Raw genomic sequence first — 60,948 nt, forward strand, 5'->3', positions numbered from 1 at the left:
TTTGAAAATCTAGATATATGAGAGAATAGTTCCAGCTGGATTACGCTTTCATAGCAAGACATTATGTAGATTTATCCAGGAAACACTGGCTGCTACTCATACCTTTGTTTCCCCCCTGGGTACTTAGTTGCGGTTTAACTGTACTATTTTTTCAATAATTGAAATTTATCACTGACCTCTGCCACCCTTTCTTCTCTTTCTCCTCCCTGCTTCCACCCTTTTTCGTTTGCCACTCTCCAGGCCTTGGCAATCTCACTTGCTAGTCAAAATATCTCAGAAAAACAAACAAAAAAATTTAGGAGCCTACAGAAAGTTTTCCACTAGCTTTTCAAAGCACTCTACGATAAAGTCCATTGGGTCTACCAATCTCAAAATATCCCATCCCTGTACATCCAGTCTAAGGTGCTCTCTCCCAGTTCTAGCCTAGATCTTAGCTTTAACATAACTAATCCCAGCGGCAAAGAGCTTGCAAATATTTTTGTTAGTATCTTCACTTCAAAAAGTCAGCTCCACTTTAGCCTTTGCATCATCACCAATGAAGGAAGCATTGTTGAGAGCATCTACTATTTGCTGCTTTTCCTTCCTTCCCTTTTAGCTCCCGAGAGCTACTATTTTGTGGCCATCCTCTTCAAAGTTGCCATCATTTAATTTCTCAGTTTCTCCTTACTTGTTACAACCATATATTCAAAAGTTTCCCTCCAATATCTTTTTTTAAATTTTCTTGATCAAAAACAGCTTTTTGGAGAATCTATGCTCTACTGCATTTTTTTTCCATTGGACATCTACAGAGTTAAAAACTACATTATTGTCTAGTCTTGTACCTTTGTACAGATCTAATAAATGCTCAGAACAAAGCAAAGTAAAACTTAACTGTGTACCTGCCTTCACTATGGATGCGAAAAAGATACTCCAAGTGTCACTTACTGTGGACAGATTAAGACCTTGCTTGTTTATATGAAGATGTTTTCTAACTACATACTAATATACTAACTACAAAACCAGAAACCAAGTACAGGTTTGCTGAAGTCCAGATTGTTTTATCAGCTTGCAAAAAAATAGAAAAATACTTGGACCTTGGACACAAGAATGAGGTCTAGTACATGACAGTGTCCTTTAAAAAGGTCGCATGATCCTCAATAAAGATCTAATGTGAGCTTTGTGTGTGCACAAAGCTTGTAAATGGTATAATGAAGGTATTCTAGCACCAAGTGGCCTTGTAGGTTGTTATGGGAAGTTGGGTTGTATTTTCCAATGTACTTTCAAAGTTGTACAATTAATCATCCTGAAATTGATTACAGTACAACATCACTTCAAGTAAAATACGTTTGCAATAGCGTAAAGTACTGAATCAGAGTGCAGTATGCATATGCACATTTAAATTATTGATGAGGATATAAAAAATATGATGTTTTGAGAATCCTACTTAGTTGGAAAAAGAAAAGATACTTCTTAAATGACATTTCTGAATCCTTTCCTCCTCTTTCACCATGAAAAGTTATTCTAAGCCAGATAAGAAGCCTGCAAATCTAAGAGCAGTTAAGAACTTCCTTGCTAACATCTTATTTGAACTTGGTAAGAGTACTGTAAGTTTATACAAAAGATCATCATTGAAGAGGTACTTGATACATCTTTTTCTTAATGAAAATACTCTCTACCAAGCCCATTCTTCATTGTAGTCACTACCCAAAGACTTTCTAAAGTGTATCTTCCCGTACAGCTTGACTCCAAAACAACTGCAGCCATCCTTCCTACACAAAGAAATATTCTTAGAATCATAGAATAGTTTGGGTTGGAAGGGACCTTTCATGGCCATCTAGTCCAACCCCCTGCAGTGAGCAGGGACATCTTCAACTCGATCAGGTTGCTCAGAGCCCCGTCCAACCTGACCTGGAACGTTTCCAGGGATGGGGCATCTCCCACCTCTCTGGGCAACCTGTGCCAGGGTTTCACCACCCTCATTGTGAAAAAATTCTTCCTTATAAATAGTATGAATCTACACTCTTTTAGCTTAAAACCATCGCCCCTTGTCGCGTCGCAACAGGCCTTGCTAAAAAGTCTGTCCCTATCTTTCTTATAGGCTCCCTTTAAGTATTGAAAGCCTTCCCTTACCTCCTGCTCTTCCAGGCATTAAAAATGTCTTAAGAATGTGGATTTTCAAATGTTTGTCCTTTTTTTTTTAGCAACAATAGCAGGAAATTTGTTATAGCTCTAGTTAAGAATGTAGAACTACTAGACAGTACTTGGAATAGGTACTGTTAATCTTGGCTTCCTTACCCTCTAGACGACCCTTTCTGCTGTCCCTGACTGCCATAAGACTGCTGGTTGTATGAGCTCTGATTCTGATTTTCATAACTGGATTCATCATCGTATCCCTGGGAATCTTGTCCGTAACCTGGAAATTGAGGAAGAAAATTTTTAGTAAATATTCACCTTTTAATTACTGCCAATGAATGTAACAAGCTAGCCAAACCTGTTTGATTTTGTCCATAGTTCCCATGATAGCTTCCATAGTTCTGTCCGTAGGAGGAATTGTCTCCACTCTGCCCATAACCAGAGTATCCCTGTAATTCAAAGAACGTGCTCAAATAAGTGTAACTTCCACAGCAGGTAATTAGTGTTTTCCTTCACTAGACACGATTGCAAACATTAAGCACAGCTAAGAACAGACTTCTTTCCTGGCCCAGGAACAATTATTTTTACCCAAGGAACATCTGCTTTAAAAGACACAATGTTTTTTTTTTTTTCAACTTACCTGTGCTTGTCCATAATTTTGACTGCTCTGATTGCCATAGGATGAATAGCTGTAAGAGAAAAATGTATTTAGTCAATGCTTACAGTGCCCTCCCCATGGGTTGGAAAGTAAAGGTATTTTTGGTGTTACTTTAAGTTTCTTTTCATTCCAAAATAGGTGTTTCATCAAAGTACTGCAGTTGTAGGCATATTAGAACTGCATCATTGAACTAATGATTACCACAGTTGACTGTCAGAAGCCAGAAGAGCTTATTTTAATTTCTGCTGTGTTTCAAGTGTAAATTTAAAGTACCTGAAAGTTAAGCTTACTGTAATTTGAATGATTCTTCAGAATCACAAAAAACTTTATCGTAGGAAACCAAGGCATTTTAAGTTTTTCAGTATTCTTAGAGCTAATCTTAATCAATTACTGTCAATTTGGTATTTGTTGGACTTATTCAACAATAACACCACCAAAAATAACACTAGCTTTAGATTATACTTACTCATTATTCTGCCACTTAAGACTTCGTGAACTGACAGAAGAACCATGTGCTGAAACTCATATCATACCCAGGTATCAACTCAAACTCACACGGTGCCATATGCATAGAACCTTGTGACTTTCATTAGCACAGTCAGTATTAGCCATGATTTTCATACTTCCATTAAAACACTTTTGTTTCACCAATTAAAATAGCCTCCAAAACCTTGCAACTATTTTATGAACTGGCTTTTAAATTTCACAATTACGAACAGTTATCAGAAGGTTCTAACAAAAAGTTCCCTCCAATGGGAAAATAAAATTTTACATCCATATGGCCCATCACCTTCACACGTGTATAGCCTTTGACTAAAATCTTAGTGAACAGCTTAAGGCAGTCATATGAAAAATATTTCTCTATATTCATGACATTTCAAAAGTTCTTACTATTAAAAGATGTCATTCCAATTTAAACCTGCTTATTGTCTTCCCTTGAGGAATATAATTTTTTCCCTAAGACATGTAATAAAGGTGCAGGGCATAAGCTTTCTGCACCTCTAACTCCAAAAACATATCAACATTGTATCATGCCCAAAGATTCAAACATCATGCTGGGAATCCTAAATGGCCTTTTATTTTGCAATTTAATTGCTAACAGCAAAAAGCCCCACACATACCTCTGCTGGCCCCCAGACTGACTGTAACTTCCAGAATCTAGAAAAAGAAGTAAGTCATATTGAGAACTTCCAATAAACATTTTATTCCTCTACTTACTAGAAGAGGAGGAAATTTGGGGAGAGGGAGAAAGGTTCAAGTACACTGGGTAATGCAGCTACTGTCCCTGCAGAATGAGACAGTTTCCTCTTCATTAAGACACAAGAAAATACTAAGACCAGGAGAACAGAAGCTCTGGGCGTGGGGGACTCAACACAGGCATAGCTACTTTGAACTTTCCTTTTGAAGGATCTGAATTCCATTTTCAAGGCGTCTCTTCAAATATTCGGGACTGCACAAGCCCCTGTAATGGCTATCGAATATGGTGCCATCATCAATGAAGAGAATGCAGCAACTTAGCTAATCAAGCGAAGCTAAGTACATCAGTCCTACTGAACCCCTTTTTAAAATGCCATAAGCAAGCTCTGCCTAGCAAAAGGAACGGACACAGGCAGAATTTGCAGATGTAAAATCAGGGATGGAAGAACTATGACATTTTCCTTCTTCTGTCATATTGCAAAAAGAGAAACATTACTGACTGCTCAAACCATGCAAGAATGAATCCATTTACAGACAACACAATTTGTCCAAGCAGGTATTATGAGTATTATTCCCAATTAATGTAAGCCTCTGGTATCATTAAATTGATTCTTGAAACACATTGGAAGACTCTGAATTTCAAAATATGACCTCAAGTTAAGAAAAAAAAATTTCACTGAAATCATTTGACTTATATTTAAGGAAAGCATCTAATTTGTAAAAGCTATCAACGTTACGAAAAACCCTACTACCTGCTAGCTGGAATTAAGTTCTTTAAATAGAGTGCTTTGTCTTTACTGATTTAGCTTATCACATTATTTTATCTTGGTAGTCGCACAATGATGGATTTCCTTGTCTTCTACAAAATTGCAAATTTTTATGTGTTAAAAGCTCTTACTATACAGAGGAAAATGCACATTCTTTCCGATTTAGCTTCCCAAGCCAGCTGCACGTAACAGATGCAGACACACAGAACACCCGTGCATTGCTCCATCAACCTCAGACCCTTCAGAATTCAGACTGTCATGGGCAGGTCTCACCTCTTCAGAGATACCCACACGCCCTGAGCTGCTCTATACTCTACCAACTCCTTAACTGCATGGACTCTGTCGATCTCGCCTGCTATGCAAGAGTCTCAATTCCTCTTGACATTTTTGCTTGAAATTCCCATCTTCTTGTCAAAACCCAAACACTTTCTTCTTTTCTCTACCAGCCTCACCGGTACTGTCACTCTGGGTAACAGCCCTGCAATTTTTCTGTTCCTTTCAAATCACTTCAAGAACTTGTACAAATATTGTGGTGCCGCAGCCTAATAAAAACTATCAGGTACTTCTCTGTTTTCATCCCTCATTTCAGTCTTTCCCCCACGCTCCTTCTCTAACCTTTGCACCTACAGCTGTCTAAAAAGCTGAAACCAAGAACTAATTACAATTCAGGGTAAATGTCATAAACTATAAGCGACTATAACCATTTCCAATCAAAACACTCATCAAATTGCTTAAAGTCTGTTCATTATATCTCCCTCATCTGGTTATAAATCCAATCCTGCAGTACTTACACATATACTTAAACACATGCATATGTACCTCCAAGATGAGGATATCACCTAATCTATTCAGACATGAAGCAGCATTTTTAACGGTAAAGTATCTCCTCAAAGCAACACAAAGCATCAAATTTCATATTCTGTACGAGAAACATTTACCAAAAGCTAAGATGAGATGAAACAACATTTCATTTCACATGTCCTATAAAACAGTTTCACTCAGATGTGAAACTCTCCTCCTTTTGCACTGCTACACAAATATTTCACTGCCTTTTCATTAAAAAAAAAAAAAGTAAAAGTGCAACTCAAAAATGTTTATTGTTTTTAATGCAGGTAAAATTCTTACATTATTTCAATTTAAATGATCACAAAGATTACTATTAAGTAGGTAACCACATTTTAAAACTATGGCTTAACTCTAAAATTGATATGCTGTTAATGCTGCTAACTAAAGCAAAGAATATTAATGGTTGTATCAGAAAGAATTCTTGACTAAGGATGTAATCGGGTATAAATTGAAGGACTACATTTAATCTCCTTAGCTTCTCCCTTACACACTTCTGCCAAGCCACAATATTTTGGAAAAAGTTTGAAAGCAACCAGATAAGGAGCCTGTAAAGTACAAGTACACAGAATCAGAGGAATTTACTTTACTTATATGTTTTTCTACATCCTTTGTTGGACCTTTTAGTCTACAGACTTCTGATTGATTTATTTCGGTGGGCTCAATGGGGACAGGAGTCTGTAAGTATTTTCAGAAACAACAGATAGTTTATTCTGGAAATTCCTGGATACACCAACATTTTTTTCTGAATGTTTAAAAAGCATATGGAAAAATTTCCTGTGAATGAAGTGAGGCACAGCAGACTGTAGTCACCCTGCACGGCTCAGGAAGTGTATTCCTCTTAAGATAGAGGAATCTGCTGTGCACATTTGAAAAGCGAAGTTCTTGTACGAAGTAATTCATATAAAGCAGCAGCATTGCTTCCGTAGTACTCTCCAGAGGAAAGAATCTCATGTTTGAACATCGCCATAGAGTAGAAACAGCGGCGACACTCAGGTGCTTGACTGGTAAGTACTTGAGGTCTGGGAAGAAAGTAGTTCTAGTTTACTGCCAATCTTTACTCATTTAGTAGAAGAATTCATGGTCTGGGCTCATTTTACAGCACCTTTGGACATGTTTTCTTCTCATGATAAAGAACTGTTCCTTGCTTTGAAGGATTCCTTTAACATATCTTGCTTTCTTTTGTTTTTATTCTCCATCATTCATATATGTAATGTGAGACAACACTAAAATGGCTCAACCCTAACAAAACATGGCTCACTCCACAAAGCACTTACAGCCTTGGAATTTGTTTGCCCTTTTTGGGGTATGCTACCTATCCACAGCTTCACAGGGGCATCACTGCTGGTGGGACCAAAACATTTTCACCTCAAATGGGATGACAAAACAGCAACACAACATGCTCACAGAAGCCCCAGGAGAAGCTGGGCTGTATCAAGTCATCTGGGACAGCAGACATACTACCTCCGTACTCAACTAAAGACCTCCATTGGGAAAAGAATTACAGCCAGTGCATTTTTAAGCCCACTGTAGGGGGGCTGTGAAGCTACTCCCTTCGCTACGCTGGCGTCCTGCGGGGCTGCTAGAGCAGAAAGCACAGCAGATGCAGCAGATACTGGGACACAAAGGTGGGTCCCATGCTGGAGGGCAGAGAGGCCATGCCGCATACTAAGGGGGCGTTTGCATTCCATGGGGGGTGCTGACCCAAAGGGGGAGCACACGAACCACGCTGTGGGGAGCAACATGACCAAAAGGTGGGTCTACATCTCACACGGGGAGGGGGACGACAGAAACAACCCAAAGTGGGGGCCCCACGCTGGGGAAGGGCCACGACCCAAAGGGAGGGGGGCTTACATCTCACACCGGGGGTGTACACGACCCAAAGGGGAGCACAAACCAAAACGGGGTGCACATCTCATACGGGGGTGTGGCACAACCCAAAGGGGAGTCCTACATCCAAAAGAGGGTCTACACCCCACGCAGCCCCCGACCGCGCGACCTCAATGGGTCCCTGCCCCCACCTCATTGCGACACGGGGGGCGTGACCGGGACGACCACGCCCCCGGCCGTAAAGGGGCGGGTCCGGGAGGCCTCGCGGAGCGGGGCTCCCCAGGGAGGGGGCGTGGTTTCGACGGAAAGGGGGCGTGGGCCACGGGGGCCACCAAGCGGGGGCGTGTCTCCCCTCCCCCTCTCCGTCGGCCGGGAGCGCGGAGCAGGCGGTAAACCGGAGGCGGGGGGGGGGGGGGGGGCAGTAAGGGGCCGAGTCTCCCCTCCCCCCAACATGGCCGCGGCCTATTTCTACCTGCGCCACATGGTACTCGCCCACCCTCCCACACCCACCATCACCCGCGCTTGGCGATGGTGAAGCAGAACCGCCAGCAACCACCTCCACCCCACCCCCCCGTCCGCTGGGCCTGGAAACACCTACCCGAAGCCATGGCGGCGGCGGCCGCTAACGGGGCTGAGGGAAGGGGAGGGGGGTGTGTGAGAGAAAGAGAGAGAGAGAGAGAGAGAACGAAAGACCAAGCGCCGCGCCGGCCGCGCGCACACTGAAGCACCCGCAGCTCGCGCGGACTGCGGGGCCGGGCAGCCAATCCGCTCGCGCGGCGCCTACCACTCGCGTGGGGAAGTGGAGGGGGTGGTGGTGGGGAGAAGGGCCGTACCAAGTCACCGCGGTCGGGGGGGGGGGAAGAGGAAAACGACACGGAGGGTGCTCGGCGCTGTACGGGCGTGCTGGATTGTAGGAGGCTGCGCAGAGAGGCCGGGAATCGTTGAAAATATTAAATTAGTTTAATTAATAAACACGCAGGACATGATTGGTGTGCCGAGGGGGAACCAGCGTGGGGGCTGCATACGCCCGGCTTTCCACCAGCCCCCACACGGTTCCCCCTCAGCACCCCAATTGTGCTGTAGTGATGCCCATTTGGGCTTTTCAGGCTTTCCAAAAGAGAATTCTCCATGTCAAACTTGACAGCAGTCAGGAGGGAAAGTCCTCGCTATGCTTCACGTGTGCACAGCCAGGAAAAGAAGCACAATGCTAAGATGGGGTTAAAGAAAACATCCAAAGTCTAGCTCCTAAGGAATAAAAAGAGAGGTTTGCCAGAGTGTCTGACTCTTAAAAAGCCAAATACTGAGTTGGAGATTGACTTTCTAAGAAAAGGGATCATGATCTTGGGAAGCACGTATGTGAAATGAGGCATTGCTTCAGAAAGGAAGATTAATGAGGAATGAACTGAAATGACAGCAAAAGCAACGCTGGTTATTTCATTTGATTGGTTTTTAGCAGTCATATTACTTGTTTCAGATCAAGCTACCTTCTTGCAAGAGTTAGAGAGGAAAAGTTAACAGTTGCACACTTTCTGTCTAGCGACAGTTTGCGTGTGCATCAGCTGGGGAAACAGCAAGCACTGCAAGGTTTTACCTTGTGGGGTTTTTTTAAAGGCAGTGAAGAGCATTCTCTGATTTTCAGCTGAATGGATTGAGCAGATTTGCAAACAAGTTGGGCCAATTCTTTCCCCCCTGGGCATAACAGTAGGAGGCAAATCCCACTGCCACAGCCTAAAATAAGTTTCTGCAAAAGGAGTGATTAGAATGATTAATTAAAAAAAGGAGTTGAGTGCTCTCCCTGTCTTTTGGTTTCTCCTTGAAAAACTTCATCTCCTCCAGCCGCGACCTGTTCTCCCATGCCATTAGCCTTTCTGTGTCTGCCACAACCTGGGATCTCTCACAAAGGCTGCCTTTGCAATGCACCGTCGGGATTAGGGCAGATCCCAAACAATGCATAGAGCCTCTCAATGCCTTTACATTCCTCAGAGACTGCAGGATTCTGACAAATGGAAAATGGCATTACTTGAGACAGAGTGACAAGCTCACGTGTCTGTTTGCCCGCTGATAGATCTGTGCTGTGCTCTCCCATTGCTCCCAATCAAAAACTTTGAAGCTGGGGTGGGGAAAAGATGTCGGACTCTCAACCCTCTGCTCATCGCCCTTGGCTAAAAGAGATTCCAGCTGCTTCAAACGCTTTCTCTACTTTGCAAAATTAGAGGGGGTGTGGGAAGGTGTGTTTCTTCTGATCCTTCCCATGTAAACGAGACCTCACGGATCTGTGTGAGACCTGAGCCAGCAGCCCGCGACTGGGGTGCTGTCTGGAGGAGGAGCTGGTGGCAGGGGAGCGTTTCTGCCACATATCTGTTCATGAGGAGCAGATATGGATCCAAGCACCAGGAACTGGGCAATGGGAGCCACAGCCTCTGCTCACTGCTGGGGGCCTCCCACCACCCTTGGAGCAAAGCTTTTACTTTTCCCTCCTTCTCACTTTTTTCCTGCACATTCCTCTCCTCACGCAGCGGCTTCTCAGGGCGAGGGGGTCCCATGCCAGATCGCCCCTCCATCTGCTACTTCCGGCAGTGTTCAACCGGTGCATGCACAACACTGTAGAGAAACAGCAAAGTTGTTGCCGTTTCAGCAAGTTTATCCTGGTTTGTCATGATGTGGAGGAGGCCTGTCTTTGGGCAACCCCTCCATTTGCACCAGCGCAGGTGGGCAGTCGCAGCTCTGGTGTGGGTGCTCCTCTCCACCTCTATCCATCACACCTGAAGGGAAACGCTTGGCCCTTCCAAGCAGCCTAAACCCGCGACACGGCAGCAGGGAGCAGACGGGGTGTACTGGGGTGTACAGGGCCTTCCCAGCTTGGCAGGGCCTCCCGTGTCCAGGGGAGGCTGTGTGTAGCGGAGGGCCGGCAGTAACCCAGCCTGGGGCGGGCTTCCAGCCACAGCTCACACCTCTCCCCGGGGATATTTTTTCCTTCTGGAATGGGAAAAAATAATAATAATAATAAAAAAATGTAAAAGGAGGAGGGGAAGAAAGCCAAAACACCGCCCGCCCGTCTCCATGGTAACGGGGGCGCCGCAGCGCCTCGCGTTGCCATGGCAACGGTCCAGGCCTTCCGGCGGCGGCCGGAAGCGCGGCGGCGTGCGGCAGCATGGCGGCGGGGTGGAGGCGACCGCCGGCCGCTGCCGCCCTCACGCTGCTGCTGTCGCTCGGTGCCTCCGCGCCCGGGCTGCTGCGGGACGCGCCCGCCGCCCGGTCCGCCGGCTCGCTGCGGCCCGCCGCCCTGCGTGCGGGGGAAGGTGAGCGGGGGCCGCTGGGCTGGAGCAGCCGCTGCCTCCTTGGCCCCTCCACCTCCCCCCCGTCGGTCCCCCATTCCAGGCCGTCCCCAAATCCCGCACCGAGCCTTTGCTTCCCTCCTCTCCGGGCCTTCCCCTGCCCTGAGCCCCTTGGACTCCCCTTCTCGGCGCCCATTTCTGGGCACTTCCTCAAGTCCCTCAGTGAGCCTGCTGCTCCTTCCGTGGCCCACCTCTCCGGGCCTTTGCCATGACCCGCACTGTGCTTCTTGCTGCCCCCTCTCTACGCTCTTCCCCTGACTTGCATCGAGCCTGCTGCGGATCTATCTCAGCCCGGCTGTATCAGGCTGCTCCCCCCCCCCCCGCCCCGGGCCCTTGACGTTATGTGAAGTGGGGGCATGCTGCTTAGGAACTTGGAGCATTTGCTTTCCTTGGTCCCTTTCCGTGGTATTCCCAGAATTACTTTTATCACGCTCTTAACATCCGTGTTCCTGCTCACCAGCATGGAATGATTTCCTTTAGCAGTCCAACACTGAGCTGGTGGGTGAGTTCAGCCACCTCCTCACATGTCTCCAGGGGGGCAGTCAGGTTGTACCTGGTGATCCTCTCAGCTGCTGTTTCTTGCTGTAGGTCTGAGGTTGATGGAAGGGAGGTGGAGAACTCTTTGCCTCAGTCCTCACTAGAGTGCCCAGGAGAATGGCTAACCAGAGAGCCTGGGTGCACTTCCGAGGTTCTGGTGTTTTTTGTGAGGAAAAATCAGCCTTTTAGCAGTTAAAGAGTGTTTATCTTTTGAGCAAAATGGTCGTTACCGTAACAGTCCTTTTACGGCTCTTGCCTGCTCTTTTAACGAGGCTGGAATTTACTACAGATACTGTTGCTTTTTTTCCAGGCAGCTTCCCAGGAAGCAGCAAGAGTCAGTCCATCTGTCTGCAATACCCAAGATAGCACTTGTTTTAACTCCATTTGGTTATTTATGCCTGGTTTTAAAGGCCTCAAGTTTCTTCTCTTCTACACCAGGACAGAAATGAAAGCTATTGATTAATCCTGTAGGCTCACTCTCCCTCTGCTCAAGCGTGTCCTTGTAGTGGGTTAAAACAAATTCATTGCAGCCTCTGCCTTTCTAACATGCTGGTGTGCTCAGTTCACAGGTTAGTTACCTACATCTTTGTCTACGAAGACCTGATATCCTTGACCTGTGGTGCCATTATTATCTGGTATTTTGCTGGCAGCTTTGAGAAGAACGTTGGCACTGTGAAGCACTGCTTCCTCACCATCGCGTTTGCCATCCTTTCCGCCCTCCTGTACCTCTTACTCGAGACCCTTGTCTCAAGGGTATTGGAGGTGGAAGATGCCAAAGGATTCATGCCGGTAGCTTTTGCTACATTGGGTGTGTCCACCACCCGCTCGCGGATGAAGAGGACTCTGTTTTTTGGGGTTAGAGTTCCAGTGGTGCTGGTGCCATGGTTTATGCTCTGCATAGCATGGTTTATTCCCCACTCTTCTCTCTTGAGTAACCTGTGTGGGCTCCTGGCTGGGGAAGCCTGTATCCTTTCCACGTGCAAAGTCCTGAGCCAGAGTGGCACACGAGGAGGGGGACATGCTGCGGTTCTCATTGCCGAGATGCACTGGCTTTATGGTGTTTCCTGGGCTCTTGCTCTGCATTAAACTCTCACCGGCTTTGCTGGTTCTCATCACACCCAGTTCTGTGTTTGTTTTTCACCTCGCACTTCCACTTCCCCTGTGGCTTTAGCGCATGCAGAGAACATGGAGCTAAGAAGGGCGATGGTCTGTGAAGATGGCACTGAGTAGAACTGCGAGAATTCTCCAGGGGAAGTGGTTTGAGGCCAGAGGGGGGTGCTGTGTGTGGCTGTGTTAGAAATTAGTGTGTTTTGTCTGCAGTCCTCCTTAACATGCTGCTGACTTCAGATGGTCTTGGCTACTGTTTCTGCTTGGATTTTCCAGAGTCAGTGGGATCTAAGCTGGATCGGATGTTCCCTTTCAGCCTGCTAAAGAGGATACCAGGGCTGAAATATATCCCAGGGTCCTTAGCGGAGAGAAGAGCCTCTGAAAGCAGCAAGTAAGTTCTGTGGAAGTTCTTACGATATAGGGGAATTTGGAGGCATAAGTGGAGGCATTAAATCACCTTTAAGAGCTATATTGTGCTGCTTGTGTTCATGTCAGGGATGTTAAGGGGAACATACTGACCCATTGATGTTACACTAGTGACATTACTGTGCCTAATACGTTATCCCAGGTCTTTTAGTGAAAGCGAAATTGAGGTGGAAGACGTCTCATTTGCTGCAAGGGCAGTGTGTACACATGTGAAGGTATTGCAGCTTGGCTGACATGAAAGCTATGTCATGCAGTTCTGCCCTGACATTAGGACTGACAGCATTTTTTCCAGCTGTATAGCTCCCTGGGGTGTGATCGTTATCTTTCTTTGCCTCACCTTGCCTCCCAGGAATGCTGTGAAGTGAGTTGTCTCCAAATCTGTGTAGGAGCTGGGCTTAAAGATGTCATTTGTGAGTTTCCATGTGGACGCTTCAATGCACGTTTCAGTGTCAAGGCAAGATTGCTTTACCAAAAAGAAACCTTGGGGCCTGTGGCTGATATTCAGGAATGTTTTTAAGTTTGTGTATATCAGAAACCATAAGAACTCACTTGTATTCTAAAAGCTTGAAATTTTTCCCTGTTCTAAGATGTCATTTCAGTTTCACAGAGGAAGGTTGATTTTCTATTAAGGGTTAAATTCTATGTATTGTTTAAGCCATCAGCTCACTGTAAAGTGTTCTTTGAAGTGGAAGCATTCCCAAGTGTTTGCATCTGCCCTCACCCATGGGGACACCATAAAACAAACCCTTGCCTGCAGCAGGAGTGTACCCCAGATCCATTAGGGCAATCAATCGCGTGAGTGCTTGCAGGGGAGGCCAGGCCACAGCATTTGTGTTTTTACTCTCTTCCTTCTGTGCAAGTCCTGCTTTTGGGAGGAGGGACCGTCTCGCTGCATGCTGAGCCTGTGTCTGCATCAGTCTAATATGTCTGCTAATAACTGTTGTGCACAGCATCTCAGGTCTGAGTCTTAAACCTGCTTTCTTTAGGTGAGATGACATAAATAGACTGTTCTGTCTCAACGGTATTTACATAAACATTTGACTATCAAGCAGGGCGTGGGAAGGTGTTTCTAGGATGTTTCCATTTCTGCAGCTAAATTTGCATGTGTCTGTCTTACATACAAGTTCTATATGTGCTTCTGGGGCTTAATTTTTATTATTTTGATTCTTATTCCCAAGTAAGAGCTCTTGATGGTTTGGGGTTTGTTGGGTTTTTTTTAATTTTCATAAGACTTCAGGCATCAACTTGCCACCAGACAGGAGACATTTCTATGAGGTCCAGGCTTTGACATCATGTTTTTGTCCACAGATCAAACAAAAACCAAACAAAAACCCAAAACCAAACCCACACCCCACATAAAAATAAAATCCAAGCCCAAAAAACAGTCTCTTCCTCTCGCTGGGAATCTGGTGGTCACAGTCTCTGTGAATATTGTCTTGATTCTCAGCCCTCCTCTTCGTGTTGTGCGTGGGCTGAGCAGTACTCCTGAAGTCTCAGAGGCTTTGGCTTCTAGGCAGATTGCCTCTCTCTTGGTAGGTTTCAGCAGGATGAGTCATGCTTTCTATTGGCAAAGGCTGTTTCTAGACCTGGCTTCTGAATGATTAATTTTATTTGTAAGTCTCTCCTCCTTCCTTTTTTGCTCTATACCCTGGGCTCTTACTTGCACCAAAGGCCTTTATGGCTTCTTGATAACACTTGGCAGCTGTGACTTCTCCTGATTAGTAACTTAACAGATGTGCCATTCAGTGGAAGGCAGGGAGGATCCATACAGAAATCTTAAAGCATGTTGCAGTTTGGCTTGTATATTCCCTGCACAAAGAGACTCAGGGCCAAGAACCACGCTCATTCAGTGGGTGTGGAATTGGTGTGGGTTGGGAGTGGGAACATCTGTCCTGGGAGGCCAGTAAACCTATTTTTACTCAAGTGCTGCTTATAAGAGCTTCTTTTGTTGTAGTGAATCAATCTGATGGATTGCAGTGACCTTTCTGAGTGCTGGTCAGGAGGAAATCTACCCCCAGGGCACTTCCATTGCAGATCAAGCAATGCCAGTTCTGAACACAGTGTAACCTTCTGTTTTCTTCCTGCCCAGGATTAACCCTGCGCCAGGCACCTACCCCACCCAAAGCTACTACTGCTCTTCGCCTCCAGCTCTTCCCGCTTTCCAGTTGCAGCAGTCCACTGCTCAGAGCCAGAGGTTTCAACACAGCTATGCTCTGGGATGTGGCCATGCTCTGGGACATGAGGGATCTCGACACGGCCATGCTGCAGGACACAGCCTCCCTTCTTCCCCCTACCACATCAGAAGTGCCTTCGGAGAGTGTTACGTGCAGGCCCATGCTGAGGCCGCGCCTGGACAGTGCTGCCAGCTGGACGAGTTCTCTCCACTGCAGCACGTGTGCCCGGCTGACCCCCAGACACCTGCAGGCGTGGGCCCCCTGGATGGGCTTCAGCAAGCATCAGGGTATCCAGCAGCCACAGCGGCTCCAGTTTCAGCTGAATTTTCGAGGATTCAGGTGTACTGATCCTCCAGAAAGCAGCGGGACTCTCATACTGTGGCAGGACCACTGTGTGATGTTTGCGCAGCAGTGCGTTGCTGGCATCTTTGTTGGCTCTGGGGTGACACTAGGAGTGGGTTGGTAACTCCCATGTAGGCCGTTCCCTGGCATAGGCTACTTTAATTCTATTATTATATTTCCTTTATAACTTTTTTTTTTACTCTTTGATTTTGCTGGGGGATGGGGACTGTATCACCTCCATGCACTTCTCATCCTTTTGGAGTCTTTTTAGTTTATAACTTAATATTTGACCGGAGGAGGACAGATGTCTGTTCTACTAATTAATTCTTCACTAAGAATGTGCCTTGAAGGGGGCTTATTAAACCAGGGCTGGCGCAAGAGGACAATACAGAACACCTTTTTCTGCCCCTCAAAACACAGCTCTGAAATGCTGAAGGTCCTTCCTAGCTACAGTCAGTGCATGCATAAACATGTTGCCCATTTTCTGATAGCACTGCACTAGCTCAGCCTGTGTTGCCAGCACTTGTGGAAAAGGCAACCTCAGATGCATGCAAGGTAGTGAAAGACTCTTTAGTAAGGGATCTTGGCCATTTGTGGAGCAAATGTATATAAATCCAAGGAGCTGGGAGGGACCTTAAGTGGGTTAGAAGAACTAACTGGAATGTAGTGATGCCATTGGGGGTGTTCACACTGCTCAGCTTTAGATGTCTCACCCACCAGTATTAGCACAATCTCTCTCTGTTTTCTTCAGAGCTGGTGGAAAGGTGTGTGGGAGGGGAGTTTTCATCAAGAGACTCAGAGCAGGATGCGGTGTTTGGTGCCTGTGGCTGTAACAAAGGAGTTTGGTCAAGTTGGTGGGACTTGAGCTTTATTTCCAGCTGTGTAGCTGCTTTACTGTGCCATGCCCAGGAGGAATCTGCTGTCTCTGTCTGTAAATCAGCCAGGATCTTAACCATTGCCCTTGACTCTTTGCTTAGAGTTTTGTTGTGCTCCAAAAAAAAAAAAAAAAAAGTGCTACATGAAGCACAAAATGCCATTTCTGCTCTTGGAGGTGTTTTGCAGCACCTAACCTGTCCCCCAGAAACCGTGATAGCCTCGGGGCTCTTCTGTGCGATCAGCAAGCCGGGGTCATAGGCAGTGTTGGCAGCTGCATGCTCCAAAGCACGTCTGCACCTCTTTCTTTTTTCCCCTCTTCAGTGTCTGAAGAAGGCCTGTGTTGCTGTATGGCTGCTTACTTCTCCAGCAGCCCTTCTGGGATGGCTGCTACAGTTATGTGTGGCCTTGCAGGGGCTTGCTTTGGGGGGAGACCATTGTGAATGCTGAGGTCTTGGACCTCAGATGCACATCAGTAAGAAGCTCTGCTTGCAAAGGTGGGCACCCCTGGGCAGGGGCTCTCTGCAGGAGGATGCAGCAATTTGGGAACCAGCCTGGAGTTGGTGGGATGTCTGGTGTTGGTGCCCTGCTCCATCTCATCCCTGATTATTTCACTCCTCCATGGGATCAGAAATGGACTTGGCTTCATGGTCCTGTGTTTCCTGAACTGCTGACAGCAATTGCATTGTTATGTGTTTAGTGTGGAGCAAGAACAGCATGAGGTGCTTGTTTGGAACTTAAAAGCATGTTTTTAATACCAGGAAAGAAATGCTAGAGATAGCATTGAAATGTTGATACTCCACTCTGATCAGTGCCTTGATTTTCCTCCTTATGAGATCCTTGTCTGTAAACCTAGATATTTTATCGCTTTTTTTTCCAGAAATGTGGAAGAGTGATGAGGACTGGTAGCAATCGCAAATGTTGTATACCTCCAAATTGTAAGCTTGAAACACAATCTGAAAGATAAACTACTATGTCTCCAGGTTTGCTTTCAAGTGGAGCATGCCTCTCCGGGTGGTGGGCTGGGTGTGATGGGGACTTCACAGAATCACAGAATCACAGAATCACTAGGTTGGAAAGGACCTTTAAGATCATCAAGTCCAACCATTAATCCAAAACCACCATGTCCCCTAAACCATGTCCTGAAGTGCCACATCCACACGTTTTTTGAACACTTCCAGGGATGGCGACTCCACCACCTCCCTGGGCAGCCTGTTCCAATGCCTGACCACCCTCTCAGTGAAGAAATTTTTCCTAATATCCAATCTAAACCTCCCCTGGCGCAACTTGAGGCCATTTCCTCTTGTCCTATCACTAGTTACTTGGGAGAAGAGACCAACACCCTCATCGCCACAACCCCCTTTCAGGTAGTTGTAGAGAGCGATAAGGTCTCCCCTCAGCCTCCTCTTCTCCAGACTAAACAACCCCAGTTCCCTCAGCCGCTCCTCATAAGACATGTGCTTCAGGGCAGGCTGCGGGCGTCTGATGGGTGCTAGCAGCACATCTGGCTTAGTGACGAAGGACACGCATGGGGGATGAGAGGTACTGCGCATCGGAAAACGCTCGTGAGGCTGGAAACCGGTAGTTTTTCCTTTCCGACTCTTATCAGTTGATCTGGTAAGAGATGCACTCTCCCTGCAGAGCCATCAAAGGGATGGTGTGTTTCCAGTGAGTAATTTCACAGCTTTACAGTGGTAAAGGAAGCCCTGGCCTGTAAGAGTCACCGCAGTGTCACTGCTGGCAGTGAGAACAGCCCCGAGCCTGGCTGGTGGGCACAAAACCAGAGTTAGGGGATTTTTCCTTCTGCTCACAGCTCTTTTGTGAGCTTCTTGGTGACCTTGGTGGATCAGTTGGTCTCTCTGTGATCTCTGCAGCTTCCACCATGTTCCCAGGGCCGTTCCGAGTCCAGCTGCACGACTGCCACGGCATCTACCTGTCACTTGCAATGTGTTGTACCTGTGTTCAGTGGCCTTCAGATGGAAGTTTGCAAAGGTTATTTTTTGTTCTAATGAAGCCTGTTCCCTGCCCTTGCTGAGGGCAGCCGTTTCACAGTGAAATGCTGTTGTATAAATCAGACAAGGACCTTCTGCTGCTCCAGCAGTGGAGTCCAAGCAAGTCCCAAGTCCTCAGGGCTGGTGGCAAACTCCTTGCCCAGGGAAGGGAGGTTGCTGTGAGAGAGGGAAGGGGTCGGGATGAGACATTTGCAAAGGTGTCTGAAAGCTGAATGGAGGACTATAAGTTTGTAAGAGAGGGAGGAAAAAATCATCAGCTCCTTGGGCTTTGGCATTTGCCTAACTAAGCAGACAGCAACGTTGCAGTACCAGGTCCTTTCCTTGGAGGGGAGACAGAGAATTAAAGTTCCTAAAGCAGGAGTGGCGGGAGAAAAAAAGGAAAAGGAAAAAAGTCAATAAACCCCCAGTTCAAGCTGGGATGGCTGCCCCTGGGGAACATGGTGTCCCTGGAGGTTTGTTATTTTGTGCCTCTGGTGCGTTCCCAGTAAAACTGCCACTTCTTTCAATGTCAGGATTGCTTCTACCCTGGAGGCAGCATGCACAGTGAGTCCAGAAAGTCCTTTGTGTTGTCCCCGTGTCCTCAGGGGATCACTGCAGAGTTATGGGAGTCTGGGGACAAGTGCTGTGAGCTGAGCCGGCCGTTCCCCTGGGCTCGGGGAAGTGGTGCTGCTGTGGGAAGGACGCTCTGGGAGAGCCCAGCTCCATCCCCTCTGCTCTTCTGCGCCCATCATGGTGCAAGAGAAAAGGAGTTGGGGGTGCATGAGAAAAGCAGAACCCACTTGGACGTACATCACCACCCTGGCTGGGAGCAAGTGGGGTCCTGCAGCATGGGGAGGCCTGGCAGGAAACACCGGTGCCAAAAGGAAAACAAGTTGGTATTTCTTTGTTTTCCTGCTGCTCATTTGTTTCTGAGACAGTTACCCTGTGCTGGGGGCCAGGTTAGCTGTGCCAGGGCACCACCAAACACTGCTGCCATGGCTGTCCTCCTGGGTCCCTGCTTGTTTCCTGGCACCGTGGAGGCTCCAAAGCCAAAAGTTCAGCCTCAGCCTGTGCTAGGGATGGAGGAGAGCCAGAGAGGCATGAGCTCACGCACGCCCCGCGGCCAGTGGGAGAAATATGTGTGGAAGCAAATCACCAACCGAACAGGTCTCTGCAGGCTGGCTGGGCTCAGCTTCCGTGTCCACCCAGGGGGGTTTGGGCTGGGTGTGAGGAGAGCCCAGCCCCTTCCCCAACGGGAACAGAATAGGCCAGCTATGCTGTGATGCATGTCCCCACTCTGGGCACCCAAGGGGCATGATGACCCCATACCATGGACCAGCTCTGTCCTGCTGTCCCCTTGGAGCTGGTGCTTGGCCACTGCAATCTTTAACCCATGGCCATTCACCCCACGGGGGACGGTCACAGACCGGAGTCACCCCAGGGAGCTTCCACAGGGTCAATCCTAGAGCCGATATGGGTGGCAGTGGTGCCGGCATGGCCCCAAGCTCTCTGCTTGGATGCCATCATGAAAGGGGGTGTCCCCGCAGCCCTGGGCATCACTGCCCCAGAGCTGGTGCTTTCTGGGTCAGTGGCCCCTGCTCACACCCCTCCTGGCCCTCGGCTGCTGGCTGGCCCCGGCTCAGCCGGTGCAGACTTTGCACCTTCACTGCGGGTTTTATTGACTCTGAAACGAGCATCAATGCGGTGATAGCGGCAGGACCATGACCTCGGACATGCCAGCGCCTTGCTGGCCGAAGGAGGGGAACCAGCCCTGGAGTGACCCCATGCACAATACCAGGGGCTGGGGCCTGGCTGTGGGGGTCAGGGCAAGCTGTGTTCCTGGCTTCAGCTGGGCTGGGCTTGGCAGAGTCATGCCCCAGCTTCACAAAAAAATGAGAGAGGAGAGCACCGGTCCCTCTGTGCCTGCAGGAGCTGGGGTCTGGGTTGCGAAACCTCTCCTGCTGGGACCGCTGAGGATGTTTCCGCAGCTGCTTGTGCAACTCCCCAGTGGCGGCACCGCGAGTGTTACGAGAAAGGCCTCCCTGAAAACGTCCGAAACATCTGGTTTGCGGTTAAATCAGGAGTGTTTGCTCGCTCTGGCTGTGAGCTGGCCAGGCAGAGCAGCCCCTCGTTTCCCAGGGCAGTGGGTCACCTGCCGCTAGGTGCCAGCCTGCGCCCCAGGGACCCCTGGCCCCTGTGGGCGCTGCTCCGGGCATCAGCCTCGGAGGGGCTGGGGGGTTCTGCACCACCGCCAGTGCTGTGCACAGCCACGGCCAGGGGCCTGGGTCTGCGGGTCCTGGCTCAGACAGGGTCTGTGTCCAAAGCTGCTTCGCACCCTGACCCCAGCCCTGACCGTTCCTGGCCCCAGTGTTGGCCCCAACCCTGACCCCCACTTTGACCCTGACCCCCTGCTTAGACCCCACTGTGACCTCTGACCCTTAGCTCTCTGCACCCTGACCCCCCTTAGCTCTCTGCACCCTGACCCCTTGACCACACTGCACCCTAATCCTAACCCTGCACCCCCAGCCCACCCTGACCTCTGACCCCGGCAACTCTGACCTCTCCCTGAGCTCGCTCCTTTACCCCCCTTGACCTTTGACCCCAGCGCCTGCCCTGCCTCTAATCCCGACTCCCCACCCTCGCCAGTGCTCCCTGTCCCTTTAAGACCCGCCCGTGCGCCTGGCGCGGTGGGGCCGTACCAATCGTGTCGCCGCAGAGGGGAGGCGGGGGAGGTAAATCTCCACCGGCGGGCGCGCTCGCAGCCTATTGGCGGGCTGCGGGGGCGGAGCGTGTTTCCCCCCCGAGCTTGTGCCCGACTGGTGCGATCCGCCCTACGTGCCGGCCGCGCCGGGGCTGGAGGGCGCCGCCGCCAGCGTTGGACGGGCCGGGCCGGGGCGGTGGGTGCCTGCGGGGGGGACCGGGCCGGGGCCACCGCTCCCCGGTGCTGGGGGTGGCGGCGGGGCGGGGGCGGCCGCGGGGGGGGGGGGAGGGGAAGACTGCTTCCGACCGCCCTGGGTCGGTCCCCTGTGGCGGAGGGGGCCGGGCCTGGGGGTCCCTGTAGCGGAGGGGGGCCGGGGTCGGAGACCTGGGCCCTGGGTGGTGGAGAGGGGAGGGCTGGCACCCCCTGATGTGGGGGCTGGGGTGAGTGGGTCCCTGTTATTTGGGTGTGGGGAGGTGTGCACCTGTCATGCCCGGCTGTGGGGCAGGGGCCTGCCAGCGCCCCGTGGGGCTGAGGAGGGGGTGTGAGGCAGGGCAGGAGCCAGCGCTCGGGGCCTTGCCTGCCACCCTCGCCGGTCCTCACCGAGCCTCCTGGCAGGTCCCAGCGGGACTGGCGGCCAGGGAGGGGATGCTCGGGCTGATGTCTGCCCTGCCTCGCATCCGCAGCACGCTTGTATGTACCCCTGGCCAGGCTGCTGCTGGTTAAAAGCCTTCAATTAACTTGTTTTTCTGGCACTTCCTTGCAGAAAGTCATTCCCAGCATCTCACTGACACTTTTGCTGCACACTGGGCTGGTTTGCTGTCATTCCACCTATCTCTGTAAACTTTTGTGGTGTTGGAGGACCGTTTATCCCTGTCTTTTCCTGGTGGAATTGCTTTGGAGAGTGAAGATACCCGTTAGGGAACGTTCTCGTTGAAGGAAATGATGGAAAAACCCCTGTTTGGGAATATTAAAGCTGGAGGGGGTGAAGACACCTGGATTATGGTGTTGGGAATTAGTCATCAGTGTGGAATTGGTTCCTAGGAAGTTGTCCTATTTGCAGGAGTAAGCACAGCTGGTGCAGCTTGGAGCGTGCTTTGGTCTCCAGTATTTAGACTATGGGTTAATTTGGGTTAGCTTTCCGAGTGTGAAAAGAAACAGTAATGCTTGGTGGAATGCATGTAGAGAAGAAGAATCGCTGAGGTTTTCTGCCTCATCTGAATGAGTTTGGAAAACTGAGATGTGTTTGTACTTTTACAGAAAAAGCAGAAACATATGTCTAGTTGAGAAGCTGTTAAAGTATGAGGAAGGATCAGGTCTCTGTTTCTAAATTCTGAAAATGAAGTGGTGTTGGTGGGGACATCCCTCCTTCCATAGGGCTTTATGCTTCATGTGGACTGTAGTGAGGAGCAGCAGGATTTCATTTCTTGTTGTTGTTTGCCAGCAGAGCTGTGCTTAGTGGGGCGCTGATGCACGCACCCTTTTGCTAGGCAGAAGGGAATGTGCTTTCTTTCAGTATTTCTGTAGTTCTCTGAGAAATCCTGTTGAGCTTGTGCACATGCAAAGCAAACTTGCAGATGAATCCGCTGCAGGTGAGGAAATTTGTGGTTTGTCAGGGAAGGGCTGGTGAGCCAAGCCCCTCCTGGAGAACCTGACGTTGTCCAGGTACAGCTCTTGGTTTTCCTTCAGATGCATCTTGTACAGGTTGATTGCTCTGAAACAGGATGTGCACAGCACAGAGTGTCTGGATTTGGAGAGTCCTCTGTGTTGCACGTGGATATGATGGTGAATGAGATCTGTATTTGCAAAACACTTTCCCATAAAGCAGGGAGGATACTGATGCTACAGGAAGAAAAAAAACCTGACACAGTAGAGCACTTTCTTTTAATCCTCTAGTGTAAAAGGCTTAGAGAGTAAGGTGAAGAATGGGCAGGAAGGAGGAGGTGGTGTCACACAGCTGGCTTAACCATCTGTTAATTAGTCCTGCTCTAATTGTTACAGAGTAAAACCTCTTGCTTTGTCATCACTTTGCAGTTGCCTCCCGTTCAGTCAATAATCTCTGGGGTGGTGCCTTCTGTGTAGCCAGGGTTGAGCAAGTAAATGCCTTCTGCAACTTTTACTTTGTTTCTTCCAAAGCAGCTGGAGGAGCTTGACGGGGCCATAAGACCAAAACTCCTTGTCTTGAGGGAGGCTGCTTGCCGCCCTTCGTGCTGGAGCTCACGGACCCCATCAGCGCTTGCTTGCAGAGCTGTTGGTGCAAGGTAACCTCTTTCTTTTGAGAGTTGTGGGTTGTGGACCATCTGTGGGCGCAGTTGGGTTTGGGGAGGGCACTTGGCGGTGGGAGCTGACAGGCAGGGAGCAAGGATTTCTTTACCCAGTTCACCCACAGCAGTAGCAGCACGTGGAACTGTATCTGGACTGAAATCTGATTTAATCTTTACTCTTTCCTTTGGCTGTTGTAACGCAGCCAAGAAAATGTGTTTGCTTCGTCCTGAAGGACTAGGGAAAAGGCTTCCCTGCTCAGGTCTGTGCTCCTGCCATCTCCTCCCCAACCCTTTCCTCTGGTATAAAAGAAAGCCACCGGGCAGCTACTTCTGCTGACACTGAACTTTGTTCTGTTGCCTGACGTGGGCTCTCCTGCCTCTAAAAACACAATTCATAGAACTTGCATAAGTTGCTTTCCCAATGTGATCGTTTGATCCGAGTGATGAGATTACTTTATACATGATATTGTTGAGAGTGAGTCATGAGTCCTCCAGTGACAGGTGCACCTCTGCCAGGATTGTTTTTTTATAGAGTTTGAAATTTCATATGTCAGAACAAATAATTACAGGCTGCTCGTAATCTCTTGCTGCTTCCTTCCATGCAAACATTCAAGTCAATTGTGTGCTCCTGATCGCTCATGGAATCCGGAAAGAGTGAAAGAGGGGTGCTTGTACCTCCGATGGCTTCTCTAGGGCCACAAATCCAAAGAGTGTTTGAGTTTGACCTACAGTGGCAGATTATTGTAGTATTCTTGCTTAGTTATCAGCCACTTCTGGGCCTCCAGTTATTCCTTTGCAAAGAATAAAGTAGAGTTATTGACTAATTTTCCTTTCTGTTCTCGCTGTATGGAGTAGGAGATGGGGAAGTTCAGAGTTAAAGATGGAGTTTGAATTTTCTCCTTGGAAAAATCTGGCTCTGGCAGTGCATGGGCAAGACTGCTGGGATGGTTTAGTAAGCAGCTTAGAGAGTTGGTAGGTCTGTCTTGGTGACGCTGGCTTCTTGCTGGATCTTGCTGCATGGTCGCTTGTGAAATGCATCTATTGACTTGCTTTCATGGGTCATTGCTAGCATCTTGCAGTTCTAGCTAACTCCAAACTTTGGAGGAGCAAGCTGATAAAATGCCTGCAAGGGTTGTGCAAGCGCTGGTTGTGTAACAGGGCTGTATGCATAACTGCTTGAGGTAAGAGGAGCAGCTCGTGTTATGAAGGGAAAGAAGAATCCTGCCTCAAGTATCTCCTGTTTATGTTGACCGTACTGGGCTGGGAATGTGGAGTTGGAGAGCTGCAGTTTTTGCAACTCCAGGATCAGCTCTTCAGCCTCTGACCCATTTATTCCCTGCCTGATTTGTCTGTTATCCTGTGGCCCTTTTTGGCACGGGGGCACCTGCTTTGGGTATGGAGCTGGTGTTCTGGGGTCTGCTGGTGCACATGGTTGTGTGTGATTGCAGAGGACTGGCCTGGGTAGTTGCCTGTATTTCACAAGTGTTCAAAAAAAGTAAAATGCAGCTCAGATTGCCTTAGCTATAGCAGGCAGGGAGGTTCATAGGGTGACTGCACACGCTTCTAGTAGGGCAGCCAGATGTGAAGCCTGGGTTTGGGACCTGGAGGACAGCTCTCTTGCTGTCACATAAGGACTGTGCAGTAACACCTCCTTCCTTTACAGCAATGTAGGAGACGGGCTTATAATGTCTGAAATGTTTCCACATCCTCAGAGGAAAGCTACCTTATAATACAAAATGTCCTAGTTCTACACAAATAGTGCTTTCTTTTCTTTAAATAAGTGCCCAAAACATACTGTTCCAATCTGAGGTCCTTACAATTCTTAAACCTTTGCAGGATCTGTTTAAGCACATCCCTGTGATGCTCTCCCAGCTGTTAGTTTCAAAGGAAATCTCCCAATCAAGAACAGTGTTAGAGGATTTTGCTGTCCAAAATCTTCCCGGTGGAAGAGGTCAAAGTCTGTGGCTACCAACCCCATCCGTAGCACTCCTCTCCCCATAGTGGCTGCAGGCAAAATCAGTTTGTCACACAAACCCTTGACCACAGGGTGAGCAAACGGCCAGTTTGGAGAAGGACGTTTTTCACTGAACTTCTAACAATGTCAGCATTGGGTACAACACTTGCAGAAGAGGTTGCTGAAGAAATACCATACTCTCCTCTTGATCTTAAAAAAAACATCTTCAGCAGGACCTGAACCATGCAAAATATTAGCGTGAATGGGTTGCTCCTGAGATTTTTCAGCGTAGCCCTCTGAGCAGTTGGTTTGACTGAGTCATGCCCACAGTAGTTGGCAAAAGGGTGGTCTAAAACTCCTCCAGTCTTGTCCCAATTCCCAAATGTTGGCGGTGTTGAGACCCCTCTTCCTCTTTCAAACAATGCCTGAAGCATGATGCACTGATTTTTGTCCCTCCCTGGGAAGGGAGGCTGGGGAGCAGTGTTAGTTAGCAGGGAGTTCAATTTACCTGCTGTTCTCAGGTTTTGTTTATCCTGTAATCCTGAATGCTTGTTTTTCTCTGCTGGCTCCTGTTAATCTGCGTGGACGAAGGTGTTCGGGTGCATAAGCTGGTGAGATGCCTCACATCCTCATTTAAAGGTTGAGATGGGATTCTCTCTGGTGAAAGGAAGTATTCAAATTCAGTAATTCTAGGTTGCTTTCTTTTAAGGCAGCTTAGCAAGTTTGCATTAATTTTTCTGTTGGATAATGCCTTAAGTCCTTTGGTTTAGTGTACTGGGCTTACTGCATAGCCCCACCTTGGTATATCCGTAGGGTAGAGTTGCTTTATGCCTCAGTAAAACTGTTCCTCCTGTTGTTCTCTTCCTTGCTTTCACAGCTACTCTGCTGTCCTTGAATATGACCTAATAGCCAGAAAAAAAGAATCCAAGTATGATAGTGAAAGCTCAAATATGCAGTATTTCAAGCTCCAGACTGACTGATGCACGCTCCGCATCTGTCTCGTGCCTAAAATAGAAGTTCTGCTGGCATCTGAGCTGGTGTGTCAAGGTCTAGACCTTGCACAGCGAGAGTAATTTGCTCTGTTTCACAAAAAAAACCCCAGCTTTTGAGTTGCATGTGTGTTTCTTACTCGTGTTCAAGGTGCTGCTGCAGCCAAGTCCTCTGTTTCGATTGGGGTTTCTGAGTTGCTGGAAGTGCCAAAAGGCCTGTGGAGAGGCATTTTCCCAGTATTGTGTGAGAGAGACTGCTGCTTTCCACCCTTCTTTAGTAGCTGGTAGTAGTTAATGGGAAGTTGTGGGATGTGCTGTTTTTTTTTTTTTTAAATATGTGGGAAGAAAGTGATACGTAAATTCTAGGCTTAGTGAGCCTTCATGTGTAATGAAAGCCCAGCCTTGTTGTTGCAAGCACTGGTGAAAGTCAGCCCTGGATCACTGCTCGTTATTGATAATGAGGAAAGCATGCGTTTGGCTCGCTGGGTGCAGCGGCTGCCCTGTTTCACAGCGAGCACACTTGAACCGAGGCTGATGCTGTGAGGAAGCCCTGAGGTTTCCCACTGTGCCCTCCTTCCCCAGCACGGCCCCTGGGAGCCCAGGAGTTTGCCTGTAGGATGAGCCCACCCCGAAGCAGGGAGCCTGTGCTGACCAGACCAAGCATGGCCACGCATCTGACCAGACCAAAGACCTCTTACTGATGGGAAATGCGATCTCTGCATGGCAATGCTACAGAGAAATGGCTAATCCAGGGGTTGACAAAGGCAGTGTTAAATAACCTGGATCTGAGCACCAACTTCAATGGTCTGCTTTTGTTTTGGAAAGGACTGCTTTTCTTGCCAGGTCGCCTTTTACTAAAAGGGAAAGGAAAAACAGCTAATTTGAGAGTTGCTGAGGGAAAGGAAGAACAGCTAATTTGAGAGTTGCTGAGGCCAGTGACTGACACAGGCTGATGTAAACAGAATTTTTATTCTAATTGGTTGGATTAATACCTGAAGAGGAACGAGAGAAAATGTGTTTGTGCCCCAAGGGTCTCCTGGCCTAACACCACAGATTAGCATGCAGGAAAGTCTTCACTGCAGTGGGATTCAGAGGAGATTGGGCACGGGAGTCTGGGCAGAAATGCCATCTCCACTACAACCCTGCCCTCCCGCTGGTGCTGCTGCCTCTCCCCCTTCTTTGTGGGCTTGTGCCCGTGGGGCTCCTCTTCCTGACAGGCATCAGCAACCTGCCCGTCTTGTGTCTTTAGTGGGTGAAAGAAGAAAAGCCTTTGCTGGTCACAAGACTGCATTCCTGTTTGTAAGCAAGTCTCTTCCTTCTTGTCCACTGCCACTGCTGTGTGGAATGATGGGGGCTTGCCACAGCTTCCTTTCGGTGCTGCTGTCTGTGCAAGCTCTTGACAAGCTTTGCAGATGCTGCAGGGACCGGGACCTGCGAGAGGGCCACTCGGTGGTTTTCTTTTTTCCTCCAAGGTGTTTTAAGTTAGTTTCTATTTATTTTGCTGTTCCTTCTAAAGCTCGGGCTGCAGGTCAGCGCTGTACAAAAAGAAGGAGTTTCCATTTGCTTTGGCTGCTCATTTCCATGCTGTGTCTCCCCTCTGTCCTGAAGCTGTCTTTTGGGGCTGTGCCATGATGCCAGTGGAAATAACTGATCTTTGGCTTAAAACCGTGGGATTTTTTTTTTTAAGGCTTCTTTTCAAGGCTGATCATACCGCTGATCTGTGTTGTGCCATGGTCCTGGGCAAGAATGGTCAGCACAAGAGAAAGGGTGATCCCTGAGGCAGACCAGGCATGTGATGGGGAGGGAGGTCTGGTCATGAATACCCACCTGCACCTAGGGAATTCAGATTGGTCCTTCTAGATCAGAAAGATGGCTCTGGCAGATCTCATGGTAGTGCTGACATCCCCAGCTGCGTAGAGCTTCCAGTGCTAGAAATCGTGACAGCTGTGTTTCCGCTTTGTTGACTAATGCAATGCATGTGCTGAGTCAGTGACACGAGGGTCATCATCATGTGGCTGCAGAGAGCAAGAAGCGTGCTCTGCCAAGTTGGCTTTGCCAGCAGTGCCCCTTTGTCCCCTTCCCTGGTGCAGCGCTCTTACTGGGAGTCTGAACTGGAGAAAGCTGGTCTGAAAACCAGTGGCTTTTTGAGTGTGTGCTGCTGTTAGATGTGGTGGTAATTTGCGTGGATTCCCATTTACAAGAAACCAAAAAGCAGTTCTTGGGTAAGTGACCTTGCTGGATGTGAACGAGGTGGCTAGCATGAAGGAACTGGGCACTCCAGGGCTGGTGTTGGTGGTGTGATGGTATTGCTGTGAGGTGTGTGGAGAGCTTGTTCCTGCAGGCATGGTTTGAGTTCAGACTGGCTATCTGGTGTCCTTGCTAGCAATTAGCTGAGACAGCCTGGACCTTGCTGTGGGCTGGAGAAGGCTTGGCTGCCTACGCCCTGCTGAGCTCCCTTTGAATGGTGCCTGGCACCGGTATGAGTGTTGAGCAGATAGTGACGAATGGCATTGCATGTGTTTGTCACTCAATTCCTCCTTTGACTCAGTCGTTGCAGATTTTTGCATGCACATATTGCAAAATAGAGCTTCTGCCTGCAGCTCCTGTGTTTATCTGCAGGTGTCCAAAGGGCGCTGCTGCCGCTTGGTTCCCAGCGGGAAAACTGGCTGTTTCAGTAAGCTCATGGGCATGGGAGATGGGGGTGCAACCTCTATGCCACCCTGTGCCAGGGCAGGCAGAGTCTGTAGGGCATGGTGGGACTTGTGCCTATCACTGCATGGATGTGCGGGATCGCAGGGAGCCCTCTCTGCTGTGTTGAGCTGAGCTTGGGGGCTTCTCGGTGCTACAGGCTGTGATCAGCTGGAGCCTGGGGATCGGGTTATCGGAGGTGGGAGCAGTGAGCAGCCTGGGGCTGTGCTTGGTCAGCAGTCTTCTTCCTTCTCCTTTCCCTCTCACGTGAGCAGGGCTGATGCCGTGGGTCGCAGCGTGCTTATGATGGCACAGGGCTTGCTCACGCATTTTTGGAGCAGGAGTCACAGGCTGCAGTCCTGATCTGGGACCAGGAAGCCAAATTGTCCTGAAATACTTGAAACTCATGACAATCATTATATAAATAAAAGGCTACTTCAACTCAAAGAGCCAACTTCCTTCCCAGATCACCAACTTGGCTTAAGAGACAAGGCTTTTTGGTGACTAGAAGATACTATAATGTGATTTGCAGAAATATCCTTGTATTTGGCAGAAAGGAGGACCTCCCAGCCACATTCATGACCGTGATGCTGTGCCTGCCAGTTGGAGTTGTGGGTTCCAGCGTGCTTTTGGGGGCTTCTGCTGCACCATCTCCTAGTGCTGCCATAGATCTCCTTTGGTTGCTTACCACTTGGCTGTTAGGGCACTCTGTATCCCATCTTGTTTGTTCTGATACTGTTTTTATTTCTATTTTAATATTTTTAACGCTGTGATGTGATAGCACCTTTAGTCCACATGGAAATCATGGGGAATTTGAGGATGCCTGGCACTGACGGTGCTTCCAATCCTTTGCTTGAGATGTGGATGAGAAGTAGGACTACGGTTTTTAATATGAGAAGGAAGTGCTTCTGTCTGGCAGCATGGAGATGTGCAGAGAGGGTCCCTGGTGATTTGAATGATTGCAAGCTGCCGTGTATTAAGTAAATGCCCAGGTTTAGAAACTACCTTCAGAGGCTGAAAAGCTGTGCTAAAATATAGCATTGCTTGATTGAGATCTTTCAAAATTTTGTGACTTTTCTGTGTGGTGTAGATGCCTCACATCTCTGCTGAGACTGATTGCTTTACACCAGATACTGTGTGCATAAACAAGGATCCAGGAACTGCAGCCCTGATTTAAAAAAAAAAAAAAAAACAGCACCACAAATACCACAACCCCCCCCAAAAACAGAAAAAAGGGGAAATGGAAGTCTGTCTTACCTTGATTGAAGATATAATAAACATTGGGGATAAAATAACTACCTTTGAAACTGGTTCCAGGGCATCTTTTACTTCTGCATTATAAATTTCCTTTCTTTTCCCCTTTAAAAACTTGATCTGTTTCTGTCAGGGTCCTTCCAGAGACTGCACGATTTCCAGGATAGCTAAATTCCAAGTAAGAGTCAGGTTTCTTTTCACTGGAAGTTAGAAGAGGACATGTATTTGAAAATGAATTGCTGTGACCTTCTGGAAAATAATTGCTACAGCCAACTAGGTAAGACTCATAAATTGAGGAATAATCTTCCTGTGCTAGGTGAAGTGAGTTACATAAATAGTTACTGAGTTGTGACAACCCTTTAAAAAAAGTGTGAGGTCTAGTTCCACATCCTTTGCCTTTCTCTCGATACATCTAAGCAGACCTTTTCCTAAGGGTGGGGAGCAAAAAGAAAAACCTGTAGCTAAGATATAGGACTTGAATAACTAAATGTCTAGGACCAAATGGAGCCCATCATCAAAATTAAAGCAGTTCTAGTGTCATCGCTAGAGAACGACTGTGTTTCCTGCCAGGTTTAGAGGTCAGTATAACCTTTATGCTATGGAGACTTGAGAATGAAGAAGGGAGACCAAACCAAGACTCTGGTCCATGCACCAGACCCATAAGCGTCCAGAAATGCTGCTCTTCCCTCTGGCTATGGGTGTAGGGAGTGAGCGGGTGGTCTGGCTGCTGCTGCAGCTGGAGGGTTCCCCTTTGAAGTGCTGGAGAGCTGCAGTGTGGTGAAGGCCAGGAGATAGTACGGCTTCATCCCCCGTGTCTGTCTATGCTGCATTCCTGGGAGTTTCCTTCCCGAGGATGCCTCTTTCCAAGGCATCACCGCTTAGGAGAGCAGACCACCTCTGGAGGCGTGAAAAAGCAAAACTCCTTGCAGCTGCTGCTTGTCCCTGCTGCTCTGGGAGGCCAGAAACTCTGCTGCTTTGGGCATGGCAATGAATTGCTGCTGGAGACATAGCCCTTGCCTTGCTCGTTAGCCCAAGAACTCACCTCCTTGCCCTATGTAAGGGTAGCTGGCAAATATCCATGTCTGAGCTATCTGGAGCTGGGGGGGAATTGCTGTGGGGCCAGGCGTATGCAGCCTGTATGCATTCCACACCAGGCTGACTGCTGCTCACTGAAGACATGTCTTGAAACTCTCCTCCATGCACAGTTTGGTGCAAGGGATGCTGCTGTGCTCTGTGCAAGGAGGCTTTCCTAGGGCTCAGCTGCTGTGAATACTGGATTTGGTGCCCAGAAGGGAAGGGGTACAGCTCCTGCCCAAAACCAGCTTAGCGTGGTCTCTATCAGCCTTGTTTTTTTTCATGGCTTCCTCTGAGCAAAGGTTTGTCGTTGCGTTATGTGCCATGGGAAGGGACTTGTGAAGGCAATAAAGCAGCAATATTTTTCCTCCTACTGGTGTGTTCCCTCGGTGCTAGTTGCTGGACCCACTCCTCACTGATTTACTGAAATCCAGCACAGAGGAGGAGGAGGACCCCGCTGGGAGCTGTGCTCCAGTTGTGGAGGCTTTAACTAACAGTTTAGTCTACAGTTGTACAGAAATAACACCCAGCTCTTGCTTGGCTCTGAGATCCATCAGTGAAAAGCCTGTCTGCAAGGGAGGGAGGAACAGAGTGACCTGCCTGATGGAGAAGAATGGGGAATTTGCTTTTCTGCAGTCACATCACTAATGTTTTTCTTCCAACCGTCTGCTTAGTGTCATCTCTGGGAACCTAGTGGGAAACTTTGCAGTGGTGTTTTAGTGCCCTTGGTAGTACAGTTGCTTGCCAAGTTCTCCACTGAATTAAACTTCTCCTGGGGCTGAGAGCTGGTTGGGCTGCAAAAATACCCAGGAGCCCACCCATGATTGCTCCCAGGTGGCTGCGGACTTCTCCCTGCACTCTGCAGGGCTGCCTTTTATAGCTGGTGGCCTGTGGCAGAGTACTTTGTGTTCTCTGGAGTTGGACTTTTCCTTGCTATGGTAACAAGGAGTGCTTATTCGCTGAAGATCTTACCTAGTCTCCCTTGTTAGCACTCCCTAAACACCATCTTTCCTTTTCTTCCGAGCTCCTGAATGCATTAGCATAACCTTAAACTTCAGTCAGTTTTGTTACTTCACCCAGGCACAACTTGGAGTTTGCTGCTTCTCTTTCAGCCCCCCAGGAACGCTGTCTGTGAGCTTTTCTCTGGCAGGCACAGGTTTGCTGAACAGATTAACTCTTCCCTCACAGCTCAGCCACAGGACATGTCCTTTCTCTCTGGTGGCTCCCCCACAACTCTGAGTCACTTTTCTGTGTCCAAGTTCAAATGTCCATGGTCTCCTGGGTTGGCAGAATGCCCAAGTACAAGAAGAGAGTCACTTTGCCCCTACAAATCAAGTTGTGAGTTAATTATCTGTTTGTTTGGACAGAGTGTGTCCTTGTGCGTTAGAAAGATAATCTTGCGATCTGGACTAGGGTCAGAGCAGTTTAGAGCTTTGGCAGAGCAGCAGGAGGGAGGGAGCAATGGGTGGCTCCCCAGGGGAAGGACAGGGGCCATAGGACTAGTTGGGGACTTGAGGGCTGGACGCTAGTCCTTGCGCTACCATGGACTCTGGGTATGACCATGGGCAAGTCACAAGTCACCTAAACTCTGCCTCAGCAAGTGGAAGGGAGTAATTCAAAGAGATGGAAGTTAAACTGGGAAAGAGTGGAGGGGACTGGGAAGCCAGAGGTCCAAAAAGAGGTAATTACTAGAAATCCAATCTGCATGCAGAGGTGGATAGTAAATGAGAAGTATTCATCGTTTGTGTTGTCATGACCTAATGTGGGGGATGCTCAAAGTACCACCATGCCACAGATCTGCTCTGCAGTTCATAAGCACAGCAGTAGGTCTGGGGCATCCTATTACCTTGTGGAAAGGAAGGAGAAAGCCCCAGATCTGTGGGGTGACTGGAAGAGTGGTGGCTTCCCCCACTAACACCCCATGGGCTCTGTGGTGAGTAAGGGGTTAGGTAAAGGCTGGCTAGGAGTCCCTGTTGAGTTTTGTGGGGTGTTAGGAGCCAGGTTGGGCTCCCTGGCTGGAATGTGGGGCTGCTCTGACAGTGCTGGCGAAGGGGGAGCGGAAATAATTTCTGATGGATCAGTGTGGATAAACTGGGAAGGGAGAAGCTTGGTGGGACAGTAAGATACCTTAGGGCGCAAAAGGATCTCACGGTATTGTGGTGCAAAGACTTTCTCTAAAGAGTTTGTTGGGCTGCCTTGTGCTCCTAAGAGTAAACGTATAGTGGAAAAGCATGCTCTGAACGGCCCTTAATGCTCTGGTCTTCGATGGCACTGTGTGACTGCTGGTGTTCATTTGTTTTTCTTTCTTACAGTGCCTTTGACCACCATGGGGGATGCTAGCGTGGAACCAACCATCTCCCCTTCTGACAACGCTGCACAGCAAGACTCTCTCTTCAGCATGACGGACGTGTTTATCATCTCGCTCATCACCGGGCTTTTTACTTACTGGTTCTTCTTCCGCAAGAAAAAGGAGGAAGTCCCAGACCTCCCCAAAATACAATCAGTGTAAGTAACAACTCTCAGGCAGTGTGGGTTGAGTGTAGCTTTCAGTCTTGCTTATGGTGGCTCCATGGAGGCTATGTGGGAAGATCAGCTGGATTCTGGGAGGTCCCCAGGCCGGGGGACTTCAGTCCCCAAGTGCATTTCTCTCCCCTCGCGTTTCTTCTGAGCTGTTCACCTCACAATGCAGAAACCCCCAAGGAAGAGCCAGGCTGCAGTTCTGCCTTACCCCACTGTGTGGCCCAGATCAGTAATTTGCCTTTCCCAAGCAAGGCAAAAAAAGGCAAGGCAGAAAAGCCCCTGTACAGCCCCTGGCTGTACTTCAAAACTCTTAAGGATTGCTTTGGCTATTCTCTGCGTTTTTCTGATAAAAGTCATATTTAGATAAATCTGGAGAAAGGTGGACTTGCTCTTAAGATTCCTGATAGGAAACCTGCTTATCTACCCATAGCCATGAAGAGAAGAAATAGTTTCGGGGAGCTGGGAGGTAGTTGCTGGGCATGAGCTGCTTGGCAGCTCTTGTGAAACTTGCTTGGCTTTGATGCCAGGTTACTGCAGCAGCAGGAGACTGGATTTGGAGAGGGAGAGGTCTTTGTTCCACCCTGTCTTCTGCAAAGGGCTTAGGGTGTGTTGGTGGAGATCTGGGTGCATTTAGTTCCTTGTCTCAGTCACATACGAAACTTAACATCGGTTTTCTGCTGGGCTTTTTAGCTCATTCCTTTTGTTTCCTTCTGGAGCATTGTTAAGAGCAGTAAATAGAGGTTTGAAATCCACTGCAGCAGAGACCGTAGGAGCTGGCATGCAATCCCTTCAGTCTCTCAGGATCTGTTCCCTGTGTGGGTGCAGTTGGCCCAGAGAGAAAGCCAGCTTCATTCTAAGCCCAGCTTTCCAGTGTTAAGCCTCTGCAGAAGGTAACCACACAACAAAGGTGACTCCTCTGGGTTTGTAATGCCAGCTGCAAATTCACTGTAGGGCCTCCCAGTCCCAAGGGGTTGGTTGTGAGGCCGTGCTGCGAGGGGGGCAAAGCGACGGCTGGCTGCTCACAGTAGGTTCAAGATATAACACATACAGTTGCACCAGCAAGGCGTCCTGCATGAAGTGGTTTTCTCCCGTGGTACTTAGCAGGTGCTGCTCTGGCAAGAAGCACCCTGAAACAGTTCTCAGTCCTTCATTTTGAAGTGTTACAGCCTGCTGTGGAAAGAAGCTGCAGCAGGACCTATCCATAGGCTGCTTCAGATGAGGAGGCTTGGTGATAAGCCAACGCGTTTCAGCAGAGGATTGATACTCTTGTTACCCTGTGTGTGAAAGCTAAATCAAACACAGCAAGCAGTTGAGGGTCTGTTATCTCAGACCTGCGATGTGTAGATATAGTGGGTTATGCTCCTTTCAGTTTTCAGGGCTTGTCAGCCAGTGTTTGTGTTCTAATTCAGGTCATAATTGAAAAGGAGCAGGTTTGGTCTCACCGTTTCTTGCTCTGGTCAGATTGTAATGCCCTCCTCTGGTGGCAGAGCCCTCTGCTTGAAGGCAAGCCTGGGGCACCAGGTCTGTTGTGAAACTCTGGGTAATGGGAAGGGTAGCACACAAATCGGAACAAACCCTCAGGCAGGCTGTGTGCACTGGTGTTGCAGGAGGATGGAAAGTATGTTTTCTGGCTGGGAGGGGATTAAAAGGAAGAAATGTCCCTGGCTGCGGTACCTTGTGCAGACAGGTGCATGCGAGGCTGGTAGCAACCCAGCTATCCATGTCTGCTCGGCTGAATTTGTTGGGAATTTGTTCTGTTGAATTGGTCAGACACTTTCCCTCTTGTGCCTGCAAGGGAGGGCTGTGTGTGTCGGTGAGTGTGGTTGCCTCTGGAGATTGTAACGAGAACGGCTGCATTGCAATGAGTGCTAAGCTGGCTGGAGAAATGGCACTATCAATCTGAAATTAGATGCTGGCATGGCGCAGAGTGACTCAGGGAACTCCTGTGCTCACCGTCCTTGTGACTCTTTCCACACACCAGCCATCATGTGCAGCTCTTCCAGAGGCTGTCCTGACCTTGCAGAGAAGTCGTACTGCGGAGGGGCTTGCTGACTATCCTGGGTGTGTGATACCACCTTGTCCTGCTACAGGACCTTGGCACGTGGGCTTCCGTCTGAGACTGGCTGGAGGTTTTGGCTTTGAGCTGACTCATGGGTATTTTGCCCGTGTTTCTTGTGTGGGGTCCATGCTGCCTTCTCTGTCTGCATGGGAGATGGCTGGCAGGGAGCACTGTGTGCAACTGCATTTTGGAAAAGTGACAGCCAGGCAGGTGACGAGCACAAGAGGAGGCTTTAAAGTCGTTTTTCCCATACGTTAAGCCTGACTCTGCCATTGCCCGTTGTAGTAAGCTGGTCTGAGAGCAGCGTGGACCCATAAGCCAAGGCTGTGGCTGGTGATACATGCATCCTCCGGGACAGAAACAGCAACTTCCCGCAGCTTTTGCACTGTTATTTTATGGGACACATGAAACTGAGAGGGAAATGAGTGGGGAAAACAAGCTTGTTCAGCCTTGGGTTTCCTTCCTTCCTGTCATCCTTGAGTCTTGGGTGGAGTTTCCTTTCTGATGAACAAGAAAATCAGCAAGATAAAGGATCACACGGTCAGCCGCTGCCTGGGGCTGGCTAGATAGCAAGCTGGTCCGCGGTCAGGCAGAGGCAGATGTGTCTGCAGGCAGGGAAGCTGTCCTGGACCTGTGAAGGCAGAGAGCCTTTGCAAGTCTGTCTCAGGCTGAAGTGGAGAGCGTTGACCTTAAGAGGTGTTGCTTTTCTTCAGCACGTTCTCTGCAGCTCTGCCTTGACTTGCCAAACTGTTCTGAACTGCTTTATCTGATGGTATTGGGTGGCCATTTCTGTCGCTTTGGCTCCCAACTTCAGCTTCAGCCACGGAAAACTGGAGGGTGAAAGTGCTGATCAGCAATTTGGACACATCACAATGGCTGCTGCTTTAATGGGTTTGCTTGCGAGAGCACAAGCAGAGTCTCTGACCTGAACACAGGGTCCGGCACATTGGTGCCTTCCTGGGGTTTTTTGGGAGCTGCCGCTGAGCAGCGTGCCTCGATCAAGCCACATCAGCTCAGTGGGGTCTCCAAAGGAAATGCCCTTAATTGTGGAGGAACAGATGCACGGTCAAAATACCCCATTCTGGATGGCATCTGGGCTGGATTCACTCCACGTGGCTCCACCAGCCCACATGGCCCAGGAGCGGTTGTGATCTTGCCCCAACGATGTGTCACTGGGCTCAGCTACTGCTGAGGTGCTTGCTGACCCCTGAGAGCCAAGCAGAGCTGTTCTCCTGCCCGAAGTCCCCAGAGAAGAGGCAGAGTCCAGCTTATGCAGAGGTTTGCCACGTACAAGACGTCCTGTACCTGGGTTGTGTAACACACGCGTGCGTGGGGCAGGCCGGGATACCTCCGACTGAGGATTGCTTGTGTTCTGACCACTTTCAGACTTAATTGAAACCACCGGAGCAGCCTTCCCCGCGGCCTGCTCTGCAGATGTCATTAGGGAGAACGGCGCTCGATCGCCACGCAGCCGTGGCCACCGCGCTTCATCGTGGGGCCGTTGCTGGGGAATGCGCTAATTTATTTTTATTCTTCGGCTGCGCCGCCTCTGTGTGTTTCTCAATCGCAGATTTCTTTCCTTTCTCATGTGCCCGCTCCGGAGTTGTGCAGACTGTTGGCTGGGGGAGATGCAGGCGAGACAGCGATTGGTACACTGAGTTGTCACCCCCTCCTTTCTCCCCCCACATCTTTAACATTGTTTGGGGCAGAAATTGGCTTATCTCTGTTCTGCAGCTATAGAGAAATCCATTCGCTGGTGCTTGTAGGGCTTCCTGTGGCAGGAATTGCTCCAACTCCTTAGCTTGATTAGCTCTCTTTGCCTGCGTGTGTGTTGGGGAGAGAGACCATCTCTAATTTAATTTAATAGGATCCTGAAGAGAACAAGCTCCTTTGAGCTGCCTCCGTAATGGCACTGCCATAGTTACCCGTAGCGTTGCTCACGCAGTGTCTGGAATCGTTTCATTCAGCTACAGCGTCAACTTTTTTTTTCCCCCCCTAAAAAAAGAATATATATAAAAGCAGCTGTGATATAAACAGTTTCCAAGGTAACAAGGCTGGGGGAGGGTTTTGTGTCCCGTCCCCCTGCTCCACACGGATGGGAGAGGGACGTGTACTGTGGAGGATCCTGGGAGGTTTCATTCTCCACTCCTAATTCCTTTCTGCCACTGCTGCCAGATGTTGCAGTTTCTCAGGACTGTGCGGATCCACTCGGTAACTTCCAAAGCCCCGCCACGAGGATCTGAGCGGACAGGACCACTCCTGCTATGAGTGCCGGGTCCTTTTGTGCCGCTCTCTTCTCCTTAACAAAAGGCTGACGCTTGGCTTTAACACCCAGGAGGAGCAGAATGGAAAGGCCTGTGTGCGTGTTGCTCCAGAGCTAAGTTAGATCCGTCCCCCCACACCTCCCCTTTGCAGACAGACACGGCTGCCCTGCGACTCTTTGTCTGCCTCTTCCCTGCCCCAGCCATGGGCTGCGTGTACTCGGCCCCGCAAGAAGAGACGGCTGTGGCGAGGTGAGTTGATCTGCCCGGCGGGCAGACGGGATCGCTCTGACTTGGAGTGTCGCTCCAGCAGCCCCAAAGCTGGATGGGGTGGGGTGCCTCTCCCTGCTGGGGCAGGAGGAGAAGGAAGGGGAGAGGCTCTGCTCGGAGGCAGGCTGCTCCGGAGGACACCCTGCTGTCAGTGCTTGGTTTCTCTGCAATGTCCAGGCTGTGTTCTCACTTCTGGGTGTACATGTGCTTTTTGGAGGAAAGCCACAAGCATGGGAGCTTTCTGAACGAAAGGTGTTCAGCCGGGATGAAGACTGTGCTATTATTGCTGAGCTGTCGGTAACTTCCTCCTCCTTTTTTTTCCTCCTGAAATCACAGCGATGGGAGAGCCCTGGGAGTCGCTTGCGCTGTGGGCTCTCGCCAAGGGTGGGCAATCTGCACAAGCCAAAAGACTCACTCTGCCAAGGGAGTTAATCCCCTTTCCTCCACCTGTCACTTCTAACCTCTTAGTCCCTACCCTGAGCTACCTAAGTTGTATGAGCAGTCGTTGCTGAAAATACGTTTTTTCTTCTGTTTTCCTGGCTGAGCGGTGAAAATGAGTGTCATGTCTGTCTTCAGTGTCTGTGCATTTTTGCAGCTCAGACATTCAAGCCACCCTGATGAAGCAATTTCAGGGAGTTGGGTAGCCTTTTTTCAAAAGCCAGACTCGTTATTTCGTCTGTGTCGGAGCATATTTCTTCGGAGTCTGTTCTTTACCACAGTGCTTCAGTGCAGGGTTGCCTCCTTTTGAAAACGGATGAGCTCCATGTGCTGCACCCTTTTCCCTTCCAAAGGCAGTTTGCTGAAAGGATCTAAAACTTTGTTTTTCCTCCTTTAAGTGTTTTGTTTAGCAGTTGACCTATCAGCTATTTTAATTGGATCTCATTTGCAGAGGGCAGTAAACCGAGAGGTTCACCAGGGACCCAAAAGCGAAGTGAGAGCTGGGTCCTGTAAGCAAGCTGGGGGGGCAACTCTCCTGAGCCCCTGTCCCAGAGGTTTTGGGGTTTTGAGGCTGCTTTCTCAGAGGTGCTTGTGATATCCCTGTTCCCAGCTGGGGACAAATGACAACATGGGGAGACTGTTAACTGCTGAGAGAGCAAAGTGGGGGGTGTGAAGCAGCTCTCTCCTGGGAGCACAACTGCCTTGAGTAGCTTTTTTGGGTAGAGTTTGCTCGTCTTCAGTGTATGCTGTATGAGACTGTGGTGGTGCTTGGCACTCTCAGGCCTGGTTATGGAGCTCCTTGATACCGTTGGGTAAAAAGGGGTGCTTGAAGGCATGCTTTACTGAATGTCCCCCACCCTGCCGCTCTGTGTGTGTGCTCTCTGTAAATGTCTCTGCACATCCGCAGAGATTTCTCCCTCTGGGCTGCAGAATTTAGGAAACTGTTAGAAAGCTCTGCACATTCTCACATGGGCCAGAGCCAAAACCTTTTTTTTTTTTTTTTTTTTGCCTGGAGGCTTCTCTCTTCCCACAAGAGACCCAGTCTTGCATTCTTCCATTGTGAAAGAGAAACGGGTCCCACATTCCTCTTCCCCACTACTGAAGCTCCAGCGGCAAAGACAGCAAGTGAGCTCCTGGTACTTGTCCTTCTGCCTTGAAAAGACCCCAGTGCCTAATCGGCCTGTGGCTAGAGCCACCTCTGCTTATGGGGCTCCGAGGGTCCCCCAGGCTGGGTTGCTGTCACCCTGTGACACTGAAAACCCATGGGTATGCTTAGGATAGCAAAGCTCTTCTGGTTCCCTGCCTAATAGGGTAGCCATAATGGTGTGCAACTCTGCCTCAACACTTCTGATGCTGCTGCGGTTTGTCCCTCTTGAGAGAGAGAAAGCCACCTCCCTCTGTGCCGGAGATCTGTGCTGGGGATGGAAACCCTGGCGTGGGAACGAGCCCTGTGGGACCTCGGCAAGCAGCGCTTGCCTTGCCAGAGGCTCCGTGGGTCTGATCAACTGCGTCTGCCGGCTCCGCAGGGCTCTGCAGCTCTGGGACTCGTGTCTGGCATGCCGTTTTGAGGTCAGAACAGCTGGTTTTCAGCCCTGTCTGACTTCAAGCTTGGGGAATCCACCCCAGGGGCATGGCTTGGGACTGATGCTCTGCCTGTCTACTGTGGTGGGGGTAAGCCCAGAGCTCTCTGTTCCTTTCTCTCCCACCGTGGCTTGGCCCCTGAGATTTGTCTGGAGGTGTTCTCTTGCGTCGTAGCTCTAGGAGATCCTTGTAACCTGCTCAGCTATGAAACTTTTCAGAGCAATTGATAGAGTAAATGTTTCCTGACACCTAGGTCTGAGTGGGGGGCTTTGTCTGTGGGAGGATTTACTGACGGAGGTAAGGCAGGGTGCCAGCTATTCCCCTGTGCTCTGAGAGTCCCTGGTCTGTGGCTGTGTGCAGAGGAGAAGCCCTGAAGCTGAGCGATGGGCATGCCTGGGACAGGGTGAATAAAAGCAGCTGATGGGTCTCTGACCACTTTGCGCAGCCTTCTGAGATCTGGTACCGTTTTGGGGGCTGCTTTTTCCCCACTTGCTTATTCCTGACCTTAACGAACGTGCTCATCTGAAAGGAGGTTCCTCCTGTCTTTCAGAGCAGCTCCAGTGAGGGATAGCAGCTTCATTGAGAAGATGAAGAAGACGGTAAGCTTCTTGCTCTGGCTACACAGAGTGCTGGGAAGGTGGGGGAGCTCGTGTCCTTCCTGGTTTCCTCTGGAGACTGTCTAGCTGTGAGCAGCAGGGACTGGTTTGGATACAGACACATCTGCTGCAAAGAGCGTCCAGAGGAAGGCTGTGTGGGCAGGCAAGGAATAGCTCTTTCAGTCTATGCCTGAGAGCTGTTCTTAGAGAAAAAAATAAAGTGAAAATTTGGTGGGGGGAAAAAAAGGTGTAATATGAGATCAAAGTCAGGAGGGAAATGGCAGAGATTTTAAAAGTTATTGGCTGGCAGTTGTTTATCTGCATGGTTGGTTCCCAAATTGGCTCACTCTGGAACGGGAATTGTACACCGAACTGGCAGCTTTTGACGACTCAGGACTGGACCAAGAGGAAGCAGAGGAAGAAGCAAGGGCTGGATGTATTTTCCACTTTACTTCAAAGTAGCTGGCTTGCGGCAGAGCAGGAGCTCAAGAACTTAGGCACTTTTCCCAAAGCTTAGGCAAGTCTGCTTTCTCATCCAGCGAGTTCCCCTGTTTCCAGGAGTCACACTGCAGCCTTGAGGCTGAGAATAAATCTTGAGGGTTTTTTCTTTGCTTTGGGTTTTAGTCTGACTTGAGTCACTCCTCTGAGATTGACAAGAGTCATGTTCTTACTAACAGCTTAGCCTTGAGTTTTCTACCGCAAACCCAACATGGAATCCCTGCGCAAGCTGCCTTTAGGTTGCAGTCCAGGGCTCCTGATCCCCGGCGTTTCCTTTGTCTTTGACAAGATGTACTACTTCCACGCGTTTGCCAAATGAGTAATCTCCATTTAACAGGGATTTCTTTTTCTCTCCAGGGGAGAAACATAGTGGTTTTCTATGGTTCCCAGACGGGTACAGCAGAGGAGTTTGCCAATCGCCTCTCCAAAGATGCTCATCGCTATGGCCTCCGGGGCATGGCAGCAGATCCAGAGGAGTATGACTTGGTAATTTAGCCATGAACAGCCTCAGGATAGGTGACACCCTTTTAGTGTCCCCTAAAAAACCAGAAAGGACCTAGCCAAGGGACAGTTGCCATTTTAGTAGTGTCATTTAGAAGAGAAAAGGCAATTAGATTGGCCTGAGATGCAGAGGTGGGCTTGGTTCTTGTCAGTCTATGGATTTGGGGTGAACGCCGCAACACAGCTGAAAGAGGAAGGTAGTGTGGAGTGTTTGGGAGTGGAGAGTCATCCATTGGCAGTGTGAAACTTGCTCCGTATTCCTTGTGTAGTTAGCATTAAACCCATGCTGCTGCAGTCTTGCACAGAGGCATCGATGCTGGTTTGCTCTCCAGGGTGAACAAGGATCCTGGTCCCTTAAAGGCTTGTATGGAAATTCCCATTGCTTTTCTGGTGGGGTAGAAGTATTGACTTGCAGTCCAGTGAGGTGGCTAGCTTAATTTCCCCTGACATTTTGGCCTTTTCCAACCCCTTTTGTAATCAGCTGTTTGACGTTACGTGGTGCTGTTCTGCACACCAGAGGTAGCCGCACTGTAGGAATAGGCTTGCCCAATAATCACATTGTGGGGTCCTTGAGGGTTTATTCTTTCCTTTGGTTGTAGTCGGACCTGAGTCGCCTCTCTGAGATTGACAAGTCCTTAGCTGTGTTCTGTATGGCCACTTACGGTGAGGGTGATCCCACGGACAATGCCCAAGACTTCTATGACTGGCTGCAGGAGGCTGATGCTGACTTGTCGGGTCTCCGATTTGCAGTAAGTGGCTCAATTCCAGTTTATGTTGCATTTGGGCAGGAAAGTCAAAAGGCCTCCACAGTGCCTGCACATGGCTTGGGGAAAGGCACAACATGATGTCTATGCCTTGTACGCCTGTGTTGGCTGCAGTCCCTATTGTCTTCCTCTCCAAGCTTTGTGGACACTTGCAAACGTATATCTGGGGGCTTTAAATGCAGATGTCGAGTAGTCTTCCCACTCCCTAAATCACAAGGGTTTTCTGGTAATGTCTTGCCACAAACAGCCCAGCAGGCATTGAATACAAGGTCTGTAAATGAGTTACAGGCTGCTGCTGCTGTTCAGAAGCTAATTCAGCAGCCTTGGGCCAGATCTTCTCCCACAAATTAAATCACTTGGAGGAGTGTGTGGCTCTTTTCCTGTGCTGAGCTGAATAATTGGCTGAGATACAGCCGCCTCACCTAAACCCTGGCCAAGTTCCTTAGGCAGCATAATTGCAAATGAGGAGAAATTCCACTGCTGAAGTTAATGTTAAGCTGCTCTGTATAAAGCAGTGAGCAAACATTTGCTGAGCAGTTTGTGGGAGGCAAGGGACAGCAATTGGTCTCCAGGCGGTCCAAGCTTTTACTGGTCCCTCGAGGAGGTGGCGCAGGCAGCTCGTGTACATGCATCCTCTTGATGTGCCTGCGGCCTGGCTCCAGGGAGGTGTTGGTTCCTGCTGACCAGATGCTCTCCAGTGGTAGATTCTTACTCAGAAGGTCCACAAATAGCTGATGGAGAGCTGGGAGAGGTCTTGCTGTCTTGTCTTCCATGCTTTATCTTAAACATCCTTTCAGTGCTACTGGCCAGAGGATGCTGGCTGAATGGGAAAAATCCAGTCCCTGTTTCTCCACACTTACCAGCATTCCCTTCCAGGTCTTTGGGCTGGGAAACAAGACTTATGAGCACTTCAATGCCATGGGAAAATACGTGGACAAGAGACTGGAGGAGCTTGGAGCCCAGCGCATCTTTGAACTTGGGCTGGGAGATGACGATGGCAAGTGAGTAGCTTGGCTTGAAGGGGCTGGTCAGAGCTAACTAAAGCATCATGGAAGGGACCTTGGCAGGGACTTCGTTCTACTACTAAGACAGAAGTAAGCTCCACAGGGCTAGCTGTGGAAGCTGACATGTCTCTGAGTGCGTGTCTGTCTGCTCTCCCTCCCACAATCAGATCCCTGTATACTTAGAGGATCCTGAGTCTGGGAAATTCCACATGAGCTTTAAATGACTATAGTTATATACTTGAGGAGGCTTTGCAGCCTATTCTGCTTTTGCCCTGCTGCAGCCTCATTGCTAACCCAGCCTGTATGGATAAACTCACCCATCCCTGTGGAGGAGGCAAACTCCATCTCCTTGTGAACTGTTTGTTTTATGGTGGAAGGCAGCAATTTTCCAACTCAGGACAATGATTTTTAATTTTTTTTTTTTTTAATATTTGACCTCTCTATGCTTACCTGAGCACCCTTGTGGGTAGAAGCTTAACTGGGAAACTACATCAACCTGTGGCCTTACCTCTAAGGGCTGCAAGATCTGATGAGAGGGATGTGCTGTGTAAGGGAGGGCCTGAGCCCAGAAAAATAAGCATTGCCATGGTGGAATCTGCCTTTTAGGAAGGTGACCTAATGCCTGGAGTGGACAAGGGGGAGCTGGGTTGGTTAAAGACAGAATCTGAATAACAAAGCCTTCCTTGGCAGACCTGGTGAAGGGAGAGGTGGCTGGTGCAGCAACAGTTCCCTCCCACCCACTTAGTGCTCTGAAGATGCTCCCCTGATCTATGGGTGTCTGGAGGCACCAAAAGTGCCTGGGTCCGAGGGCAAATGCCTTTTCCCGTGGTGAAGGGAGAAAGTCCATAGGGATCTCAAATGGCTTTTCTGGGAATGCCCCTTTGCTCCCAGCTTGGGCAGGGTTACTGAATCTTTCTTTTGCCCTGGCTAGCTTGGAAGAAGACTTCATCACCTGGAGAGAGCAGTTCTGGCCAGCGGTGTGTGAGCACTTTGGGGTGGAGGCTACAGGAGAAGAGTCCAGGTGGGTGTGAGAGCCGGTGCTTCTGGGTGCCAGGGAGATTGGCCAGCTCTGACTGGTGGCTGAGCCATCAGCCTTGAGCTGCTGTCCCCTTTCCTGTGCACTGCCTCCCTGTCCAGGCTTGAGAGGGCATGTGTGAAGTGTATTGGTGAGTGGGACTCTTTGGACTGCACCTGTTCTGGTGTGAGTTTGAACCCAGCTCTGAATTTCTCTTCTGGATGGGTGACATGATGAGTTTGGTTCTGCTGTGGATGGCTTTGCTGGTTGTGATGCTCCCAGTGAAGCTGATGGTTCCTCTTGGTTTGGGCTTTCTGCTTTGTCTGCCTGCTCCCTAATGGCTCGAGATGGGTGAAGGGGTAGAAGTTACATTTGTTTTTGAACTGCAGAAAATCCAGAAAAGCAGATGATAGTTCCAACTGTACCTTGTGATTGCCAGTTTGACTTTTTTCTCTCCCCCTTCCTCCTCCAGCATCCGCCAGTATGAGCTGGTGGTGCACACAGATGTGAACATGAACAAAGTCTATACGGGTGAGATGGGTCGTCTCAAGAGCTACGAGAACCAGAAGCCGTAAGTGCCAAACCACCCTGGGTGGGGTGTACCTGGGCCAGGATTTGGCTGATGGGTCCTTGAGGTTCCTAACCACACCTGCTATGCAGGCAGTGTCACTTCCGCAATGCAGCCATGTAGCAGGTCTCTGACCAAGAGAAGTGGGCTTGCATCGCCACTGGGACTCTGAGGGATTTCCCAGTTAATGAATCATTAGTGTTTGAGATGGCGGCAGTGTTCACATGCACTGTTTGGCTGGTACATTTGCAGCATCTGTCTTGAGGTCATCAGGGCCTTTCCTTGCCCAGGGTAGCTAATGCATGATGGTTGATTGCTGCATTGTTGTGGGGAGATTAGCTGTATAAATTAATTCCAGCTTGAAATATCTCTTTGAGATGGGACACTCGCTCCAATCCACTTTTGCATCATTTGTTTTTAATGGGACAGAAGCTGTTGATTGCTGGGCTGTGCTTAGAAAGAAAATTATCTGTTTTCTGTGCTAGTCTGGGTAGTAGCAGGATCATAATTTGGTTTGTGCTGTGGCGTGCTTCGAAACGTGAACCAGGACAGCCCTGTGCTCAAAGCATGGGAGCCTGCTCTGGAGGCAGAGGGAACATGTCTGGAGACAAGAAGCACTGTGAGCCTCGGGAGAGTAACCCAGAGGGTCCTTGTGTTTCCTTCCAGACCGTTTGATGCCAAGAACCCCTTCCTGGCCCAGGTTATGGAGAACCGCAAGCTGAACAAGGGTGGAGAGCGACACCTTATGCACCTGGAGCTGGATATCTCCAATTCCAAAATCAGGTAGTTTCCCATGGGAGACTGCTCCTCTATTTTGCCAGGAGCAGTCTGCGTCAGGAGCGAAGAGCAAGGATGTTGCATTGGCTTCATCCAGCACTTCAGAAAGGGACCGAGTTCTCATTAATGCTGCCCCTCTGGGCTTCTGTACCACATATCAGGTACCCCACGTCAGGACTTTCTCCCAGCTCTTGTGCTGTGCCTGGCCATGCCAGCTGGCTGCTTTGGGTCCCTCCAGAGCTGGCTACACATACCCATCCTATCTGAGCAGTCCCAGCTGCAAGAATTCTGTAGAAGCCATTCAAAAAATGAGGGGGTAAATGAGCTACAAGTGAGGGGAGAGCTGGGGATGGCTCATGCCTGGGTTTGCTTGGCTTAGGTGTACAAGAATAAGGGGAATAAAGCCCTGTTCTTAAAAACCCTCTTGCTGGCTTAAATTCCTTTGTGTGTGCTTGTGAGAAAGCCATGAATCCAGGTGGCTTTAACATAACAAAACACTGCAGAGGTTTTGAGCAACTTTGCTCGTTGCCTGTCAGGGAACTGGCCTGTCCTTGCTGAAGTCTCTGACAAAACTGCTGTTATCTTGGAGGTCTCTTGTAAAGGAACTGGTTCTTAAAACCATTATTCCACAGTGGTCCTTTCTGCTATTACTGATGGCTCTTTGAGGTCCCCGATTGTGCAGGCACTGTGTGGCAGCTTGGGTATCTCAGCGTTGTCCTACTGCACTGTTGCACCAGCCTGCTTGTCTTCTAGCTGAGCAGCTGAGGCTTGGGGTGGACGAGAAGCCAGTGCTGGTGTTTCATCTGCTTTCCTCCTGCTCTCGTGCCAGATACGAGTCTGGGGACCACGTGGCGGTGTACCCAGCCAACGACTCCTCTCTAGTGAATCAGATTGGTGAGATCCTGGGCACGGATCTGGACACGATCATGTCCCTAAATAATTTGGATGGTGAGTATGGATCACCCCTGAGCGTCAGCAGTTCTCCTTCAGCTATGGCCTCTGTCTTTCCCACAAGAGCAGGAGCCAGATCGCCTTCAGGTCCCATAGGGCACCTCCAGGTGAACAGAGCCATCCTGTGGCCGCTCGGAACGCCGTGCCGTTTCAGCAGCAGTGGCACAGAGCCTGCCTGCTGAGAGCCAGCTGAAGTGGGTCAGTTGTGAAACGTACTTGGTGTGCCCATTCAACAACAAATTGTGTAACAGCACACTCCTAATTACAGAGCATCAGTCTGCTAGAGCATCCCTCTGCCACAGCGGCCCCGGAGCTCACCGGGGGCTGTCGTGTCTGCGATGCTGTTATTCGGTCCTTGGAGGAGGCCCAGGCTTAAGGACTGAACTGCCAGGAGGGAGCACTTGTGCTGATACAAAGAGCTTTTCTTGGGCAGCGTTCCCAGCAGAGCTGGCCTCTGGCAGGAGGGAGATGGCAGCTGCTGCCCACCTGATGCATCAGAGGTGCTGGCCCAGAAGCCCAAGAGCTGGCTTCTGGTTTCAAGAGCACAAGTGGCTTTAATGCATAGCTGGAGCCAGCGGACCCTGTGTGGTGTCCCAGGGTCATTCCTGTCCCTACGGTGCTCTTACTTTGCTGAACAGAACAGCTCCAGCCTCTGCTGCTGGTGCTTACCTTTCCCGAGGGGGTTGTGAGCACAGCTGTCTGTGGCTGAAGGAGACTAAGAACGCTTCTGAGGCCAGATCTGAAGGAGGTGTAAGTGTGTGAGGCTGAATTAGCTGTGGAGAACAGCCCTCCTGTTTGGCCTGGGAGTCTGCTGGGTGCCTCTGTGCATGGATATCTTGCGGCAGAGGGCCCCATTGGGAAGCATGGGGTATTTTTTTTTTTGTTGTTATTGCTGATGAGCTGTCAGACAGCATCTGTGAAACACAAAATGTGCTACCAGGACATGTAGCTGCCTGGGGAGGGAGCTGCCCTGTGCTGCAGCTGCTTCAGCCTGGGATCGGGACATCGGCCAGCAGGCTGATTCAGCCCTAGGACTGCGCCCTCCTCCCTGAAGCTCATTCCCTGGCTCTGTCTCCAGCTCTCATACACCGCATGTAGCTGCTGGCACAAGACCTCTACCATAACGGCAGGCGGTTGCTGATTTTTAATACTATTTTTTTGTCTCCCTCTTCTCCAGAGGAATCCAATAAGAAACACCCCTTCCCCTGCCCCACATCCTACCGTACAGCGCTGACATACTACCTGGACATCACCAACCCACCCCGCACCAATGTCCTCTACGAGCTGGCCCAGTACGCCACAGATGCCAGCGAGCAGGAGCGCCTCCGCAAAATGGCATCGTCTGCTGCTGAGGGGAAGGTGGGAGCTGTGGCCTTCCCAGCAAAGCTGCTGGGTTGAACTGGGTGCTGGGGGATCCCCAAAAGGGATCCAGGACTGTTGGGCACCACATACAGAGAGCTGAGGCAGTTTGCCAGCCGCCTAGGGAAGTTGTCACGCGTGTGCCCTCCTTGCCCGCAGGCTCTCTACCTCAGCTGGGTGGTGGAGGCCCGGAGGAACATCCTGGCCATCCTGCAGGACATGCCCTCGCTGCGCCCCCCCATCGACCACTTGTGTGAGCTCCTTCCCCGCCTGCAGGCCCGGTACTATTCCATCGCCTCCTCCTCCAAGGTGAGCGTGCTTCTAGCAGGGACTGAGGCTGCTGAGAGACCGCTTCAGCCGCAGCTCCGTGGTGCCACTGTTCCTCCCCCTCTCAGCTGGGGACAGGACTCGGGGAATTTGCCCTGGCGACACTTTCTGTGTGGGGGCAGCTTTAGTTATATCCGTGCATGAGAAGAGGGGGTTATCCCAACTTCCATAAGGTCTTGCAGCCAGCTGTGCCTGGATACCACCACCCTTCCTGCAGCCCTGCTCCTCTTTGGCCTTGCTTTCAGAGCTTGGAAGCAAGGTGGCATTTTAGGGGTTGGTCAAAATTGACTCTTTATTTTGTGCCTGAAGCCCTGAGGCTTTTGGCAATATCGAGGGAAGCTCAGCAGTCCTGTGATGAGTTGAGCACAGGACAGAAGTCTTGTGTGGGGCATGCCTGGAGGCTTGATCTGCCAAGGGAGGAATAGCTGTCACAACATTAACATTAGGTTAAACTTCTCCCCATCCCGGAGCATGACAGACTGAGCTGTGGGGTTGCTGGGGCTCCCTCTCTGCCTGGCGCTGAAGTCCCTTCCCTGCAGGTTCACCCTAATGCCATCCACATCTGTGCCGTGACAGTGGAGTATGAGACCAAGACGGGACGCCTGAACAAAGGGGTGGCCACCAACTGGCTTAAGAACAAGGTGCCCAATGAGAATGGGAGCAACTCCCTGGTGCCCATGTATGTCAGGAAGTCACAGTTTCGCCTGCCCTTCAAACCCAGCACACCCATCATCATGGTCGGACCAGGGACTGGCATAGCCCCCTTCATCGGCTTCATTCAGGAGCGGGCCTGGCTGAAGCAGCAAGGTGAGTGCCCAGGAGCTTCCCCAGGGACTGGAGCTGCTGCAGGATGATGCTCTGTGGGGCCAGTCGGTGCCTCCAAGGTGCAGCTTGTGCTGCTCATATTGCTGACAGATGTAGCAAAAAGCAGACGCGGTGGAGCAGGGTGAATGGCAGCTAAGTGTTTTTGTCCAGCATGAGGATGTTTTGTCCTCTTCCTTGGCCGCAGAGGATATTTGGGGGGCAGATAGACCTGAGCCAGTTCTCTGACCTCTGCCACCATGTCTCCGAATAACCACAGTCAAGTCACTTAGTCTCGTTTCTAAATGTATGGGTACTTATAAACAGAAGCAGTTGCACAGCTCTGCCTCCCCGGGGTTGGTGGGGAGGACAGGGTTGGGGGCTGCAGGGTGCCAGCTGATGGGTGCTGGCTGACTCTGCAGGCAAAGAGGTGGGCAAGACCGTGCTTTACTATGGCTGCCGCCACGAGCGTGAGGACTACCTGTACCGTGAGGAGCTGGCCCGCTTCCATCAGGAGGGAGTCCTCACCCAGCTCAACGTCGCCTTCTCCAGAGACCAGGCCGAGAAGGTACTGCTCTAGTCCCCCAGCTGCAGGCTCACGCTGCCCAGCACAGCTCCTGGCTGTGGCAGCGGGGGAAGAAAAGGCCCCAAGGGCTGGAGACTCGCAGCCTTCAGCCTCGCCGCAAGGGAAGGCCCATGGCAGGCGTAGGAGCGCCAGCAGCTCCGCTGTCTTCTGGAGCCGTGAGCGCAGGCTTGGCTTCCCCTCCTGCGCCACGGCCTGTGCTGCGGGGGCTCTGCTCCTCTCGCCTCACTCCCACCTTGTTTCCTGCCAGGTTTATGTTCAGCACTTACTGAAGAAGAACAAGGAAAACATCTGGAAGCTGGTTAATGAGGGGAACGCTCATATCTATGTGTGCGGGTAGGTCCGGCGGCAGGGAAGGGACTTTGGGAAAATGTTCCTATTCTCAGGAAAATCGAGTGTGACGTGGTTTACCCACTCGGGCATTAGAAGCCCTGGGGAGGGTTATGCTGTCCTTGTTCCAGGGGAGGGCAAGCGCCAGGCAGATGGGCTGGGGTGAGCGTAGTGCCTGTGTTGGGGTGTTGAAAGGTGACGCGGGCTCCATGGTTCTGACGTGTTACTGCCTCACTCACGGTCCCCTTGTTTCCAGCGACGCTCGCAACATGGCCCGAGATGTGCAGAACACCTTCTACGAGATCGTGGCGGAGTTTGGGAACATGAGCCAACCCCAGGCCGTGGACTATGTAAAGAAACTGATGACGAAGGGCCGGTACTCGTTGGACGTCTGGAGCTAAGAGCGGGGCTGGCAGGGCTGGGGAGAGCACGAGTCCCCAGGCGTGGGCCTGTGGGAGGTGGAAAGTGCCTGCTCACCCACCGCTGCTGTGGGTGACAGTGTTGTCCCCAGCCCACAGCTACCCCAGTGTCACTTCCAACCCCTCCTGGGCCACAGCAGCCCCCCGAGGCAGGCTGTGTACCGGGTTGAGAGAGGCAGGGGGGTAGCTCAGGCTGTTGTCCAGGAGCCGTGGTGCCTCCGGCACCCCAGGGAACACCTCAGGGCAGCAGCGTTTGCCTCGAGGTCGGGGGCACAGCTGATGTGGGCCAGGAGGGATGGATGGTGCTGGGGGAGCTCTGGGCTCCTCCCCTGAACACGAGGTGTTGCCTTATACCCTGGGGCTGCAGCCCACCCTGGCCTGCCGGCACAGGCAGCTAGGGGAGGGCAGAGGGGCCAGTAGCCCCCAACTGCTGAGGGTTTGGTGTCAGGGCATGGTGTCGGGCAACAATCTGTCCTTGCCTCCCTCCCACCCTCTTTGGCCAACTCTAGGATGTGGGGCTGGCAGCCAGCTCTGGGCACAGAGCTGCCCCATGCCACCAGGACCCCACAGGCACCGCTCCTTTCCCCTGCTGCCCACCTTCGCTCCGGCATGCAGCGAGGAGGGGACAGCTCCTCTCCCCTCTTCTGGAACAGACCCGGTCTTGTGGGGTCTTGGCCTGCAAGGGCCCTGCTTGCTCCCTCGGGTCTGGCAGCTCACCTGTGCCCAGCCCCTCCCTCATGCTGTGTACGGTCATTTTTTAAATACTGTTTTTATTTTAACATCTTTGTGATTTAATCATGGGGGGAAAAAAACCAAAACTTTCAGGCTGTCCAATGACTGTAAATTATTTAAATACATTTGCCCTTGGAATAAAAACACAGTTTCTGTAGTTTGCTTCCTGCCTTCTCTCTGCTCACCAAGAGGGAAGGAGGAGGAGCAATGGCTGCTGGCCAGGAGGAAACCTGGGGAACAGGCAGCAGCTCTGGGCTTTTAGGCTGAGCTGGAGCTGGGGCAGCCCCTGCCCTGGGGTGGGTGGCTCTGGACTGAGACACAGCTGTGTCAGACATGCCCTTTGCTTCCCAGCCCTTCTGGAGTTCCCAGTCTGTGCGGACACTAAAGTCCTGCTGGGCTCCTTAGGCGGCTGAAGCTCTGGCTGCAGCCTGGGGCTGTGCAGGCCAGGGGATGCTGCAGGAGGGAGCTTGCAGCACTGCCCTCCCATCCCCACTGCACCCCAGGCTGGCGTGGGGGCACTTGGACATGGCTTTTCTTCCCTCCCCCAGACCTGTTGTGTCAGGGGCCTGCTGCCAGGTGAGGCAAAGCCACAGCACAAAGTACATGACCTGTCCAGAGACCACCCTGGTGACCTGAGGCAGCACCTTCCCTTTATTTTCACCTGTGGGACCAGGGTGCTGTTTGCACAGCTCCAGGGTGAGGCACAGCTCCTCCATCTCAGCCCCCCCTGCCCTGTGGCTGGAAGGTAAAGGAGGAACTAGGGTGCAGGAGGAACTAGGCTGCGACCACACCCTGGAAATCAGTGCTTGCCCATGGCCTCCAGCTGCCCTTGAAAGCAGGGCAGGCCACCGGGAGGCCATTGCTCATGGCCTCGGGGCTGCGAGGCCCTCTGCCTTCAGTATGCAGGGGCTGCTCCGGCTGCAGGGCCAGGGGGAGAAGGGGAGAGCCCTGACCCCAGGGGAGTTGGTGCAGCCTGGGCTGCCCCTGCCTGCAGTGGGGTGGGGAGCACTAGCAGAGCTGGGCTTGACCCCAGAGACCCATCCCAGCAAATGTCTTCAGGGCAGAGGGAAGGGGAGCAGCTGTCCCAGGCACCCTGCTCTCCTGGAGGAGAAGGTGGACGGGACAGGAGTTGCAGGGTGCTCCAGAGGAGTGACTCGGTCACAGATCCAGCACCACAGGACCCCACACCCAGGCTTCCAAGGAATGGGGCGAGAACCAGAGTCTGGACGGTATCAAGTAGAACGGCGATGGAGCCGGTGGGGAGAAATAGTCCTGGCCCCCCCCTGCCACCCTTCAATTCTGCTTCGTGTCTTTGTTCTTATTCTGAAATTTCTGGTGGACAACACGAAGGGTGGTGAAGAAGTTCCCCAGGAAGAGGATGAAGAAGGGGAGGCCGCACATCAGGACCTGCGGAGCCACAGAGGCACGAGTCAGCAGGAGGGACGTGCCTGGGGCATCCCCCTCCCCAGGGCAGCTGCCTGGGAGCCCCCTTACCTGCCACTCCTTGCATTCTGGGTGCTGGATCATGCGGAAGAGGGTGACAGCATTGTAGAGCTGCCAGAACTGCAGGAGAGAGGAGATGCAGGGGAGTTTCTGCTTTCAGAGGCTCAACCCCATGCCAACATTCATCCAGCTGCTTCCTCTTGGCACAGGCCTCGCATGAGGCCAGGCTGCCCTGGCACGCAGGGACGCCCTGTCCAGGCCTGGGGCCAGAGGACCCCAGCTGGGACATCTCCCCCTTTCTTGCCACCTTCTGGAGCTCAATGGCCAGGAGGAAGCCACAGAGCAGCCTACTGCTTTTGGCCAGCGGCCTAAGTGATCTGACCAAGGAAGAACTGGACCTTCAGCAGCAGCTGAGGCTCAGAAGGGGGTTGGAAGGTGTCTGGAAGGCTTCTGCTGAATTTTGCCCAACACTCAAGCATTTGGCAGAACTAGCCCAGGTCCTCCCCATCTCACTAGCCAACTTGTAGAGGTAGTGGATGCTCTTGAAAAGGCTCGGCAGTTGCTGGAAGCATTTCCCTGCCTCTGGCTTCCGTATCGCATGGCTGCAGCAGCCCACAGGGAACTGCGTGAGGTTCAGGCTGCCAAGCGCAGCCGGGAATATGACACTATCTGCTCCCAGCTGAGGCTCTGGCCTCTTGCAGGTCCCTGCGAGGATCAGCAGATACTCACCTGCCCAAAGAAGAGGAAGGGAAGCAGGAACGTGAGGCCTCTCCACATCCAGGACTGGAAGCCCTCTGCAAAGGATGAAGGTTTGCATGGGGACCCAAGAACATGCTAACCAGGGGACCGGACAGAGCCTGGCTCCTGAGGCCGCGGGGAGGTTGTGGCTACCCCGTGCCTGGCTGAGAGGGTCCTGCCAGGCTAATGCAGCCTCACTGTGGGCACCTGCGCTCCCTGGGAAGGCTGCAGCAGGGGTTCCTAGTGCTGACCACACATGGGCCTCTGGAGGAAGCTGCTCAGGTAGAGCTGCCCTCACCCACAGCTGCTGCCCCTCAGCCTGAGTGCTCACTGCTGCAGGGGCCAGGGAGGTAGCAGCCCACAAGTAGGTGGGGTGGAGGGACATTTCATGTCTGAAGGAGCTTCCTGGGGAAAGCTCAGATGCCAGGAGCCACATCTGCTGCTACCTCCCATCTTGATGGAGCCAGTTGTGGGCCGGTGGCTCAGGAGAGCAGGAGGAGGGCTGCATCCAGCCTACGGGATGCCGCTGCCTCATGAGAGATGCTGCTCTCAGAGCTTTGGCTTTAATTGTAGTTTTTACAATTTCTGCTACTGAAAACCACAGTCAAACTAAACTCAAACAAAAATAACTGCCACTGTTGCCTTTAACAGAAACCACAGCTCCCAGTTAGCCGAGCACCAGTCTGGTGCTGGGAGGGAGGCTGCTTGCTGCTGCTGCAGGGCCTGTGGCTGCTATGGCAGGTCTAGCTGGGGTGGGACAACCAGTAAGGGAAGATCCCGGCTTACCCACAGTCAGATCCATGTTGTGCCTCTCACCCAGCGCTCGCAGCCGATACAAGCACCCACTCTGATAGTAGTACTGGAGGAACTGCACGAAGCCTGCAAGGAGAGCGTGGAGGCAGTCAGCAAGTGCCCAGGCATTAGCTCCCATCCCAGCACCAGGGCGGTGGAGGGCAGGACAGAGGCCAAGGGAAAACCCAGGTGAGCCAAGAGCTGGGAGCAGCTGCAGCTGGGTCTCTGTGTGTGGCAGAGCCAGGCAGGCACGCTTGGCACCCGAGGCCAGCCACAGTCCCAGCCCCTGTCCCAGCACATGTGGCAGCACTTACTCTGATACATGGAGAAGGAGAGGAACTGGTTCCTGAACATCTGGTACATGAGCCCGTCCGGCCTACGGAGAGAGGGTGCTGGCTGGGGAATGTGGGGCTGAGAGGAGATGCAGCCAGCTCTACCTTCCCCACAGCTGGGGTAACAGCACTCTGCCTCACCCAGCACCCATCGAAACAGGCGGCTGATAGGGGAAGATAGCCCTTCCACAAGAGCTGCAGTGCAGGGGATCGTGTTTCCCAGCCCAGGGACCCTGCCTGCCGCACAAAAGTGCTGATGGCTGCTTTCATTCAGGGTGCTTGGGCCTGGTGAGGAATATGGGGAGTTGACTGTTAGACCCCAACGTCCACAGAGTGGGAATATGGCCATGGGTTAGGGCAGCAAAGGCCCCTTTAAGCTGGCCACAGCCCAAGCAGGCCATGGCGTCTACAGGCAAGGGGACACAGACTTACCATGTCAGCATGACACCTGAGAGGAAGGTGGAGACATAGTGATGGAAAACCCACCAGCCTTTGATTCTGGAAGGCAGACAGAGGCAAGAGGCATCAGGTCTTGAGCATGAATCAAGACCCAAACACATGCTGGGAGAGCGGAGCCAGCCCAGCGCCGGCCGCCCCCCAGCTCCCAGGGCAAGGTGAGGAGCAGGGCTGGTGATGAAACGGCCCTGTGTGGAACAGGACCCAGCGCCTCCAGTCCAGGCGGTGCCAGGGCCCTTTCAGCCACCGCTCCACCTTCCCGCGCCACCTCCGCACGGGGAGCTCCTCCTGCCCCATACGGCTCGTTACCAGGGTTTGCTACACGCCCTGAGTAGGAGGGGGCTGCTCCCTTAGGAAGCGCGGAGCTATGCATCAGGTCCCAACTCCCTGGCCTTGCAGAGAAGGACCAACTTGCTACGTGCCCCCCTCCCTGAGCCCAAGGGACTCACTTGGATCCGTTGTTGATCAAGATGCTCTCCCGGATAGTGAGGGTGCAGTAGTACCACACCAGGAGGAAGTTAAAGACAGCATCTGTCACCCTGGTGGGAACAAAGCAGGATGTAAAGGCGGCAGCAGAGCCACTGCCCATGCATTGGGGGGCATAGGCACCGAGACAGCCATCGCTGCAGGATGCCCACCCACCCTGCAGGCAGGGAGACCTGCTTCTCCACCATCCAACACAGCCACATCAAGACCGCAGCATCCAAAAAAGCCACCCCACCTCCAGGGCAGTGGCCGGATCCTTTGTCAGGATCTCCTGTTCAGCTCTGGACCTTTCAGAGCGGGAGAGGAGGACCCAGGGGCCTGGGAGGAGATCCCTGCCTGGCATGCAAGCCAGACTCACCTGGAGTTGAGGAGGAACCGACAGGAGAAGGACACAATGAGTAAGATGATGGTGAGGTAGAGCTTGAACTTCTCATACTCATCTTTATATGCAAACCTGCAGGGAGGCACAAGGACAGGCTTGGAGCAAGGTGGCTGCTGGAAGTCTCTGTCCTCCCATCCCACCTGGCTGGACAGAAGTGATGCTCTGTTGGGAGCCTGTGGGACATGCTCAGGAAAAGCCTCGTCCCCTGGGTATTTCTGAGAGGAGAGCACACCAGGCTGCTTTCACACAGATAAGACAGCTTCAAGTCACCCCCCACCCATGCCAACCTGGCGGGTGGCCCGGAGGGCTCTGGGAAGCTGGACAGGTTGGTGCCTGCTCAGCTCTTCAAGGGGAGCTTCAAGGCCTGGGGAACTGAGGAAGGGGGACATGAGCTCCTGGCTGGGCACCTCTGGCATTAGTGGGGGGGCTCTCATGAGCCAAAATCGTACATTGGTGTTTCCCAAGGGAAGAGGAGGGGGCTTGCCAGTGGCTGCACAAGTGCCTCTCCTGGAAGTCCCTAACACAGGGGAAACCTGGACACAGCCTTGCTGGAGGATCCTGTTTAGCTTGTCAGAGCTAACGGTCCCTCCCTGCCTGGTGGCAGGAGCGTAAGGGGGAGTCAAGGACTCGGACGATTCTGGCAAAGGAAGCAGGGGCCAGCCCGGGAAGAGAATCTGCACCAGGTGGGTCAAGCCCGCCACGTGTCTGCATGTGCCGCAGCCTCAGCCCGGAGGAATTGTTGTTTCCTGGTGATGAGGGGATCCCAGGCCAGGCAAAGCACACGGCAGCAGTGACGCGAGGGCCGTACTTGGCCTGCTTGCTGAGCAGCGTGACGTTCACGTTCCCAAGCACCAGACTCAGATACAACCTGGGGAGAGAGTGGAAGCATTACGATGGGAGCTGGCAGCGCTGCTGCGGAGACGAGGCAAAGCCGTCCCCTCTCGTGCCACCGCTGAGGCCGCGGGGCTGGGAACAAGCTCCCAGCTGTTTTCCACTCAGAGCTGCCAGGCAGCATGACTGGCACAAACGCTCTGGCATCTCCTCCCAAGGGCAGGGGGACAGGCGGCCCAGCACACACCCCACCTCCCGCAGGCACCAGGGTCTTTGCCGGGTCTGCCCTTCAAGGGCAGGTGAAGGCCACAAGCAAGTAGAGGAGCGAGGGGGACGAGGGCAGTGCTGCAGAGTCTCGGCCCGGCTGAGCCTGAGCTGGGCAGTGCAGCTGCGACACCGCCGGGAGCAGGGTGACAGCAGGCTTGTGCCTTGCAGCATAACGGCCACAGGGAGACAGAGGGAGGACCTGGTGTTTCACCCAGAGACGAGGCGCCTCTTACCCATTCTTCTTTGGCAGATAGGCCTCCATCTCAAAGAAAACGTTCTGCCTCTCTTTTATTAGGCTCTGGGTCTCTAGGATGGACTCCTCCTGTTCGGGACTCATGTGGGCTTTGCATCTGGGGAGGAAACACAGGCGCTGGCATCAGGACAGCCTCCGTAACACCATCAGCATGTGCTGGCACTTGACACAGGACAGTGGCAGATGAGGACACCCCAAGGTCAGGGAAGATGGACTGCAGGTAAGTCCACGACTCCATCTGCAGGGTGAGCTCCTCTGTCAGACTGGGATGTTGCTCAAGGAAAGGAAGCAGGAAGGAGAGCAAGGGGGGGCCAGACAGTTGGTCTTCTCAAGGAAGGATGAAGAGTGCTTTGTGCGGGGCGGGGGGCAGTTCCAGTTACCCGCAAAGCCCTTGCAAGCTCTGAACTGCAAACAAGGCCCAAATCTGGGCAGAGGAAAGGGAAGCTGAGGAAGATCAGCCTGGGTGAGTCCAGACCTCCACAACACTTTGCTCTCAGTGAGGCTGCAGTAGCATTTGTGAGACAGAGCCGTGAGATGACTTCAATAGCCCCATCCTTGCTGCTCTCCTCTCCCATTCCACCGCAGGACACCAACTTACTTTTTGAGGGACAATGACAGCTCCTTCAGCCGCTTCTTCTGACGTGCGATGGAGCTAGAGATCCCGTCCTGGAGCTTGGTTAGCTCCTCAAGTTTCTGTTTGTACAGCTTGTGATTATCCTGGGAAAGAGAGACTGGCATGCATTACAGCTGCCTGCTCAGCCCTCCCTGTCCTTGGGTACCCTGTAGGGGCATCTATTGAAGCATCTGTTAAAAATTGTCTCTAACTTCACCTGCACAGCAGGCTGGGCAAGACAAGAGGCGGTTGCAGAAGGCCAGGCATATCTGGGGACAGCCTGCGGCCATCCCTGCTTCCGTGGGGGCAGAAGCAGCCACTGGAGCCATCCCCAGTCCCGAGGAAGTTATCCACAGGTGCAGGCACTTCCCCACACACAGCCTGTTCCTGCCTTGCACATGGCTTGTGTCTGGCCCCCCCTCCAGCTACAGGCTGTGAAAGTCCAACCGGCAACTTGGAGATGCTCCCGTGGTTGAGAAACCACTGACTGCAGCACAGGGGATAGGAAAGACTTGGACAGGGGCGAAAAAACACTGCTGGGGCCCTCAGGGCTGCAGCCGAGGGCCACGGCCACTCGGGAGCGATGGCTTTGACTGCTGGGCTGGGCTGAGCAGCTTGCTCTGCCTGCAAGTTCAAGCAGCACCCGCCACTGCCATGACTCGTGGTTCTGGGGCTCCAGCCTGAGCACCCCCAGGGATGCTGGAAGGAGCCCATCAATGAGCCGGACAAAGGGAACGGACTTGCAGCAGGGCTGCGGCCAACTGTCCCACTCCTCATGCGGCGGTAACCCAACCGCACCTGGGTAAGGCTGGCTGCCATTCTTCTGCTATATTTAGAACGGAAAGGAGAGAGTGTGCTGGATCAATGCTCCTTCTCCTCCAGGTCAGCTGGAAAACAGCCTCACCTCAGCCACAGACAGCCCGAATGCCACCTCCACCAGGGAATTAAATGCTGTTCGCAACAACCCTTGGACTAGATGTTCACACACACACACACACACACACACACACACACACACACACACGCATTTTAGCCTCTGTAGCTCTTATCGAGCACGTTATCAGCAGATCTCAAAGCTGTTCCCAAAGGAGAAAGGTGAAACCAAGACGCAGAGAAGGGAAACAACTCCTTCTCCCTCTGGTGACAAGCAGTGGCAAGGTGAGAATGGATCCTAGATAGCCCTGGCTCCTCCAGCAGTGATTTATGGCCCTGATCTTTCACGGGCCATTCCCTGCTCAACCATCAAGTTTTCCTGCTCCCACCTGGAGTCACCTCCTTCTCTTGCTCTGGAGTTAACTGAGAGCAAGCGCCTTTTGGGACAACTCCTTCAGCCGTGCCAGGGTCCGAGCACCACGCTCAGACACAGCCTGGATCAAGAAGGTTTCGAAAGGAAAGGGCCAGCACTGCGCAGCTGCATGCAGGGCTCAAAGCGGGTGACTCGGGCCATCCACTGCAACCACCCCTATGGAGCAAGAGGTTTCTCAAAGCCTCCCTTGCCCCAGATTTGGGCACAGCTGCGATGTGTCCGCAACAACATCCGCTTCGCCCCACTCCCCAGGGGGAAGGAGGGGGAAAGGGAACTGGTGCAGATGCAGCCAATTGATCTGAACCGCAGCAGAAGACAGTTGGCTGACCTTCTCCTTGGGTGAGCCCCTGCCTGAGCGGAACCCTTCCCCCTGCTTCCCCCGGCAGTGAGTGCCCTGGGGATTTCACCAAGCAGGTGGAAACGTCCCCAATACCAGAGAGAGCGAAAGCCACCCATGGCTTCAGGCTTGGAGCAGTGATGGAGCATGAACAGCATCTGCATGCCTCTCTCCCCACCGTGCCCCGCCAGGCAGCACTGCTCCCTGCTCCTGGCCCTTACGACTCCGGAGATCTCGTGTCTCCAGGCCATGTCCGTCGCAGGCTGGATAACCGGGGTGCCCAGCCCTGGAAAGCCCCGGACCCACCAGGCCCTGGGCCAGGCTCCTAGGAGCAGCTGGGCAGCCCCTGCCCCACTCGGGCTTTACGAGGCGCGACCAGGGGCCGGGGCACCCCGGGGAAAAGCGGCCGGGATCCAGGCAGGGAGCAGCCGTCGCCTCCGCCCCCGGTGACAGTAACCCCGGGGTGCCCCGGCTCCGCGCCCCCCGCCCAACCGGCGCTTCGGGGGTAAGGCGAGCCCGGACGCAACTGCGGAGCCGTCCCTCCACGCTCGGCCCCGACCGGTGGTGGGGGAACATCGACCCCGGGCCAGGGTCTGCCGGGGGTAAGTGGCCGGCCTCCGGCGGGAGAGGACGGCCCGCAGCCGGCTCCGCTCGGGCTCCCGGGGAGCCGCAGCCGGCGGGGCGCGGCGGCGGTACCTGGATGTGCTGGTAGCCGTCCTGCAGCTCCTCCCACTCCCGCAGGCACTCGGCGGCCGAGGCGCCGCAGGCCGTGGCGGCCATGGCAGTGGGCAGCGGCCCCGGCCCGCGGCGCTGGGCTGCGCTGGCCGGCCGCCGCCTCCCGCCCCGCTTCCGGGCACGCCCCTCCGGGGGCGGGGTCAGGGGACGGGGGCGGGGCCGGCTTTATTCTGTTTTCCCTTGGAAATAGCGGCCCGGGATAAGGAGGGACAACCCCCCCCTCCCGGGCGCACAGGGCTCTCAGAAGCTAAAAGGGCCGGTCTGCTGTCAGCTGAGGCGGCTCTTGGTGTAAATTCACCAACAGAACGGTAAAGCTCTGTCCCTTATCCCACATATTTGAATTACAAACCGAGGGGAATGATCTAAAACTAAAAAGCCTGGTAAATCCTTAGCACAGAGTGCAAGGAAAGCCCAGGAGTGTTTTCTGTAATGTTTTGTGATGTCAATGCAAAGCATTCACAGTGAGGTAAGAGAGAGGACAGCACCGGGTTTAGGTTTCATGTAACAGGA

At 51.6% G+C, this 60,948-nt stretch overlaps 4 protein-coding genes across 4 annotated transcripts in view; 2 read left to right on the forward strand and 2 right to left on the reverse strand.

Moving 5' to 3' along the window:
- TAF15 (TATA-box binding protein associated factor 15) overlaps window positions 1-8,015 on the reverse strand; it is a gene marked incomplete at both ends in the record, with an annotated part of 22,527 nt that extends 14,512 nt beyond the window's left edge. The window contains 5 exons of the mRNA XM_082008751.1: window positions 2,275-2,392; window positions 2,471-2,561; window positions 2,753-2,801; window positions 3,892-3,928; window positions 8,006-8,015. Coding sequence (XP_081864877.1) covers window positions 2,275-2,392; window positions 2,471-2,561; window positions 2,753-2,801; window positions 3,892-3,928; window positions 8,006-8,015 — 305 coding nt within the window. The remainder of the gene's footprint in view (window positions 1-2,274; window positions 2,393-2,470; window positions 2,562-2,752; window positions 2,802-3,891; window positions 3,929-8,005) is intronic.
- Window positions 8,016-10,318: 2,303 nt separating this feature from the next.
- On the forward strand, window positions 10,319-15,334 carry RHBDD2 (rhomboid domain containing 2; the record flags this gene model as incomplete). Its single annotated transcript, XM_082008411.1, has 4 exons — window positions 10,319-10,706; window positions 11,842-12,243; window positions 12,627-12,777; window positions 14,902-15,334. Exons 1-4 carry the CDS (start codon window positions 10,559-10,561, stop codon window positions 15,332-15,334), a joined length of 1,134 nt encoding a protein of 377 aa, XP_081864537.1. The 5' UTR covers window positions 10,319-10,558.
- An 18,105-nt stretch (window positions 15,335-33,439) lies between these two features.
- On the forward strand, window positions 33,440-51,035 carry POR (cytochrome p450 oxidoreductase; the record flags this gene model as incomplete). Its single annotated transcript, XM_082008702.1, has 15 exons — window positions 33,440-33,618; window positions 40,793-40,841; window positions 41,694-41,822; window positions 42,437-42,586; window positions 43,478-43,602; window positions 44,537-44,626; window positions 45,093-45,191; window positions 45,855-45,971; window positions 46,795-46,913; window positions 48,094-48,275; window positions 48,435-48,584; window positions 49,142-49,409; window positions 49,826-49,971; window positions 50,237-50,322; window positions 50,573-51,035. 15 exons carry the CDS (start codon window positions 33,440-33,442, stop codon window positions 50,715-50,717), a joined length of 2,034 nt encoding a protein of 677 aa, XP_081864828.1. The 3' UTR covers window positions 50,718-51,035.
- Window positions 51,036-52,760: 1,725 nt separating this feature from the next.
- TMEM120A (transmembrane protein 120A) lies at window positions 52,761-60,483 on the reverse strand (the record flags this gene model as incomplete). Its single annotated transcript, XM_082008752.1, has 12 exons — window positions 52,761-52,874; window positions 52,962-53,030; window positions 53,640-53,704; window positions 54,435-54,527; window positions 54,755-54,816; window positions 55,205-55,270; window positions 55,678-55,767; window positions 56,073-56,168; window positions 56,905-56,964; window positions 57,428-57,544; window positions 58,046-58,164; window positions 60,400-60,483. The coding sequence occupies 12 exons, from the start codon at window positions 60,481-60,483 to the stop codon at window positions 52,761-52,763; spliced, it is 1,035 nt and encodes a 344-aa protein (XP_081864878.1).
- Window positions 60,484-60,948: the final 465 nt, after the last annotated feature.

The sequence above is a fragment of the Phaethon aethereus genome, assembly GCF_964289735.1.
Source record: "Phaethon aethereus genome assembly, chromosome: 19".
Lineage (NCBI taxonomy): Eukaryota > Metazoa > Chordata > Aves > Phaethontiformes > Phaethontidae > Phaethon > Phaethon aethereus.